This window comes from Thermobia domestica, chromosome 8 (assembly GCF_964235325.1).
Source record: "Thermobia domestica chromosome 8, izTheDome1.hap1.1, whole genome shotgun sequence".
Lineage (NCBI taxonomy): Eukaryota > Metazoa > Arthropoda > Insecta > Zygentoma > Lepismatidae > Thermobia > Thermobia domestica.
In genome coordinates, this window is record NC_137461.1 from 1,763,556 (window position 1) to 1,833,800 (window position 70,245).

At 36.5% G+C, this 70,245-nt stretch overlaps 2 protein-coding genes across 2 annotated transcripts; one reads left to right on the forward strand and one right to left on the reverse strand.

The window, feature by feature from the left end:
- Positions 1-461: 461 nt before the first annotated feature.
- Positions 462-33,237, forward strand: LOC145692629 (uncharacterized). The gene is made up of 3 exons (XM_081767964.1): positions 462-940; positions 4,430-4,632; positions 27,527-33,237. Exons 1-3 carry the CDS (start codon positions 653-655, stop codon positions 27,780-27,782), a joined length of 747 nt encoding a protein of 248 aa, XP_081624090.1. The 5' UTR covers positions 462-652; the 3' UTR covers positions 27,783-33,237.
- A 5,909-nt stretch (positions 33,238-39,146) lies between these two features.
- Positions 39,147-55,589, reverse strand: LOC145692630 (protein C3orf33 homolog). The gene is made up of 4 exons (XM_081767965.1): positions 55,384-55,589; positions 51,837-51,896; positions 44,693-45,001; positions 39,147-39,963 (listed from the first exon to the last, which is right to left on the reverse strand). The coding sequence occupies exons 1-4, from the start codon at positions 55,480-55,482 to the stop codon at positions 39,703-39,705; spliced, it is 729 nt and encodes a 242-aa protein (XP_081624091.1). The 5' UTR covers positions 55,483-55,589; the 3' UTR covers positions 39,147-39,702.
- Between the last annotated feature and the right edge of the window lie 14,656 nt (positions 55,590-70,245).

Here is a 70,245-nt window from a genome sequence, read left to right on the forward strand (position 1 = left end):
ACATTTGATTTTAGAAACAAAAGGTAGGAAAATAACAAAAATTTCGGTGTTGGCAACTTGGAAAGTATTTCTAAATAAGAAATTAAATCTTTGACGTGCAAAGTTATTCGTCAATTCTGTGTATAAAAACGGATTTATTAAAGGTATATTAGCATCCACTTTCCAGTGACGGTATGTCTTGATTAGTGAAAAACCAGAGACGGTATGTCTTCATTAGAGAACAACCAGAGGCGGTATGGCACACACCGAAGTTTCCAGTTTGCCGCGGAGTTTGAGGTGTGTATATCCTTTGTCTGTGGTATGGTATGCCACAGCATACCGTCTCACGTCTACTGATAATGAGCGAGAAAAGTGCAAATGCTGGGTGTTCGAACATATTCCATAATTTAGAGCATCTATAGTCAAATACTTGAAGGATAGAAGAAAAACACATTCGATAGACTATAAGAACTATCGAATGCGATCGATTGCAAAAGATATCGAATAATTCGATAGCGACCAAGGACCAACACAAAGTCGAAAAGAAAAGCGTGTGGAAAACTGCCGCGCCCAATTCAAATTTGTGAATGTGTAGCCAGGAATTTTTGTGAATTTTACATTGATATACGAATGCTCTCTCCCTTGTTCATAACAAAGTCTGCAATAATTAAATATGCGACCAGATTTACGCAGCGTTTCTTTTACGTGGCACCGAGGAAATGGTTCAGTATCAAGAACGCCAACGAGAAACACTCGCCGGAAACTTCAAGACACGTTTGACAAAGAGTGTGTATCAACAAATGGTTCTTCAACAAAGAGAAGTCACTGGTCCAAATTTAATTTGTCTTCAGTTTCTTTGTCACCATTCCAAAATCAAACACGGCGAGTCTTAAGGACTGGGGCAGGAAAAATATCAAGAACTATTCGTGATGTCAGGACCACTATCGGCACAATATCTCAGGTAAACTCATTTTATATATAATTTGTATTTGTTAATTTATAGTGCGGGTAGATAGCCGGGATGCCATCAATATTTGGGGACAAAAATTACGCTGCATTCAGAAATCGTGTTGGCATTAATTTAGAATTTTATACCTCATATATAGATTTAAAATAGGGGTGCATGAAAGTAATGTCTATATGTGTATTTTCGGTGCTGGTCAAGTTTAGGTACACCACATATTGCAAGATATACAGGTATAATTTAATGCTATGCATGGAAAGATATGCTTATAAGGAAAAAAGGTCCATGTTCCGTTAAGGGGGTCCAAAACTACACTGGACCCCCTTAAGCTAACCTGACCTAAGCTAAGCTAACCTAACCTAACCTGACGTGACCTAACCTAATATAACGTTATATTATGTAATCAAACGAAAATCAATAGAAAGAAGTGGTGTCAAAGACACTGGACCCCCTTAACGGAACATTGACCGGAAAAAAGTCGGTAAGAGTGTACTTTGAGCAGAACAAGTGATTTTCTCACAGGAAGTGGCATTGTTCACAAAAGTTAAGATAGGGATAAGTAGGATAGGGTCGGGTAGGGAAGTTTGGACTTATTTTGTTAAAATGAATAGTGTAATTTCTTATATTGCTATTTTGTGAATCGGTTCCTACGAACGTTCTGCTCAAAGTGTACTTTTGCCAAAATTTCTGCAGGCGGCAGAATTAGAAACTGAGTAATGCAGCTGTATTTTAGGTTTACAAGTACTTTACGATGGCTAAAAGAAGTGAGTGCCTATGAAAGATGAATGTATCATATACTATTTTCCGCTGCGGAGTATTTCTGCACAGCCTACAAAAGCTGTATTTTATGTTTACAAGTATACTATCACTAGTATTGAATAGTAAGTGCTATTGAAACTCATATCATTGCGAAATCGTATGTGATTTCAGTATCCTAGTTTACGGGTACATCCACCGTTGCTGACGCGCCTGCTCCCTTCAGATACACTAACGCGCGATCCCACCAGCTTAACCCTGCTCAATTGGTAAATGATTATGAAATTGCTACATTGCATCCCTCCCCAGCATGCAAAAAATCTTCAAAAAATGTCACCCGTAGTAATTTATGAAGTTTGCAAGTGGTCTTTTGACTTTTTACCTGCAGTAGTGATTATCTCATTACGGAAGTAAGCATTACAATTAATCTAAGTGTTTAGGTGCAAAGTTGAGACAGTCTTCTGAATTGTAGTGTTTTTTGGCATTTGTGTATAAAATTGCAAGTTCCTAAAAGCAGTATTTTGTAAGATATTTATATATTAAATTTTATATGTTATCTTCTGGAGATTCAGAAGCCTCTAATGATGAGTAGACATCCCCTTAATCTTACCGTAAAATATTTACTATATTCTCTAGTAACTGCTCCTACTTGTTTGAAATAGCGTTCTAAAAAATAGATTCTCTAAATTAAAATTTAAAAGTGCTACACTATAAAAATATGTTCGGTAAAGTTAAAATTACCGTTGTTTGCAAAACAGCAAGTCACCATATCGCCGTTATAATAAATATGGACACTATTTTAAATTAAATATCGATATTGTTTGTAAAATAAGCTGCTGCATACCTTAAATTACTTCATATAATTTTCCCCATTATTGAGACACTCGTCATAGAAGGATGCTGCCTGTCTTTGTGTTCATCAAAAGAATTTTTGGTACCGATCTGCGCACGCTTTTGTAAAGAGCTGAGCATGGATATTATGGAAAATGGAAGGAAAGTGACGTCACCTTGAACACCTGTCATCTTTTTTTTTTTCTAGATTGTTCTGCGGCTCATGAAATTGTCACAATCTTCATTAAACTTGTTGACTTACTTTCCCACCATCGATTATAGTTACTGGGTGTGCGCAACTTCATACTTTCATAGTTAGTGAGGAAAGCAAAGATACAAAGATATTTGCACATTAGGAAAAAAATGTATATCATAGTTGATAACACTGGCAGTAACCTTGATCCATATGAGGAGCATTGGGCAGTGCTGCATTAAATTTTGTGTAAGGAGCGCGCGTTGGAAATGCAAACAGCAATACTCAATCCTCCCTGATGTGAAGTGCGGAGCGTACTGAAACATGCTGCTAGACTTTAAAACATCTTCAACGTGGAATCCGTTTGATTGATAACAATGCCCGGCTCCATTCAGCAAATGTCACAAAGGTATTGCTTGCAGATTTTCAATGGAACGTTCTTGAACATTCGCCATATACACCCAGTGACTACTATCTGTCCCTGTACTTAAAGAACCATTTTAATAGCGATGGTGAGGTCAGGAAAGAAGTGTGAATGTGGGTCCAGATGCAGGCGCCGGACTTTTATAGTTCTCGGATACAAAAGTTTGTTCCGCATCTGCACAAATATTTGGACTTACGTAGAGTAATGGTTATCAATGTACCCAGTCTAGCTTTCTTTGCGTCCAGTACTTTTCTGTTTTTTTCCGTTTGTATCTTTCCAGGTTTTAGTTGTGTAACAATGGAATAGACTGAAGATATTTTAGGACAATAGGACGGATAACTTTTTCCTTTTATTGACTAGAAAAATGCGACGAGAATCTTAGTAATGATTGTTGTACATGGTTAACATAAATGATTCATTCGTTTTGAAGAGGAAGCTATGTTTTCAAAAGTATTACACGAACACATATGAAAGATATATATGAAAAGAACCAAAAACTCTTCAAGTTTGTATTGTACGGCAGCACGAGTCCATTATCTTTCCGATCCGGTGTGGTAGTAGGAGGTTAGTACCTGTCGAAAATGGAAGGAAAGCAAGAAAAAAAAACGTTTTCTGGTGTTTGAATATGCCAAACGTTTGTCTTCTATAGCTGTGTAATTCAGGAGAGAATATGGAAAAGAACCGCCATGTAAACAAAGCATTTTGCGGTAGTATCGGCAATTCAAGGAGGCTTGTTGCTTGTGTAAAGGGGAAAGCACCTGACCTCCCGGATCTCCTGATTTAAAGCCTTGCGACTTCGTGTGGGAATACGTTAAGGACCTTGTTTACGTACCCCCACTACCAGAATCCTTAGTCGAGCTCAAAGAACGCATAGGTACTGTAGTGCAGACAATTGACAGGACTACACTACAAAATGTATGGAATGAGCTCGAGTATTGTCTGGGGGTGTGTCGTGTTATCAAAGGGGAACATATTGAACATTTGTCGAGGGTGTATAAACTTGATGAGTTTGTGGTTCTTTTCAAAGTTAATGAATCACTTATGCTAGCCCTGTATATTAAGTATTTTTACTAAAGCATTTTTATAGAGGTAAGAATCATGTTATATTTAACTTAAAAATAATTCTAGGCATGCATTACCTACCTACCAACAGTAATGGAAAAGAATTTTCGGCTTGGCGTACACTCCAATAACTGTAGTATCTAGAACAGATCGTTAAGTATAATAGATAACATTTCATAGTTTTCTATTATTATAACTTACAACAAAATTTTGCTTGCAGAGATTTCGTGCCTCAACACGACGTCGCTACCGGTTAACCAGTGAATCCTATTCCCCAGTGACTCCACAGACTCGATCTCGGCGTCTGTTGGGAAGGACTCCGACGAAGCTCTACAGTCCGTTTGGTATAGAATCACCTACGAATTCTAGGAGCGAAGACAAGGAGAACCGCTTTGGGAGGCCAGGGAGATACACACCTAAAAGGTTAGTAGTTGTGTATAAATGTCAGAAAACTAATTCTAACTGTTTCTTATGTTTTTTTTTTTTTCTTTTTTTTTTCATCGGGTTCAGTTGCTGGGAATAACATAAACACAAAAATTACCAAAGAATGAAATACAATATCATATGCATACATTTTTTCTTTTTATCTTATTCTCAACCACCAAGAGATTATAAAAACTTACCTGTATTTATTTAATTATTTACAAATGTTTCAGATACAGATTTATGTCCATTTTACACTGAAACAATGTAACAACCTATACAAGAAATAACAAAAAAGAAAGAAAAATTTAAAGAATTACAAAAAATATATGTACATATTTACAGAGAGTATGGTAGTCTATATGCTATTTTGTAGCCTGTTTTTTTTTTACTTACATCGTAGTACTTGAAAGGAGTGTGTAAGAGAATTTTAGGTTTTACTGAAAGCGAATTAATGAAAGGAAAAAAATGCTGCTACCTTTTAAACTGCATTTGTTTTCAGCAGTCCTGTGTTGGAAAATTCTTATTCTACAATTTTTCTATACTTCAAGGGAGTGTCGTAAATATGTATTCTTTGCGTCACGTAATGTATTATGAACTCCCTCATGTGGGAGTCTTTAGTAGCGGTTTTTTTTTTTGGGGGGGGGGGGAAGGAGGGGGAGGGTGCGTTCGCAAATGAATGAAAATGAAATGAAATTTTTGAGTTTTACGTCCCACTTTTATGCCGGCTAGGCTAAAGGAGACGGTGAAGATGAGAAATGAATGAAATGGTGGAATGAAGAAAGTGAGAGGAAACGGGAGAAGCCCGAGGAAACCCACGGACACTGGGTTTGTCCGCCACAAAGTTCTGGGTTGACGGGAGCAGGGTGTGAACCCGAGACCCCATGCACCAGAGGTGGACGCTCTAGCACTGAGCCACCCGGCCCCCAACAGGGTGCGTTCGCCAGGTCTGCGAAACTATACTACGTAGAACCTTGAAATTTAGTATAAATATTCTTCTTGTATTCCAGAATGTAAATAAGGCAAGGTCTTAGTAATTGCGTATTCTTCGGAGGATGTGGTTTGAATGATTCTTTACAGTTCGTCAGATCTCGAAAACTATTAACGCTTATACGATCCTGGATTTTTGGGGTAAATGCTAGACTTTGTCAAGCAGGTACTGTTTCTTTACTTTTTATCATAGGATCATGGTTCATACATAGTTTTTTTTTTTTTTTTTTTTCACAACAGACCAACCACTGACTTGTCCGGATCATATATCTAACGGGAAAATCGGGAGTTTTTTCGGAAATACTTTTTTCAAGAGTTTTACGACCTTTGGCCCGGGCCTGGGTTGATGTAGGAATCTCAAAATCATTGGAAAAATAAGTACTTATGTACACACTACATGTGCAAAATTTCAATGTGATATCTTGAAAACTAAGGGTGGGAATCTTTTTTTCTTTTTTTGAAAATCTCAAGGTCACCAAACAAGACTGTTTATCCCTGGATCATGCTTCGTACCTCATTCTCTTCAGAATAAAGCAACCTTGCACTCACATGCTCATATCATACACCAGAAACGGAAAATTAGAGAAAATCCGTGAAATTTTTCTAAAAATCCTTTTGAAACTTTCAAGTCTCTCGGGCCCGGGCCCTGGTTGACGTAGAGATCTCAAGAAAATTAGATAAATAGAGGTGTACACAATGCGTATGCATAATTTCAATATGATACCTTGAAAACTAAGTTTTTTGAAAATTGCCTCAAGAATGTCACGCCCACATTTGGCGCCAACAAGTTGACCATTTGGTTCCAAAACACATCTGGGGTGTGTTTTGTTCCATGTCTGACTTGAAACACACACACACAAAAAAAAAGGCCTGTTATAGGACCTAAAGAAGCGGTTCAAGACAGCACTGCATTATGGTACGAAAACGTACCATGGATCGTGTAAGGGTTAATAATAGAACTTTGAAATTTTCTATAAGTGTTCTCCTAACATCCTTAATTGTAAATAAGGCAAGGTTTCTGGTATTTTTGTATCCTAAGGGTTGTTGGAGGCTTAAATGTCTTTTGCTGTTCACCAGATCTCAGAAACTATAAGGCTAGAACCTTGAAATTTTGTGTAAATGTTCTTCCATCCTAGGATCTAGATTAATCGAGCTCTTACAGATGCTAACTCGAAAAGGAGAATGGACTTTTTTTCCACTAGATCGGCGAAACTATTAAATGCAACATCATGAAACTGCTATCGGCTGAAGGAATTCCACTCTCTTTCGTCATCCGTAGAGCAATGTTGCCGCACTTCGGAACGCGAATCTTGCGGTCAGTACAGAACGTGCGAATTCTATACGATAGTTTCTTGTTTTTAAATCTGGCAATAGCGTAGACGACTGCAAGGTTCTCTCGCTCAGCAACAGCTCAACCCTTATTGGCTCAACGCGTGGATGTGTCGAGGGTGTGAGCTTTAGTTCGCATTTTTGCCACGGCTCAAGACATATTGGCAGCATAATATATAGTTACGACACTTTTTTTCTTATGTTGCCAAGAGCGGTTATAACCTTTGGTCTTTTCTGTGATCGGTTGTCTTCCGATTTTATATTCCTATTTGCCGACCGATTGTTAACCCTTCCAAGTAATTACTTTCGGCGGGTTGTGTGAAGTTAGTTCATCGCCTGCTGGGCGTGGAAGTGCCAGCTGTGGGAAATTGCTCGTCGAAAAGATTAAACCCCATTTAAAATACAGGTCTTCGTATGGAGTCTATATCTATATTTACAGTATGGCTATTGCATATTTAATAGTTATAAAACGTGGAGAATAACATTGCTAATGCGGAATTATTACATTTAAGGACTAGAAGCCAAACATTGATGTAGGTTAGTCAATAGTTCTGCTCACTGAAATTATCCTGCAGCCCTCGAGTTGGACAGTACGGAGTGGAGCATTTATAATACAACTATTACGTATAGTGGTAGTAGCAGTTCAACGTTTTCAAGAATCTTCAAAACCTGTTATCCAGTTTTTGTTTTATTATTTTTATTTTTTAATCAAATAACCACAACTGCGTTATAGTGAATTTCCCAAGCAAATCTTCATTAACTTTAGAGCTGTTTCTTCGCAAATTGGTATGATGTCGAAATATATACACGGTGTTTCAAAACAATACCGACAACGTTTGGGAGGTGACTCCTGACACCAAGATAAGACGAAAAGTATAGACAAACTTGTGTGCACAAATGCATCCCTTCGGAGTTATAGGCCGCCAAAAACATGAAAAAATAAACTTTAAAGGTCCATAGCTGCAAAACTATGGGACCTACCGTGGTCGGGTCAAGACTTCATTTAGGAATTATACAGGGTGGTCCGGAAGTAGCCGTACCCCCCTTTAGTTTCAACAGTATAGTGCTAGTTATGGTAGAATGTCAGTACGCAGTTACCTTGAAGTCTTAAGAGAAGGAGTAGAAGTCTGATGAAGACACAGTTATTGTGACGAAACTGTTACGTGATTGTGTGTTTTGTTATATATTATCACATAGCCTTGCTCAGTGTGTTCTTGTGTTTTAGTACAAAATGGAAACAAGGCCTAATAGAAGAGTCTTAAGAGTCATAAACATCGGTATGATCACCATCCATGTCGTAACAGCTCAATTCTGCACCAAGTTCTCGCAGATGTTTTGCGGAGATACTCTGGAGTCGCGATGTGAAGGCGTGTTCGTAATTCCCGCGTTGTGTGATACCGAGTGTTTCTTACTTGTTGCTTTATGAAACCCCAGAGAGCATTGTCTAGTGTCGTCAGATCGGGACTTCTTGGGGGCTAGGCAAAGGGAGCTGGTGAAGAAGCATAACCTCTTCCAATCCATCGGGCAGGAAACGTCTGATTCAGGTAATTGCGCACGTGAATCGCGAAGTGCGCTTGTACTCTATCCTGCTGTATCACATTGTCTTTGATATTATTTGCTTCCAGTTCAGGCTCCAACTAAGCATCTCCAGGTAAGAATGTCCATTAACATTGTCTTCGAAGAAGTAAGGCCCAAAAATGTGTGTTGCACTCACTCCAGCCTACACCATTACCTGTTGTGAGTTTCTCTCCCATCTCTTTGTAAGGCCGGGGTTTTTCGTTACACCACATTACAACGTTCCGAGTATGCATACTCCGGTAGATAGCACACTGGTCTGTGAAGAGGACTGCACCACGGGATCACTTGGAAGGGAACGCCTTCCACACATCCATGTCGGCGTCACTCAGTTCATTCACATCCATTGGACGGTAAACCTTAAATTTAGATCTTTCATGTGGCTCATCATGGTGGTCCGAGGAACACCAAGTTCCGAAGACCTTTTACGTATTGATTTTGAAGGCGACTGTTGCACTGATGCTTCGACTTCACGGCACGTTTCCCTCCGTTTTATCGGTTGACCACCTCGGGGAAGGTCTTTCACACTGCCCGTAGCGAATGCACGTTTTTCCTACCCCAGCATTGCTGCTTTTCTTGGTGGATTAATACCAAAGCGGTCTGTAAATTTCGCTTTAACACTTTCCATGGTGTCATCTGTGTAACGCCTTTCGTGAAACCAAACTGCAACAACTAATCTTCGTTCAATGCTATATGGACTTTGATCACACATTGTTGATTACTCCAACTTCACTGCAAATAACTGTTACTAAGCAGAAAACAAATAAACATGGATAGCAATGTTACCAGACAATGAAAAGTAATGTTACCGAACAAGTGTGGGTAAAACCTAAAACCGTCAGAAAACACCAATTAGGAGTGCACCTACTTCCGAACTACGCTGTATGTGCGCTATCCAAAATACATGTTTCAGAATCCTAACAACTATTTTTATAGAGGCAGTTTGGCTACGGGCATATAATTTGAAGTATTCACCAACTACCTCTATAAAAATTGTTGCTGAAGTACCGCAGGATTCTGAAACATGGATATTTGGCTAGGGCATATAGTAGTTTCTAGCCAAAGTCTTTACCCGACTACGGTAGATCCCATAGTTTTGGAACTATGGACCTTAAAAGTTCATTTTATTCATGTTTTCGGCACCCTATAACTCCGAAAGGAAGCATTTTTGCACCCAGGTTGGTCTATACTTTTCGTCTTATCTTGGTGTCAGGAATCACCTCCCAAACGTTGTCGGTGTTGTTTTGAAACACCCTATATAATTTCGTCCATATCATATCGTCCGTTGATGTTTTCCTGAGCCATTTCATCCCGTGGGAGAATTTGGAAGCGGTAACCGTGACCGAAATCCAGTAAGGTATTTTGAGAAGGAGCGAGATAAAATATGACCTACAGGAACGTCCACAATATTAGTAACGTATGTCTTCTTTCCATGCACCAGCTGTACCATTAGTGTTTTAATGACATTGTGGTGGAAGTGATAATTGATGATTGATTCGTGAACAGTTTGGAAATCATAGCTCTAAAAATTTTTGGTTGATTTACTCGGAATTTTCTAGTGTTTTGATTTTTCTGAGTTATTTCTGAATGTGCATTATGAATTTTAACATGTACTTCTAAGTTCATATCCCCCCTTGATACATAATTCATTTTCACTCACAACATGTATGCATATTCAGTTTTAAATGAGGAAGTAACTTCTGAAGAAGACATCAACATGTTCAATAGCTGTTCACTATATATTTTGCAGCCGATTTGATTACCCTACACCATGTTTATTTTCATTTAGTAATTAGGGAACCGTAAAGTTAAATTTGGACACTTAGATTTTTTTTTTTTAACTTTGTAGTATTATGGCATATTGACTATTGGTTAGATTCACCAGTTCATTGTGTTCATTTTATATCAGTAATTTTATTTCTAAACTTTAAACTCGAGTACCTGGTTTTGAAAGTGTTTGTTTTCCAAATCCCACATCAAGTACCCAATGTTTGTTTTCCTTGTAGAGAGAATTGGAATGCTATATGCTAAGTGTATTAAATATTACATGCAGGGTTGGCAAAACAAACTCGGTTTTTTGGTTTAAACACGGTTTTTTGGTTTATATAATTTGCTCTATGTATTTATATCACATATGGGCAGAAATAAGTTGTGTTATTATGTTATTGTGCAACAATGGAGTTATGCTGGAAGAGGTCACATAAGCTTAAGGCGAAATCCAAACCGCTTCTCGGCTTATAACCAAGAAAAACTGTCCTCCATTTGGACTCGAAACCGGGACTGATTGGCCGCAAATGTGATGAGTCTGCCGACTCACTCACGAAGGACTCCTTATACAAATACACTGTACTGATTTTTACATACTTGTTAATATAATTATCAAGAGTCATTTCAGAAGGACAAAAACATAAACGGTTGCACAAGTGAAACCATTATACAGAATTATATATAAATCGGGAAACTCTCGCCTTAACGATTGGAAAAGCTCTGTTATTACTTTAAATACAAAACAATAACGGGAAAATCCCGTTATTGCTTTGCATGTAAAATTTTAAGGTCAATGTATCATAATAAGTACGCTAAAACTGAGGTATTAAATTACAAATTTAGTATGTAGATATCATTCAATAAAATTAAAACAAAGTCCAATCCAAGCTAATGTTGGAAGCTACGTAGGTAGGCGATAAATTTTGCCAATTTCTATCAATATATTTAAGTAACCTTCTTTATAAAACAACACGCTCAGGCAAGCAGAAATATACAATTTGGTTTCGTTTCGTATGTTTAGGCTTAACCTCCTTATGTAATACCGAAGTTATCAAGAAGACTTCCGCTTAAAGTGACATCCAAAGCGCTACTTGATTTACACTTGAAAATAGTGTTGTGGTTCGACCGAGTATTGAACATGGGACGCCTTGATTAAAAGGTGAAAAGGAGAGAAAACTAATGCTGATGGTTTGATATGTGGAAACGTCACCATGAAGTTAGCACAATTTAAAGCTTTTTTTTTTTTTTTTTTTTAACAGCTGGTTTAAACCAGTCAACTCTGATTACATGTAATTTTTTTTCTGTCTTGTAGTTGTTAGCTTTATATAAGTAGGTAGGGTTAAATTAGGATAATGTGTGTATACCTTTTAATAGTCATAAATGTGTAGTTTCTGTATGTGTATGGGGGGCCGCGGTGGCTCAGTGATAGAGCTTTCACTTCTGGTGCTTGGGGTCCCGGGTTCGATCCCAGCCCCGCCAAGTGAACTTTGTGGTGGACAAACACCGTGTGCGTGGGTTTCCTCAGAGTTTTCCCGTTTCCTCCCACTTTCTTCATTCCACTATTTCATTCATTACTCATCATCACCGTCTCCTTTAATGTAACCGGCATAACCGTGGGACGTACATCTCAAAGATTTCATTTCATTTTTTCTGTATGTGTATGCCTTTAATTGTCGTAAATTTGTAGTTCGTGTATACTCGCCGCGACCTTACCCTGACAGCGGAGATACGCAGCTTCAATGCGAGCGACTCCGCGCACGTTAAGTAGTTTTCTATCTTACACACGAAGAACATTACTTAGGAGATCAATTCAAAGAGCTAATTGAGTATAAGTACATAAAAATGTCAATACGGGAACAATGTTTAAAATAAAATGTACTAGATTTATTAGTAACGGGCTATGAAAATGACGTCACGATTCAGAATCGGAAAGAGAGAAGAAAAGAAAGGAGTGAAAAGCCGGCAGCTAAGAAGCAAGTCTCTTGCAAGTGTTACAAGTTTATAAACTTGAAACATCTTATATCAAAAACAGAAAACCAGTAAAATTAGTTGATTGATCAATGTTAGAAACCGTCCACGATGGATAGGAAATGGCTTAATATTTATATATTGACAACTTAATACCGTGTCGTGCCTTTATAGCTGGGATGTAGTAAACTATTGACACGATATAAGCTGCTTCTGTCTATTATCCAGAATAGACAGGAATGCGATAATGATCATATCTCCACCAACCTACAATGTAGGATTTTATGCTTACCATGTGAAGGTAGTAAGTAATTAATATCTGAGCATTTAAACTTCAACTAGACATTTATTATCTGTAATTTATAGAGCTAAGTGTATTATGTTTGTGATGTTTAGTTAAGTGAAATTGCTCGATCACATTGGTCAAACTGTTGGTGATTCAATCAGTTGAGAATAACCAGAGATGCACTACCACATACCTTTGATGTTTTACTGGAGTCGAACTCCTGGACTCGGAGTTCGTAGTTGGTGACGACCCACAGTGGATGGGTTTCCACTGTAACTTGGTGATGGTCTTCTACAGACTGGTTTCCAAGAAATGTCCTCCACTAACGGATTCCCTGGAACTGCTCCCAGACAATGGATCACCCACAACTCCTCACCCGAACTGATCTCCATGTACTGCTCTCAGGAACTGACCCATCGAACTGATCCCTCGAACTGCTCTCTATTCAGTCCGACATCACCTTTTTATGTCCATTTGCTTCATGATGAATTTGTCGTTTCTTTCTTATCAAATTTCGTAGTTGATACATCTCTGTGCTGAAACCATAGTTTCTGCATTTTCTCTCAGTGACCAAATCTCCAGACAGTTTACGTCTGCGATTTTCACAATTTTACCTAATTCTTAGAATGTGTTGTTGTGAACATACATTATACAAAGGTTTACATTTTCGTCTTGCTTCAGTGTTTGTTTATACTGTTATGACATGTGCAGACTCGTGTCTGTTACTTAATTAAAACAACAATCATAAGCACTATGTAATATTATGTGATAATATGTCTGTCTGCAAGATTACTAATTTCTGACTGCAAGCCAATTCATAAACAATACTTTAATTTTCATCTTTTAGCCAAATTAATAAAATAAATGAATTTTGATATTGAATTTTATCTCTGAATTTGGCGTACCGTGACACGCCCCCACTTTAAACTAAGGCATCTCCGATGACGTCTAGATCTTGTGTAAGATCGGTTTTTTGGAGAACTTCCTGTATAAAAATTTACATATTATTATTTCATAGTACATATAATACTCATTACACATGTAATTTCAAAAATAAAAGCCAAAATTTTAATGTTCAGTTTGAGCAGAAAAAAATGATAGTTAATAATTTTCACGGTTTTTTTTCAAAGTCCAATCAGTCTTTTCATTATACTGATCAAATTATGTCAGATAGCAGTTCTCTGTATTTGCCTGCCATCTATCGTAACAACACACAACTACTTGAAGTCTTTATATCTTCTTACATTTATCCAACACGTTAATAATTCTATCCAACCTAAGTTTTTTTCTTATGAACTTTATAACGATGCACTCACATTAAATTGTATATTCACATACATGACATATTTTACGCACTTTCACTTTTACTATACATTGATTTTTTATCAGACACTCAAGCACACCAACACTGAATTTGCCCAATTGTTTTTACAAACTTGACCCACTTTGAGCTACCTGGTTGGCAACTCTGTGAGAACGCTTTTAGATTAAATGCTGATGTTGCAAAAATTACTTATTTTTTTTTTTCTTTTTCTCCTTCTCTCGTTTCCGATTAACCTTGACCGATTCTGCATCCTTGCCACGTCTCTGAATGAGCACGTCCTTTTTCTAACACTCATCTTTCCAAGTCAAGTCATGTTAAACCGGTTAACTTTTATCACTCACTGCACTAATATCTATGCGGTAATACATTCTAATTACTCATACCATGAATCCAACTGTCTTGAATGTGATCCTTGTGTTAGTGAAAAATGTGCATATTTATTAATTTTTTTTTTAATTATGTGTGTGCAGTAATGTTAAGTGTGTTACTTTTTTTTTCAACCTTCACCATTGTATAAATGTTCTCTACCAGCTATTGGGTAAGTACCTAACTCTATTTTATTATTATTTTACTACTTGCTATTTATTATTTATTATATACATTCTTATTTATAACTCTACAATTTTATTATTTTATTACCATGTTTTCATTAATATTTTATATATGTCCCGACACCTATTTATTTATTTTATTACTATTATTATTTTAACCATTTTATTTATCTTTTACCACTATTCACTGTAACCAAAATATATTTATCGATTAAGGGTTTTGATTGAAGCAGATTCGTATTTCCTCGAACCTGGGATTGGGCTTTTGAAGTCAAATTGCGGCCCTGCTCGCAATTTCATCCATAAAGACATTTTGAGTACAGCTACTTAAATTTCCCTATTTATTAAACATTTTGTTGCTTTACTGCTACAATTACTATTATTATTATTTTCAAAAAAAAATTTCATGCTATATTTATTATTATAATTCAAATTTTCAATCTTCTTCATACTTCAAAATGTGCTATTATTATTTTTATTTATTTATATTTATTTATTTTTCTGACAAAATCGGGTCTATCAACAAAATTGATATCTTATTACGTACAGATGTTATATTTCTAATCACTATATCACGTAATCAGAATGTACGTCCTCACTTTCATTCTATAAGTCAAAATCCTGGGTCATAAACTTCAACGTTTTTAGTCAATGGCCTTTCAACTTAAAAACTATTCAAGTTAGCGTCAACATCGGTTCTATAATTAATAATATAATTAATATAATATAATCTTAATATAATCATAATAAATAATAATTAATTTGCCAAATGGCCTAATCTTTGAAACGGCATCCTAGATCAGCTTAAACATGATTCTTTAATCCGTCTCCGTATGTTCTATAACTCTTAATGGTAACTTTCTAGACTGGAGGATCCCAAGTCTATTTCTTTTCCCCTAAATTATTTCTTAGTAAGCTTACTTAATCTTCATTTATTTCTCATTTATATTCATATAGCTATATCTCTATATTGCTTACCTTTATTACTATAACTAATATATACTTAGCTAGCTTTATTCTTCTCTATATTCACATTAATAAAATATAATCATAATATAATAATATAATAATAGTCATATTTCAGGTATAATATAATTCTTCAAAATTAATAATAATCTTGATTGTCAAATCCTTGTTGAAATATACATTATGCTATTCTTCTATTAATTTTGCTATCTATATATCTCTTATCTTTATCTATTTTTCTATTCTCTTTCTCTTTCCAGATCTTTCCTTCTCTTTCTCTCATTCCTTAATTAAGTGTTCATGATTAGTATATTTTTTTTCTTTTTCTATTCCTAGATCTACTATTCTAACTTACAGCTAGATAGAAAAGCCTATTTTCTATATTTCTCTATTTCTTAAACATCTACTTTTCTTAATATTTAAACTATATCCTTTACTACTACGCCTAAATTTAATATCTAAACTAAATCAAAATTTTGCTCTCTCTAGATTTTCTGCTAAATAGGTCAGATTCATAACAAAAAAAATATTTCCACTGCTTTACACAACGACAAATGGGTATCAATTTTCCTTACTTGTACCGCCTTAATGCCGCCGAAGACTTATGTGCTTTTCATAAATAAAAATTCTCATGAGAGGTCTGGTAAACGCCCAATTCAACTTCACGAGAATATGATTTCTTACCTACCTAGATCATTCTCTTTCGAGATGTTGGCCTAATTATGTCATTATTTTACTAATTTTATCTTACTAATCACTAAACCTTAATTTCATCACTCATTCCTTGATTTCATTCTATCTTGCCTCTTTTCGATCTTATTTTCCTAGATAGCATATTACTTATATTTCTATTCTTCTCCATTATCACATTTCTTAGTCTTATTACTTTTTATTCTTCTCAAGGTTTAAATTCTTATTTATTATACTTATTAATTTAATAATTTATCTTTATTATGCCATAAAGACACATGAATTGTCAATTTAAATCAAAATATTTACTTTTTAACTTACATCTTTTAAATAAATTTTTTAGTACTAATAACAAATTACTGAACCTATTTTATTACTAATCAAAATACTAATATAAATTACCTTAACCCTTTTATATACTTAACCTATTCTTATATCTATTCTTAAAACTAGTTACTTAAACTATAACTATATTAATATATGAATTTACATATCCCTAATATAACTAGAATAATTTGACACTAACTAATCCCGTAACCTAATAAACTTGACTATATACTTAAATTACTATATACTAATTAATAACAACCTAACAAATCACATATTATACTACTACATATATTTATCTTAATCTAAACTTAAACTAAAATTAAAATCTACTTTTTCTACCTCGAGTCTTGTTTCTCTCTAAAAATAGACCTGCGAATGCAGCTAAGTCTAATAACCTACTGTCCCTGGATATAACGATTTTCGACCTCTTTTCATATGAACTAAAGGTTCCAACCAAATCAGCAATCTGAATTGCACTCGAACATTCAAAATTATTCCTAAAGCGCTCTAACCACTTATCAACTCTTGACTGGTCTACACATTCTCGAAAAATCGCACAAATCTCGTAAGTGAGGTCATCAGACTTCAACGCAAAAAATGTCGCGTTTCTTAAACTTAAGGATATTTCTACTACCCCTGACACTGTTGCCAGAAAGTGTCTTCGATAACCCAGTTCCAAAAGGTCTTTCAAATCGAAATTCTTTGGCTTAAAATGTACTAGGAACCAACGTTGTCTCTTCCAAGTTTGAATCTTATCTTGAAAGATTTCTTCTTTATCTGAGCTATAAGTTGGTCCGTACTCAGTAAAATTACGAAGAACCCCTAAATCTAACTTATAATACCTAGATGATGAGAACATAGTGGCTGGTTTCCCATCATCTTGTAATACAGGGTAATGCTCCCTGTGGTTATTTATAAGCGACAACATCTTACAACCTTGCTCAATTACTTATCAACTACTTAATTGTTTACACGGGAGGGCGGTGCGAGATAATCTATTTTCTTATTCTTATTACAACGCTAGTAAGTACCTAGTTATTTAAGTATGAACTGGAATCGTACCTAACGCATGTGTATCATAACAACTTACTACTGGGGTCTAATACTCGAATCGAACACTAGTACTCCACCATTTCAACATTATATCATGAAATTACTCTTGGCGTGCGAAAGGTCATAACTTATGTACTAACTGGAATCGAACACTAGCACTCCACCATGACAACTTAATCGATGGAGAGCGGTAATCATTAATCATGGTCTAGGCATTTAAACTTTAATTCGATATTTAATATCTTTAATTCTATAGACTATAGGTGTATTATGTTTGTGATGTTTAGTTAAGTGAAATTGCTCGATCACATTCGTCAAACTGTTGGTGATTCAATCAGTTGAGAATAACCAGAGATGCACTACCACATACCTTTGATGTTTTACTGGAGTCGAACTCCTGGACTCGGAGTTCGTAGTTGGTGACGACCCACAGTGGATGGGTTTCCACTGTAACTTGGTGATGGTCTTCTACAGACTGGTTTCCAAGAAATGTCCTCCACTAACGGATTCCCTGGAACTGCTCCCAGACAATGGATCACCCACAACTCCTCACCCGAACTGATCTCCATGTACTGCTCTCAAGAACTGACCCATCGAACTGATCCCTCGAACTGCTCTCTATTCAGTCCGACATCACCTTTTTATGTCCATTTGCTTCATGATGAATTTGTCGTTTCTTTCTTACCAAATTTCGTAGTTGATACATCTCTGTGCTGAAACCATAGTTTCTGCATTTTCTCTCAGTGACCAAATCTCCAGACAGTTTACGTCTGCGATTTTCACAATTTTACCTAATTCTTAGAATGTGTTGTTGTGAACATACATTATACAAAGGTTTACATTTTCGTCTTGCTTCAGTGTTTGTTTATACTGTTATGACATGTGCAGACTCGTGTCTGTTACTTAATTAAAACAACAATCATAAGCACTATGTAATATTATGTGATAATATGTCTGTCTGCAAGATTACTAATTTCTGACTGCAAGCCAATTCATAAACAATACTTTAATTTTCATCTTTTAGCCAAATTAATAAAATAAATGAATTTTGATATTGAATTTTATCTCTGAATTTGGCGTACCGTGACAATATATATAAATTAAATAGAATACCTACCCTAAGAAACTTCTTTGCCTGCTGGTAAATGAAACAAAAGAAAGAACGGGACTCTCGTGTAACTTCTGCAACTTTTGTGCAGATGATAATACTGCTCTGCCAAATATCGTCTGCGCGCGTGCGTTAGTGTAGGTGCGTGGGTGTAGTGAAACTAAAACCAAGGAGAGTGTTGAGCGTGAAATTGAAAACATGAATGAATCCGAATTATCATCTTCTCAGTATTATCGCAAACACAAGGGAGGGAAACCTCTTCAAAGTCAAGCAAAGTAAATTGTCATCAATGCGTACGCTCGCATAGAAAAATATGCGGACAAAACTGTTGAAGAAATTGTTGATATGATTGTTGCCGGGTGGCTGCTGCTTTATAACCTACTCATTGCCAACGTAGAGTTGCGGTGCTTTGAGGGGGGGGGGACGTATTTTTAATATATTGTGTGGGAGGGTGTTCGTGTTTTTCTGTTTATGATTGACCTTTTCCAGGTAGACATATGAAGATAACTTCATTTCTTATCCTTTCTTACCTTAATGAATCGAAATGAACGAGTAAAATAGTGTTCATGCTTTCGGGTTTTAATTGTGAGGATTGGAAATACATCACGTGCGAATATCCAATGCACTTATTACTATTGTCGTGTCTTCATGAATTATTATTAAAAACAAATAGACCAAGAAATATATTTTTCGTTAGCAGCAGGAAAAGGACGAAAAATTACCGCTCCGCGCATATCATCTGAAACCCAGAGCAACGCGAAACAACTGGCGATTGAGAACCAAACCAAACACACACATATATATACAAAACCTTCCCTGTGAAAATGTTCGTGCGCCAACATGTACTAATGCGCTAGTGATCCGGCTCTAAAGTCTAAAGTATATATGTATGTAACATTGCGTTTAGTATATATGTATGCCATACCCAGGTGGCCTTGAAGTAAATGTAATAATTAAGATATAGTAAAGCCAAGTAAATATTGTCTCTGCGGGGAATAAGTAAATTTGATGGCTTACTACAATTTCAATGTAGTTGCACCTGGTGATAAGCCTAAGAATGGAATGTATGTACAAGTAGAATTGTGTACATAAGTGCAGTGTCGTATTAATACAGTAATGTAACTTACGTGCGAAGGAATATGTATGTATGTGGTCGCGTTATTTAACTGAAAAAGGTACAATTTTACGAGAAGATGAAATATTCACTGGACATTTATTCATAATTTCTTTGTTCAAGAAATTTACTGTTTTATGCGTAAGAAACTCGATTCCATTAATATTCTGGACATTTTAAAGTTATAAAAACCGTTGAATACTTTAGACATTGTTTTAAAGTATTTTATATACAGTAAAATACCAATATTACGTGCTAATTCATTAATTTGTTTTTCCGAAATACAATCTCAAAGTTGTAAAATTTGTAAATCCTGTAAAGTTTGTTTCCTACGAATAAAGTGTATAATTTAATTTAATATTTTCATTTAACAGCAGAATGTAACTTCTGTATAGTATATAGGTATCTGAAAATCAACGTTGTTATTATATAGTGAAATTTTAGTAACTTCATATTTGGTCAGTTCATCTGTATATAATTGAGACACTAATTGGATTATCATTTGTCATATTCTTAGGTAGCCACGTGACCGAGCTAGAATTTGCAATGTTGGCTGAGTTGAATTCCATTAATGCTCAAAAGTGTTTTGATTTGAGTTTAGTGTCCCTTTCGACAGCGAGGCTATGAACCACACCTTATCGTAGGATCCAAACTACATGAAATCAAACTCGGATATCCCACGCCAAAGGCGCGTACGCTAACCGTTTAACCACGGGAAAACTCTCGAAATTGTCAGATCGCGGATGATACTGTTATTGAAATTTTGTTGCGCACTGAAGAAACTTTTTTTTCTTATTTATTTTCAGTTTCTGCAATGTTTTTGTTGGAATATAAGAGTACATAGGTAGAAAGTGTTTAAAAATGTGACACTAGCTGTTTCCAAGGTAATTAGTTATGAATATATGCAAACAGAAAGAAATAAGATATAGATTAATGATCATTTGAAGAGATTATGGAAAGATGACGATTATAAAGATAAGTATGATTCAAGAAGATTTACGATACTAATGAGATTTATATAAAGATAGCTTAAGGCAAAAATAAAGAATAAATAGATTCCAGAAGGTATATAATTTAGTGATTTTGAGTAGCTTATGGTAGGAATAAGTTAGAAGTAATCAAGTGACATTATATACGATAACCTAACAACAATTTTTGTGACTAACAATTTTCATTTATTTATTCCATAACTCGTACTTTCTGTGTTACAGTACTTCCATAGTAATTGAGGGGTCAATGGTTTAATGTACGTAACTCACTGCGCCGTGAATCATATATAGCGAAGTTGGGGCAGGATGCCAGAGCCTGAACTAACGGGGAACATGTCCCAAGTAGTGTTGTCAACGGCTCGAGTGACTTGGCTCACGGCTCAGTCGCCACCGAGCCGAACCGAGAAGTGAGCCGAATCAACAGCTCACCCAACCGAGCCGGCTCGAGCCAATGACTCATCTGAGCTGAACCGAACCGAGCTGAGGGCTCACCTGAGCCGGTTGACATCACTAGTCTCAAGAAAGTAATTTTGGACAAAAATTGAGTTGTTGTTTCTGAATAGTGAAGGGAATGGGGAAATCCAGTATACATTATATATACGCAGCAGACAGTCCACCTGTTCAGTGTTTACGTCATGTAGAGTGCATTTTCTCGATCCGATCCGAAAGTGAATATCCTAAATTATTTTATTTTAAAACCGCAAATTTCCATCTTCTTTTATTTTACAGTGAAGCCTGTCTATGTTGACCACCATTGATTTCATTGAAAAGTGGCTAACTTACAGAAAATAATTGTGATTGGTGACAAATATTTTCTGTAGATACCTTTCGAAAAAAATAACAAATCAGTTATTAATAAATTTATTCATGGTGGTTCATTGTAGACGTATTTCTTTTATTCTTTTTGGCATATATACATATTCTAATTTTGTACTGTAGTTAATTACCTCTTGTTAATGAACTACAAGTGTTTCTCTCGGAGCAAAAGATGTTTAGAGAAAATCTTAAGGGAATTCATATCTCAAAACATCCGCTACCTTTCGACAAGCTGTCAGGTGTCATTGGCAAATGAGATGGTTAGCTTTAACCTTGAGAATTTTCCGGAAATACTAAAGCTCCCCACTGATGAAAGGAGTCGATATAGCGAATGGTTTTACCAATACAGACAGGGTAAACAAATACTTACAACCATTTCCTGAATTCCTGTACGTGCTTTTTCTTATTCACATTTTCCTTCACCAATCCTTTATCAGGGTAGTGTTGTGGCCATTGACATCCATGAACAAATCGTGGAAATCCGTGTGCTTCTTTGTCTCCAGTCACAAATACAGAACATCTGCCTCTCATATGGGAATACGAAAGAGTTAAGAGAAATAATAAAAGAGTATTTTGCGTGGCCAAGATACGCAGGTAATCATTATCATTATAGGGTAAACATTGCTTCAATGCGGCCAACTTCCAAGATAGACAGGTGACCAACTTAGAGAGTAATAAGTAACGAATGTCTTATGGGAAAATGCAGGTTGAAGACGAACCAGGCCAAGATGAACAGGTGGCCAAGTTAGAGAGCTGGCGAAGTTGACAGGTTTTACTTTATTTTGTTCCGTTTATGTACTTAGTTTTCAGTAGAGTTCCCTTAACCAGGATATATGTGCTGGTTACAGGAATGGCTTCCCAAAACCAGAATCTGGTGGCAGGAGGTTACACGCTGTTGGTTATAAGAGAAAATAACAGAAGGTAAAATACCCTAAGGAAGACCGTAATTCAAATATAGGATAGAGTAGTGCATGATGTAAGAAAGAAAAAGTACATGGAAATGAAAATTGTGGTTCAGGATCAGGGTTGACTGGTTTAAATCATGATTTAAATCTTGGTTTAAACCAGCTGACTTAAAATAAGCTTTAAATTGTGTGAACTTCATGGTGACGTTTCCACATCAAACCATCTGCATTAGTTTTATATCCTTTTCATCTTTTAATCAAGGCGTCCCATGTTCAATTCTCGGTCGAACCACAACCCTTCTTTCAAGTGTAAACCAAGTAGCGCTTCGGATGTCACTTTAAGCGAAAGTCTTCTCCTTAATAACCTAGGTATTACATTAGGATGTTAAGCCTAAACATACGAAACGAAACCAAATTGTATATTTCTGCTTGCGTGAATGCCTGTTGTTTTATAAAGAAGCCAAGGCTGCTTAAATATATTGATAGAAATTACCAAAATTTATCGCCTACCTACGTAGCTTCCAACATTAGCTTGGATTGGACTTTGTTTTAATTTTATTGAATGATATCTACATACTAAATTTATTACTTAATACCTCAGTTTTAGCGTACTTATTATGATACATTGACCTTTAAATTTTACATGCAAAACAACAACGGGATTTTCCCGTTATTGTTTTGTATTTAAAGTAATAACAGGATTTTCTCAATCGTTAAGGCGAGAGTTTTCCGATTTATATATAATTCTGTATAATGATTTCACTTGTGCAACTATATCTTTTTGTCCTTCTAAAATGACTCTTGACAATTAAACTAACAAGTAGGCCTACGTAAAGATCAGTACAATGTATTTTTATCAGGAGTCCTTCGTGAGTCGGCAGACTCATCGCATTTGTGGCCAATCAGTCCCGATTTCGAGTCCAAATAAAGGACAATTTCTCTTGGATGTAAGCCGAGAAACGGTTTGGATTCCGCCTTAAACTTATGTGACCATTTCCAGCATAATCCGGTTGTTGCATAATAACACCAAGGCGAAACAAACTTATTTCTGTCCATATGTAATATAAATAGATAGAGCAAATTATTATTATTTAAAAAAAAAAAGTGGGTTCTCAAAATAAATTATGGTTTGTGCAAACCTTGCTCAAGATTGGGAGAATGTTTTCCATAAGTTTGCGCCAATGGAAAGTTATGTTATTAAGTATTAAGTTCTTGAAACCAGATATTTGAGAACTTTTATACAAGGGTGTATGCACCATGAGCATGAGTACACTCGCATTTTTAATGCCGAAAGAAAGAAAGAAGAAAAAAAAGTGTCTTTCGTGAACGAAATAGTATGTTTCCTTGCTTATAATAAGTTTGGTGTTGTACAACCCATCAAAACCAAATGATCACAAAAGTAAGTCGCAAGCACTGAAATCTCGTAGTCAGGCAGCGCAAATAGTGTTATATATTGTGAATACAGGTTAAGTTGCATAATTTTACCTGCAAGCAAACAATGCAATGTTAGTTTGGAAAAATAATCTTGATGCGAGCGGTCTCACTAGAGATGACTGCAAAGTAGAACATTGAATTTGGGGATAACCTATATATTTCCTGAAAGGGTTTGTCGAGTAAGTTCCAAAACAGGTTTTAATTCCCTGTCCGGAAGTTACCCCACCCCTTCAGGGTTGGAAATATATAGAACAACATGACCTTGAGCTATATATCAAAGTACTCGGCGTGACCTGTATATTAAGAATATAATATGCACTACTCACTTATATCAAGGTAATAAAGCCAAAAAATGATTATTTTACTATAAAATCTTATATTAGTGAATGTCACTATCACGCCGTAGAGTAATCGTGAGGCAGTGAGAGTTACGTGGCCCTCACACCTTAAAAACAAAGGCCAAGCGCTGGTAGCGCCGTCTTGCCAGGACCATGACATGTGAGTTACATGACTCTCATACATAGCCAAACTCCGGCAAACAACATCCAGTCGGAGCCTTCTTCCTTCTCATTACCCGGTTCATTTCGTGGCTAGAGGGCTTAAACCCTGAATGGTGACCAATGAAGTTTATATAGCTACAAAGAAAACGCTGTTCGGATCGAGTAAATGAGCTCAAACTATCATCACGACTAGTTTTCTCTAATTAGTAACTCTATTGAACGTTTTTCTGATGTATCAAACAACTCGTCTAGATGAGCAGTTGACGAATATGTAACGAATGTACTAATTTGACAACGTATATAGGTGAAATCTTGGAGAATATAGAAATTGAAATACGTACACTGAATGTCATATCTAGCCATAACAATGAGTCACATTAGTTGTGATACCAAATGACTTACTCTTCACTATATATTATGGCTGTGCTTTTCTCAACTTTATAGGTCCACTAATATAGGATATTTATAGTAAAATAATTATGTTTTTTTGGTTTTATTCATTACTATAGTACAGTGTTTCTCAAAGTGTGAGTCGCGGGCCGTTTTTTGGTGGGTCGCCAGGAGTTTTTCATTTTAATTATGGACATTTTGTTTTGATGCAGGAACATGTGTTAAAGTACTATTCAGAAAATAAAGATTGGAAACGTTTGTTAATGTGAACAGTAAGTGGTTACTCAGAGCCCTTCCCTGTTGTACAGTCAGTAGAAATGCTGAGTTAGGATGGAGAGTGGATGAGTCAAAATCTGTCACGGGATAGGGCATTGCGTCGGGAGTAGTGTTAGTTCTGCGTTACCTTTCTATGGAAAAATTAGATATGATTTTCAAAATTTAATTGCTTTGAAATACACCATCATTACGTCGAATGTCAATGTGTAATTGAATAAAAGTAGGTGGGCCACAAAATACTTTTCAATATTTAATGTGGGTCCCGGTAACAAGTTTGAGAACCTCTGCTATAGGATATAATTCAGTAGTGCATATTATATTCTTAATCTACTAGTCATGCAGATCACTTTGATATATAGGGCATGTGGATCAAGTTGTTCTATATATTTCCACTCTGAAGGGGTGGGGTAACTTCCGGTCAAGGAATTGAAACTTGTTTTGGAACTTACTGGACAAACTCTTTCAGGAAATATATAAGTTATTCTCAGATTGAAGGTTCAACTTTGGGGACATCCCTGGTCAGTTCCATTCCTGGTGAGGAAACTCGCTCGAGAAAGCTTTTTCAAGCCAGCCATCCTGCGTGAGGTTTCCTCATTTACACCGGACAAATGCTGGGATGGTACCTAACATAATGGTTACAGACCGCTTCCCTCAAGTCCGCGGGTAATGTGATTGCCAAAGGACGACATCTCTCATACATGACTGGTTTAGATAGGTTACACCTGCCAATAATGTCCAGAAATATAATTCTTAACCTAATTCTGAAAAGCTAATAGAGCGAATGTGTTCTATGAAGTCGTTAGTCAAGGTGAAAACAAATCATGATTTTTTAAATATATTTTTTGTTGATTTTTTTTATTTAAATCGATTTTTTTTATTTAAATCACATCTTTCTCCTCGTATAATACAAGTCGCGAACTAAAGAAAAAATATTAGGTATTAGTATTAAATGTTAATTGCGCCACTTAAGTGAAACCTATTTCAATCCCAAACAATGTTTCTTAAGCATTAAAGAAAAAGTGCAGCAACATTTATCAGTAGGGCAACCCAAAAGCATAAAAAGCATAACAGCAATTTACACATATGGTTGGTACCTTGAACATGGTTGTGGTTGTCTAAGGGTCCAGAAGAAACTAATTTTAAAAGCATAATTTAAAATCTATATAGCAAAATTCTTGGAAAATTCTGTTTAACTGCAAGTTTAACATACTGAATTAATATTTTTTTTAAATCAATATTTAGAATGCAAAACCATTGAGAACATAACAATGCGACAATGAAAAGTTTATTTTTATTTCTGTATACTTTTCGGTGTAATTCTTTAATGTGGTTAAAGCAAAAAAGGGAAAGAAGAGACCTTTACGCCAACAGTGAATAGCACACAAGAAGTGCAAACTATATTGTTATGTGTACCTCTTGAGCACTTTCTGTACTTTTTGTTGGCATCTCTTACTTTCCCTTTCTGTATATATGCACCTCGAAGGCGCATACAAGTGATAGATAAAACTGACTCGAGTAAAGCATATCTCTTTACAGTGCATTAAGTAGAAAGTTCATTAAATATTAAACAAGCTGGTTGCGTAAAATATTAATAAATTGATCAAGATATTTAGAACATTTAATGTATAGTAAATATTACACATTATACACGTTTAATATAAAACAATGATTGAAATTAACAATAAAGCATAATTTGGAAAAAATAAAGCTTAATTAAACAAAAATAAAGCATAATGTGGGTTGCTCTATTTATCAACCAAAGTTATTAATATCTGGCAGGAACATATATATATATATAAATCGGGCGGTCCGTAATTAGCTTGCGGCACGAAATACGTATAAAATACATAAATTTCGTCTAATGTTATGTAAAATGTATAAAATTTTTAAGTTTCGGAGAGGAGATCGGACTTCCTGAAATACGCCCTTGTTATCTGCGAGCAAACAGACACGCACACACAAGAATTTTCGTTCTAAATATCGAATGGAGATTTCCCCTGTGGAGCAATGGTTAAGTTCGTCGCCTTATATCAAGAAGGTTCCGAGTTCGAACCCTGGTGAGTACTAAATTGGTTAGAAATTTACATTAAACTATAAGTCCCTAGCAGTTTTGAATTCAGACTTTATAGTCAGTGGGGTACTAATAAGGTTCAAGGGGGTTCTCGAACACCGTTACTTCATATACACACCTTAACTTACGTAACTTTTTATGCAACTCAGGGAGATGACACCAGAACAGTAAGGGAATTAATTTATTTTCACTTCAAATTAATTTATTTCGGAATTTGATTTAAATCAACAATTTTTATTGAAAAAATCAGGTGATTTAAATCAATCCACTCTCTTGTTAATTGTGGAACTTACTACATGAATAAGCTGAATAGAAAAGTCAATACGCTTATTTTCTTTTTCAGTTCTACTGAATTATGTTGTAGTATCAACAGTATTCATTATTCTAATTTGTAGTTTCTTAATACAAAGAGCACTGTAGGGAGAAGTGTTGGTCATTATTAAATTATTATTATTTTTTCAGACATGGTTTTTCACCAAAAGGCTGGGAGAATTACAATCCAGTGTTCTCATCTTCTACTCAAGATCCTGGTACGAGAGACTCTGGGCATCCTCGACAAGGGTTGTGTCTTTTGAAGCCTTCGATGGAACCGCAAATCTACAGCCCTACGCAACAATTCCAACGCGATGTTCGGTCGGTTCAGTCAGGGATGAAGGAATTCGAGAGAGCTGCCCATAACGCTGTCAGACGAAGCTTAAGAAGCTACAATAATCCCTAGACAGGGTACACAAATATCTGAAAAGGATTTTTTTAGTATAAAATTCCATACCAAAAATATGTTGAAATACTCAACACTTTGTAATACATTCATTTTTGGGCAGATGTGATCTGCATTCTTCTTCAAGATGTATCACTGGTGAAGGATGAATTTTGTCTGAGATTTTATAATTGTACTATGTATATAGAGCTCTTATATCTTTTATATGTATATTTTATAGCTTGTGAGGCATGCTCGATAATTTTGTTTACTTAAGGTTAGTGTAAGTCGATGCCTTTGGAAGGAGCATTTACATTTATCTAGCAATGCCATGTTTATTTTTATGGTTTTGTTTTTTGATAGAAGTTTTTGTTTTGTATGCTTTTTATCGACTAACATGACGCTTTTTTGTTTTATTTCCTAACCAGATTGTAAGATGAATGCTCAAGTATGATACAATGTGTTTTACATATAAGTAAATCAGGGTATATTTCTATGCATGCAGTAAGCTTTAAATATTGACGTATCATTATAATGTCCCTTCTTAAAGACTGTCTTGCATCCTGTATGATCCGTCTCCATTATCGTAAAGAGCGTTAAGCTTCGATTTCGTACTGTTTAGTTTGGTGTAGCATTAATAACCCTTACTCAAAATAAGTACAAATACAGGGTTACCTATATCAGTGATTTCCAAAAGCTATATGGCAGTCGAAATTTAAGAAATAAATAATAAGTTGAGGGATACACTCGACAACCTGAGTTTGATCCCTTTTTGTTTTTCATAATACAGTAGACTCTCGAATATCCTGCCTAATGTGGTGGAAGAGCAGGCCGGATAACAAAAAATCCGGATAGGCCGGAGTTCTATGAACTCGTTTCTTTATGAACATTAAGCATACCCCAAGAACAATTTACGAATACAGTATTGTACGTACTGTAGGGTTATAATCAAGAACAGAGGCAAGCGTACTGTATTGAGGAGCGTTACGCACTGACGAAACAATGAACAAGGAGCAGAACGCTTTTTTCCTATCACAACTTGTATTTTGCACACGACACGTAGGAGGATCGTAGCAGATGCCCGCTTCCAGCGCCTTGTCTTCTTCATTTAATTACGATAAAAAGATAGGCCGGATAGTCGTGAGTCCACTGCATTAAATATCTATTTTATGTATGAATAAAAGCACACGGGTTACCTAAGTAGAAAAATAATTCTCCCTATTTCCAATTTTTAAAGAAAAGATGCATACTGAAGAGTTTAGAGGAAGATTGCCTTATTTTTCAGCGATCAATTTATTCTTTTGAAATGAGTCAAGTTTACCGCTTTGATTTAGTTTGCAGCTATAGGGCAAAAATATGCACGATATTTTTTTGCGCAGCTTTCAGATTATAACATTCTCGATATTTGTAAAGAAAAGTTTCTTATAAATGTACGATCCCAGTTTTATTATTATTATTATTATTATTATTATTATTATTATTATTATTATTCAGCAAATGCTTTGATTTTATGACAAAGCTCAGGATTTCTTTTCTTCATAGTTAGGAAAAGAATATACAGTAAACAGGCGTGAAAAGAAGTACAAGTTTTGTATATCGGCGTGAATTTGTAATCTTTTTCTTCGGCTTTTAAATATAACCAATTTTACTGAGTGTTTTTATACTGAAGAGACTTTTAGAGAGAAATATAAGTAAAACAAGGACAAACAATGGCTTAAATAAAAATAGAATGTTACCAAATTTTTATTTTTTTAAGTTGTTTATAGAACCAAAGTAGCATTCAGGTAAACAATAGATATCATAATGTAGAGCTTGGAAAAGAAATTCTTGCAGCTCAATCTCCATTAGCAGAACGGTTTAGCATGTGTAAACGCATAACTAAGAGTTAGAAGATACGGAAGGGGTGGAGCATCGCGAATGTTTGCTAAAATTTAAGGATGATATAATACTTTGAAAATGCCGATCCAGCAGTAAAGTAGCGGAAGGGTTATATATAGCCGAGATTTGTGGCGAGCTCTCTTGGTGGTGAGATGGTGTGGTGGAGAACGGCCTGCCAACTGCACCGAATTAAAGATCCGCATTACTAAATCCCATTTAGTACTGCATAAGAATGTAAATCAAATTCAGAGTTCATAATTATTGACATCTTGCCTCACTCATACCATTAAAAATGTACTTTTTACACCAAAATCTGCTGTTGTTTATATTTTCTGACTTTTACACAGGCCAGTACTTTATAACCTTAATTAGAGAAAACAAAATTATGTGCTGTGTTCACACATACAATCTATTATATAAAAGAGAACGCACAAATCCTTTGTTAGCTCATCACGCTAATACGGCTGAACCAATTTCTTTCATTTTTGGGGGGTTATTAGGATTTGGACCCTAGATGGTTTTTATCATATCACTTTAATTTTTAATTACCAGTGTCTTGAGATAATTGACCATTCAAGTGTCCATAACGTACAAATCCTTTGTTATTAGTTCATCATAGGTAAAAATAAACGTATTTATATGCAACCCGCATGACCGTGTCACTCGGCGGGTTAACATAAATGACAGGCGCTATAATGTTAACATTTACTGCAATTTGAAAGCGAAAAAGTAAAAATTATCTAAGTAACAAAGTTTATTGCGTTCCGGGGTGACCGCAGCGAAGCGGGGTGAACGCTGCTAGTTTTTAAATAAATGAAACAACGTAATACGTAGACCTAACTGTTAAATAAATGATTTGTACTTGTCTTACTCTTCATTTATAAATTATTATACAATGTAATGCTTTTTCTTGACAATGTAATGTTTTTATGAAGGGTTAGAGTAGCGTTTCCCAACCGGTGTGCCGCGAGGAAATCGAAACAAATTATTAATTCTATAGGTACCAAATTGCAAGACATAGGGGAAAATGTATATTTGTATTTCACATTACTATGAACCTACTATAAATCTACAATTTTAAGTTTCATACTGTGTTACTTTTCTGAACATTTCTAATGTTGAAAAACGTATTTATCATTGTCATAACCATTATTGCTTCTTTATTGTTGCAGACTATTTCGTAACTTGAAATTTTAATATATCATTCAATAAATTCAACAAAGCAAACATGCATACAAATTACCTACATTTGTGTTTTAAAGGTACAGGAGACTTGTTTATTTGTTCGTTATTTAGTGATCTTCCTTTTAGTGAAAGGTTAGATACAGTTTTCGAAAGAGAAAATGGATTTATAAAAACCCGAGTCCTATATTTCATTGTAATTGTTTTCTATTTTAAAATTAGAATGAAAAATAAGCATAATGATTTACCACGGGGGAAAACCTGTGATCGAGCTTTTTATTCTGTAAGAAGATCAGTAATCACAGAAAAATACCACGGTATTTTATATTTACAAATAATAATAATAGGATATATATATAAAATATGGGTGTGCCGCGAGAATTCAGGTTACACCTGTAGTGTGCTGCAAGTTGAAAAAGGTTGGGAAACGCTGGGTTAGAGGTCTGCACGGGCCGGAAGTTTTAGCCCGGGCCCGAGTCTGAAATATGTTTTAGCATTTAGGTCCGAGCTCGTGTGATAATCAAATGAGCCCGAATTAGAGATACGTTTAATAATTAACACAAAATTGTATTTTTATTTACAACACTAAGCAGTTTGATTTTGCAATTGTGCTTTAAAAGTTCTCCAGAAAGAACGCTCTAATAAATATCGTTGTGCAGTATATTTACAAAGTTAGACCGGAGAAATATAGTTGTATATTTAAAAGTTTACGGCCCGGCCCGAAGTGATATATGCTTTGTAGGTCCAAGTCCGAGCCCGTGCAGACCTCTAGAAGGCGTTGCAAGTCGAAGAGATGTTTAAAAAGATATTCCTAATTTTATTAGGGAGTTTTTAACTATTATGTCGGATAGTCGACAGTTTACTGTATTATAGTTTCTCAAAAATGTTTGTGTTCTGATTTTGTAAACCAAGTAGTGAGACTTTTTTTAAAAATTCATTCCTTATTGGAAAACCACTTTGCCGCAACTGAGAAGCTTCTATGTGCCGTGGTCTTCATGCAATCGTATGAGTTAAAGTCTCCGTGCTTTTCAACATATCACGTATTTAAGGATCCATTTAATTCTCAATGTTCTAAGTAGTTTCGTTTTTAATTACATCCAACACTCTTCTTTCCTCCAACAACCTTCTCATTCGTTCTTTGTTGGAGTACTAATTATTTTCTCATATGTTCTCCACACCCACATTTCGAAAAGCCTCTAAACAAAATAAAATATAATTAGTGCGAGCTACAGTTACAGATCTCTGTCCTGATTCGCGTATGCGCTTCCGGAGCAGGAGAGCTGGGATCGATTCCCGGCGGGAACTTATACCGTTCGGATCTCACGTTGACATCTAGATTCAACCCCAAACTCACCATTTCCAGTTGCAAGGATGAGCCCCCTCTTATCCAAGTTGTAGAGCTGCGAACTATATTTTAGTGTCCCATGAAATTCAGTTAAAATCGTACGATTTTTTAATAGAAATTTTCTTATGTATAATCGTTGAGTTGATGTTCCACTGTTGTTTACAGTTTCGAACATATATCAGTGTTCGTGCAATTTCGTTCTTTTGTCCAAATGATTTAAAGTTAGTTTTGTCTCAATAGATAATACGAACGTTTTTGAAAAGTTGTTCAAATGTTTGTCCCGTGGGATTTCGAATAAAGAACTTTAAAATCGGTGTGTGTGGCATTCCTAGTTTTTCTTGGAAAATTTGAAGTTACTCTAATATTAATTATTGTTCATTTTAGGAATTATATTGTACCATTATGTAAATTTTTATTCAGATAACTGAAATTTTGTAGGAAGCACTACAAGTGCATAAATATGTTGAAAACGAAAATAATGAACTTTTGGGACCACTGCTTACAAACTGTTTTCTGGCATTCTTTGCTTTTAGGGTAATGCGTAGTCAGCTTATCAGTTTTGCTTGCCGTTAATTCTGGCTTTCTAGTAGCTCCTCGGTTGCCCTCACGATGCTAAGTAGACACTGCAATGCCAAGACCATCTGATGAGTACAAACTCATCACTTATCTTTCTTCTGACCACACCCAACACTGCTTGACTTCGCTCATCTCACGAGAGGCGGTTTTCCAATGCAGCTAAGGCGTTGACAGTGAATAAGTATGTTACAATTGAATATATTGACTCAACTGTAGTGCTTTATTCACTTTTATATACGTGACTAATTACCGTAAGTGTTTTAACTATTATTACAGCTCAATGTGAAATTGAACAATGTAAGACTGTTTTAAATGCTTGATTTCTTCTTTGGTCTAAGCACAGATTACATAAACATTGGATATCTCAACGGGTAAAATGTCTCCTTGTAATAAAGCAGTATTATGCATTTATGAAGTAATTTTGTTACTATTGCATTGTACAAATCAGAAGCTTTATCAATAAAAGAATGAGGTCAGTACAATATATTATCTATAGTTGGGTGTTTCATTGTATTTAATACTTACTCCATTACCTAAATTATATGTTATAAGAAACGCGAATTCAAACAGAATTGTTGACGCAAGATTCTACCATTGTGTTGAGTGAAAAAATACATTTAATTTTGTTTCAAATAATTTCTAATATTATATTGCTTGAGGTTGAAACTGTCCACGAATAGGAGACAGATTAATCTCACGTGTTGATAGAGGGAAAGGCAGAAGGAAAACCAGGAAGAGGAAGACCAAGGATAGAATATGTAGATGCAGTTACGAAGATGAGACCTTGTCAAAGTATGAAACAGCTTTCCCAAGGAAGAGAAAATTTTTAAAATTTCCATGTTGCCCACCAACCTATGATTGAGGTGAGAAACAAGAAGAATCATCTCCCTTGAACATTTATACAACAATAATGTAAATGTTTTCAGATTTTCATGAAATTTAATTTTGTATGCATATATATATATATATATATATATATATATATATATATATATATATATATATATATATATATATATCGTATCTTTTATTTAGTGCGTGAAATATTTAATTCACTATTAAGAGCCTAACATACTAAATATAATACAAAATTTAACATTTTTCTTTTGCTTGTTTATTCGTAAGTGAAAGGAGATAATGAAATGCAACTTACCACAATTATAGATAATGTTATTCTACAACAGAAAATATGAACCTCAAGAATTTTAGTCGCTGCCTTAACGTAGATTTTGGGAGAAATGTTATTCTGGCATCACTGTAATTTCTATGGATGGCAACACTGAAAATTCTTCAGATTCATATTTTCTATTGTTGTAGAATAACATTATCCATGATTCTGGTAAGTTGCATTTCATTATCTCCTTTCACTTATGAATAAACAAGCAAAAGAAAATTGGTAAATTTTGTATTATTCTTAGTACGTCAGGCTCTTAACTGTGTTGTTTTGGTGTTCCGTGACACCTTCCTCAGCAGATGTGTACAATTTAGTTCACATAAAAGTTTTCGCTTGCACTGTAAAGAACAAATACGTCAAAACCTTCTTGATATGATGTACATTCCTTGCAGTAGAATTCTCTTCTTTCGAAGGTCTTATTTCTGTTATATATGTATAAACCTATGCATAACATTTTTACGAAGACACAATTTTGTACTAATTTGGAGAAATCATGTTAGTCCTTCAAAAGAAAAAGAAGAAACACAAGAAATCACTCTTATAGTGCTACTTCACAATAAATTGGCTATTTACTATATAATGTAAACATTTATGTTTTGATAACTTCTCAGGAAGTTAAAGAAATGTGTAATCATCGAGGTTCAACATGCATGTAATGATTAACCTTTAGAGGCCCACCAGAGATTTTAACAAAATCTCGTAGACTCACGTTGGGGGCTCTGGTGACCCCCTATATTACAGAATCATTCATACACCGTTGGAAAGCTTATAGACCACAGATTCCAACGAGGTACATAGATGCAATTCCCACTATATTCGTGGAAGAAACAAAGATTCATAAAAAATAAGAAAATGACTGCGCGGCCCTAGCAGCCAGCCTACGCCGACAAAATGATGCTAATATGTAGGCCAGACACTTGTGACAATAATATAAAACAAAATGGTAACCATTGCTGCAATACAAAGCGAGATAAAAATTCATAACGAAATTCGTACAAAAACGCCCTGTGCATTCCTCATATCCAATATTCGACCTCAATCCCTCTACTCGTTTCAAAATTAACATGGCATTTCTAGACATTTTCTACGTTCTATCTTCCACCCTGTATACTAGGGTCTGCCAGTAAATATCCTCTTTTTCTCTGTGTCTTTTGGTGCTGAATCCAGTGCTAGCAATTATTTTAAGCAATTGAATTCACCAAATCGGAATGGTCTCTTGTCAATGTTTTGTTCCAGATTTGGACATAGGACCACTTGACCAGGAAGAAGTATCCGCCAAGTTAAAAGACAACTCATGGACAACAATTCTTTTAACTATTATTTTATGATGCTTTATTCATGGTTTATGTTAACTGAGGCGAACACAGTGTGCAGTCCAATTCAGAATTGCCACTATTACTAACAACTGAAGTATTCTTGTGATCATAACAGAAAATAATGTCTACTTTCATTTTTTAATTATACCAACCTGAAGAATAATCTCGAACATCTATGGACAAAATATAATTCATCTTCACAACTTTCTATCATTTTCCTTAATATTTACAAGCAGAAACAAAATTCATCAGTCAGTCTTTTAAATATAAACAAATGGAAGGAGATACTCAGCCATGAAACAATGCAATACAAGTACTACGGACAATGTACAGAGTGATCTACAAAAGGCCTCTGAATTCAAATATTTCTGTTAACTTCTGTATTCAACGGACTTTTTTTTATTTAATTTTGAAGAAAGCAATTTTCACAAATACATTTATTACTTAAAAGTTCTGAACTTTAATATCTCTGTTTATGTTCTTGGAATAAGAGAAAATCTGCCTTGCTGTACAAGCATGTGCCATGCGTAGTGTTGTGAAGACCTGGAAAAAACCGGAAATTTTGGGTAAAAAACAATTTTTTTTTAGTTTTTTCCCCGAGCGCGGAAAAAACGGAAAATTTGGAAAAAATTGAAATTTTCGAACATTTTACTACATTATGCTTTTTGTAGCGAAAACTATCTTATATTTACTAGTTTACCCCAAAAACTCTGGATTTGACACTAATATGTGTCAGTTTCGATCATTTTTATTTATCTTCTCACCCTCAAGTAGCGGGCCTGAATTTGGATTTAAACGGCATCGAAAGTGTCAGTGTTCATCTCAGCGGTCCTAAAAAGTATGGACTCGACACTAAAATGGATCATTTTTATATATCTCCCCTCCCCAATTTGCGGGAATAAATTTAGATTTAAACGGCATCGAAAGTGTCACTGTTCACCTCAGCGACCACGAAAACTATGGATTCGTCACTAATGTCGACCATTTTCCATCATTTTTATGTAGCTCCTCCTTCCCCCACGTTGGAGTGCTGAATTTGGATTTAAGCGGCATCGGAAGTGTCATTGTCCATCTCAGAAATCCCAAAAACAATGGATTCGACACTAAGTCGGTCATTTTCAATATATCTTCCCCTTACTTCCTTCAAGTTGCACCTTCAAAGTAAAATGATAAAAAAAACATCCCAGGTCCAAACCTCATCTATGTTGAAAATTTCATCGAGATCGGTCTGATGGTTCAAGAGTTCTTAATTACAAATAGTCACTTTTATTTATATATATATAGATAATTTGTCGCACTAGAATACAAGTGTGTGTTTACATACAAAATTTTGTACATAAAGTTTATATATAAATCTATATTAGAATTTAAATAATAGTTATTAAATGTTTTAGTGCATGAGTATTAGTGAAATTTGCCTGCTGCTGTCTCTTTTGAGAAGTAATTTGTTTAAAATTAACAAAATTTCACCTGTTCAAAGATCACCTTAAGAACTCAGTTTCATTCAAGAGCTCATGATGGTAGACGTGTATGCAGCTGTTAAAAGTCCTGTGATTAATGGACAACCACGAATAAACGACTGAAAAGCATATAGAGGAAATGAGTGCAGACTATTAATTTTCAAAAGAATAATTACAACAGTTTTATTTTCGAATGCTTCTTTTTTAAATATTCGCAATATTGAAATTTCTCAACATACATTTTTCACGCGTTTGAAAAAACAAACGTTTCCATTACTAGTAAAATTAACCTAATACAAAGATTTATATTATTTTCCCAATTTTTCCGGAAAGAAACTGAAAGAAAAAAAAAAGTTTTTACCAACACGTTAAAAATTTCCGGAAATTTTACAACACTAGCCATGCGTAGGAATTTCTTTAAGTTAACTCGATTTTTGGGGAGATTGTAGCCTGGAAAGAAGGCAAGAATTGAGTACAGCGCTTGAGGTGGATATCGTATATAGAGAGACTCACGCCCCTAGGTTTTGTGGTATTCATTTACAATGATTTTTAATAACAGCTGTGACAAGATTGGCTTATTCATTTGGACTTTTACGTCCCTCTTCAGAACCAATGTGATATGAAATGGAGATCTGCAGGTGAACATAAGATCCGAACATACGCTTCCCACACCAACGTGAAACGCTCATCATTCGGCAACAAGGGATCTCTTTTGTCAGCATTGATGCTCCTGATGAAAATAGATGCAACATCAAGTAATCTCTATGGTACGCATCTAGAAAGGCTTGTTTCAGGTAATACTGGACGAAGGCAAGGCTGTGGTTCAATATCTTAACATAGCCTGCAACTCAATATCTGCTGGTGGACCAACACCCTGTGTCTGGTTGCTTCGGGATTCTTCCGTTTCATTCCTCTTTGTTCATTCTCACCAACGTAGTCTTCTTTAGCATACACAGCATAACAGCGGAACGTAAAACAAACATTTATTTTCATTTCAATATCTACTGGGCTCCCTCGTGGTTACATGGTTAACAAAAGTACCTTTGGCGTGGGACACCGGGTTCGATTCCCGATGGAAGTTCATATGGTTCAGATTCTACGTTAAGCTGTAGCATCGGTGCTGAACAGACGCTAAAATCCAAAGAAACCAATTAATACATGCTCGACGGGGACAAGAAAAAATATCAAGCTGCTCAGTTCCGTAAACCAACTTTACAGGAACCAGACAGCTGTTACAGGAAGATATCAGAAGGAAGCAAGAATAAGTAAAGAAGTAAGGCAAGGATGTGGACTTTCACCTCTCTTGTTCAACGTCTATATAGAAGCGATGAAAGAATTCTTTGATAAAAAAGAGAAAGGCATAAAAGTAAATGGCCAAATTTTCAGTACAATAAGGTTTGCTGATGACATAGCATTGATAGCGGAGAACAAAAAGGACTAGCAGGAAGCACTTTCGAACTTGAACGATCAACTGAAGGGGAAAAAAAATAAAATAAATAAATAAATAAATAAAATGAAGATAAATAAGAAAACCAAAATGATAAAGTGAAAAGAGCAGGACAGGAAGGAGCAACGTGTGGCTAGAGGGAGAGAAAATCGAAGACGTTAACATGTTCCCCTATTTGGGAAGTCTAATATCCTCGGATGGAAGAAGTGAAAAAGATGTAAGTTCCAGAATAGCGCAGGCTAAACAAGCATTCAATAGGAAAAGAGGATTTCTAACATTAAGAAGTGTGTCGTTGGAGGTCGTAAACGATTTATTAAGACCTTGGTATGGAGCGTGGCGACTTACGGATCAGAGACGTGGACATTGAGAAAAGCTGAAACATCTAAGCTGGAAGCATCTGAAATGTAGTGTTGGTACAGAATGTTGCGCATATCATGGACCGAAAGGAAGAGGAATGAAGACGTACGAAAGGAAATTAATGAAGGACGACAGATCATGAAGATAATGGAAAAAAGAAGAAACAACATGCTTGGCCATCTTATTCGGCACTCCGATTGGATCACAGTGTTGATAGAGGGAAAGGCAGAGGGGAAACGAGAAAGACCAAGGATAGAATATCTAGATGCAGTTACGATCAAACAGCTCTCCCAAGGGAGAGAGAAGTTTTAAAATTTCAATGTTGGCCACCAACCTACGGTTGAGGTAAACAAGAAGACAGTTCCGTGAATTTCTCACCAACAGTGATAAACTGTTTTGTTGTATTCCATTCTGCAAGAACTGCTTTCTGTAACCTCAAGTTATATATTGACATAGTACCACAGATTACTATATTATTAGAAGACCGAATAACACTGAGTTAATGACAAGGGGAAGTGCTTCCAAGTACTCTACACAGCTGTACGTAAGTCTTGTAAGTTGTAATAACACTTATACAGTCTCTGTGGAATCACTCTGTACAAAGTTCCCTTTCTTTTTTGGTGATTCTTCCTTTCAGAATGAAAAGTCAATTGTTTCAATTTCTAACAACAGTTTATTAATACAACAACAAAAAAAGAATATAATTGTTACAAAAATAGGCACCAACGAAGACACTTTTTTTCCCTCTTAATGAGGGTTGCTTTGGCTGGTTTTAAATATATAGCTGAACCTGCATTTACAAACAAATTAGTTTCAATTATGAATGAGTTGTCTCATTGTGTTTATATATGGCAAACAATTTGTATATACAGAACTTTCATTATTTTCTCACAATTTTCTACTCAAATGATTTTTAACTTTTGACACTTCACAACCCGCTCTTTATTAGATATCAATCACATATTTTTTCTAGCAAATCTCGTATCAAACTCCAGCCAATTCTTTTCTTTCATTACTCTGGACACATTAATAATGATCCAAGATGTTAATAATAAGTACAAACGAGCATGTTGAATCGCAATTAGCTTTCTACCATGTATTTAGCTACAGACTGTATTCCTCCCTTCTATTTTGTACAATATCCACTTTTTACAGAAAAGTCTTTCTTTATGTACATTCTACAAACTATTTGCACTGGCGTTGGAATCAAGTAACAACATTCTTGGAGCGACTAACAGTAAAATACCTTTTGAACATGGAAAGCAGGCTGTAACCAAATTTATACAATCTGCTTCCGCCGCCCAACCATATCCCAAGACCACGTTTCTCAGCCTTTCCTTCCACCGCCAACAAACGGCGGTAGTAGTTTAAGTAGGTGCGGTCGGCACCCAAGTCGTAGTCCCACGGCGACACAGATGCAAATCCGATCGACAACAATTCGTCCGCAATGTTTCGTCGTTTCGAATTCTGAAAGCAGGAAAGACAGAAGAATCATTACAAGTATGCAACTAACAACAATGATTATACAAGGAATGATTAGTATATCTTAACTATAAAATGACATACTAAATATTGTCTACGGAATAACATCAGTAGTCAAGCGAATCTATATACCTAGGTAGAGAATCACTCAACCACTTCCACAATATTATTCTGTCGTGAAAGCTATATTTGAGTTTTCTTTCTGGTGTTTTCTGCCTAATACAATCAAGGATTCCATTCCAAATATTATATATATTTGGTCTAGGAATTAATTCGTGCGGGTGGACAAGAGATGGCGCAACGAACGAAGCGTCCCACAGTTCCGTGTATCCACACATGTGTTGCAAACCCCTGTCATCGCGTATCGTTCGTAGTATAGGGCAGTGGATTAAAGCGTCAACAACACCAGTTTGTAGTTAAGTGAACATGGCGCAATTTGTGCCTGATAAAGTGTTTTTGCGGGGTGTCCTGCTGCATTACTTTAACATGCAGAAAAGTGCGACTGAAAGTCATCGTATTTTGGTGGAAGTGTATGGTGACCATGCTCTAGCTGAGCGAACGTGTCAGAAGTGGTTTGCACGGTTTAGAAGTGGTGATTTCGGCTTGGCAGACCAAGAGCGAGCTGGACAGCCAAAAAAATTTCAAGACGAAGAATTGACAGCATTGCTCGAGCAGGATTCGTGTCAAACGCAGGAACAACTTGCAGCAGCATTAGGCGTTGATCAAACAACAGTCTCCAAACGCTTGAAAGCCATGGGAATGATTCAAAAGATGTCACATTGGGTTCCACATGAATTGAAAGACAGAGACGTTGAAAGACGAAAAACCATTTGCGAATTGCTGCTTCAACGACAGAGCAGAAAGGGGTTTCTGCATCGAATTATTACGGGTGATGAGAAGTGGATCCATTACGAGAACCCTAAACGAAAAAAGGCCTGGGTGAAACCAGGTGAACCAGGTCCATCACAACCAAAACGAGATATTCACTGTGCAAAGGTTATGCCGTGCATATGGTGGAATATGAAAGGTGTGGTGTACTATGAGCTGCTGCAACCGGGTGAAACTATGAATGGAGAACGTTATCGACGACAATTAATGCGTTTGAAGCAAGCTCTGGCCAGAACACGACCAGAATGGGAGAACAGACATGATAAACTTATTGTTCAACATGATAACGCTCGCCCACATGTCGCAAAACCGGTCAGAACCTATTTAGAAAATGTCGGATGGGAAGTTTTACCCCACCCGCCGTATTCACCAGACGTTGCTCCTTCGGACTACTACTTGTTCGATTGCATGAACGATTTGATTGGACAGCGGTTTACTTCTTCAGAAGATATCGAAACATGGGTCTCTGACTGGATCGCTTCCAAGGATGAGGACTTCTTTCGCCACAGAATCCGTACATTGCCTGACAGATAGGCGAAAGTGGTGGCTAGCGATGGACAATATTTTTCTTAAGGTATTTATGTATTTTGTGTTTGTACTACAGCTTCAATGTGTGCGTACCAACCGCACGAATTAATTCCTAGACCAAATATAAAATCCTGAAACAGGAACTCCCTAATTTTTATGTATCTTGTTAGTACTTTTAATAAATGACTGAAATAAAATATTGTATATTAACGAACCGTAAAGTGTATTTGTTCATTCATATTTATTAATTTATTGAATAAATTTCCAACTTATAATTTCAGTACATTAACAATTGAAGGGTAAGGGAAAAAGAAGGAATGCCACAAAACTGGGTTTTCGAGAAAACGTCGTTTTAATATTCAAACCACGTACAAAATGAATAGGGTTAGTCAAATTTTTTGCCCCTTTTTACATGGTTATTTCTACATTTACGCATGCATGGAACATACAGTCAAATAGTACCAAGAGTCACCAACAGATACGAAAAGCTCACACATCCACATTCCTTGTTTTTTCCCCTTACCCTTCAAATATGAAAGAATGAATACATTTACCTTCAAATCACAGTTCCTAGTACACCTACAACATTGCAATAGAATACGAGTCAAAAATGACCAATATAATAAAAACTACAGGGTGTCCAATATACAATGCAACCCGGAGTTTGGGATAGTAGAACTTTTGAACCGTAAGTGATACACGTTATAATGGTTATACCAAAATTAAGCCTTGTTCATGCATATATTTTTAAACTAGGAAGCAACGATTGAAGTACACTAGGAACTACACAGTGTTGCCAGATATAACCGAAGGTGTAAATCAATTTTTTTGCAAAACATGTAAATTGATTCATCATACGTGTGGATGTACTGTCGTTAATTTTCAGTTTGTTTAGTTGGAGTGGCTTGGAAACTATGGAGCAGAAAAAAGAATTTTTCATTTCCACCGATAGCTAATCGGATGAGGCCTCTGTAAGGGGGAACTAGGGAAATCGTAGTTTTCATAAATTAACAGTCTGAATTGGCAACTTTGCTGATGTTTCAGTGCATCAAAAGGTGTGTTAAGGATCTGTCTACATTATGCAATTCCTGAAAACAATGAAAAACGAACTTTGAAATTATCATGATAAAACGTTTACTTACATGCACCCGGCAACACTGCTACTATCAGAAATGAGTTACCAGCTCTACAACGGATGCTGGGAGTGTCCCCTGTTTTGATTGAAACACTGGTTCACACGTTTCACCAGGTTGGCAGTAACTTTACGAAGATTAGAAGTGTTAATGTTCTCAATGGCACTGCGAATGTTCGTTTCCAAGTCTTGAATAGTTCGAGAATTGTTCTTGTATACCTCGTGCTTTAAATAGCCCCATAGAAATGAACAGTAGTTGTTAATAATTTGTAATTTCAAATAAGAAAATAACACACTCTTTAAAGTTATAGGCTGTAGATAATTAAAAGTACCTCAAAAATAGGATGTCGCCCAATTTGAAATTTTGGTAGCGAAGGCACTTAAAAAATAGCCCAATCCACTACTTGTACCCCAATCTGGCAACACTGATTCGTAGTAGATAAACATGATGGGGATTGTATTTGTTCAGAAACGAAAAAACAATCTTATTCTTTTAAAACCAAATGTAGGGTCTAAATATCAACACAGAGAAAACTGCATTAACCCAAATGTTCGTTTCGCCTTTGTTGTAATTCTAACGAACAGCTAGAACAATTCAACGCAGTCAGGAGTACACTTACCCAAGAATTTATAGGGGGTAAAATGACCTGCTGCTTTCGGATAGGGATGATAAAGAGGATGTATAGTTGATGGAAAAAATGCAGATAGCTAGATAATCAATAATACTATGTAACTTAATTAATATATATAAAATTCCATCTTAAATTACTTTTGAGAAAATGTATCTATTATCATTATTTATTATTGTTATTATTATTATTGTTATTGTTATTTAATGCTCCTCTTGATACAAATAGGGAAGGAAGAAATCCAAATATTGATAATTTAAACCAAAATACCCATTTTAGGGAAATAACCGGGTATTTACCCGCTGAAATAAATACCAGGTATTTCACGGTACTAGTAATGTTATGAATTTGGTCTTAATTATTCCAGTTTTCTTTCTTCTGCTGCACAGACAACAGGGAACCTTCGCTGGCAGCGTCCACCAAGAAGCACAGATAGTGGCAATCCGATTCTGACACTAATCTCGCTTAGACTTTATGAAAACCAATATATCGTAGGTGATTTCGTATGCAGAACCATAAATGATCTGCAAAGCACATGCAAAATCATTGGTGGTCAGTCATCACTTAGTCAAAACCACATTTCGAGAGCATGTTCGTGGGTGTCTTGCTTCCTCGTAGTATAAAAAATGAAATCTTTAAGTTTTATGTCCCACGGTTATGCCGGTTAGGCTAAAGGAGATGGTGATGATGAGAGATGAATGAAATGATGGAATGACGAAAATGGGAGGAAACGGGAGAACCCCGGGAAAACCCACGAGTACGGTGTTTGTTCACCACAAAGTCCACACGGCGGGAGCTGAGATCGAACCAGGGACCCCAAGCACCGGAGGTGGACGCTCTACCACTGAGCCACCGCGCCTCCCTCGCTTCCTTGTAGTCTTTAACGTTTCTACGGCTATTTCGAAACTTTTAAGACCTGCTTATGCACACTTCTACGCGATAAAGCGCTATTCTCGCATTGTGCTGTAAGCATTACTTCAGACCCTAATACACCATGAGACCAGATAATTTGGATCACTGTCCTCTCTGTTCTTTCTTGGTGCACACTGTCATGTTGTCGCTGCAACAAAAGAACGGAAAATAGAACAATTAACAGCAAACTCTCACAGCAGTATCATAACGATATAAACTTGTAACATGCGATGGCAGAAGCAGTGCGCACAATATAAAGAGAGAGAGCGAAAGTGTGGATATTTCTGACTTACCCTCGCAATAACAGTCTAAGTGTGACTACAGATAGGCAACGAAAATAAGGAATTTCAATGCACATATTGGGGAAGGTTGAATTGAAATCTCGTTCTCATAGCTTTTGAGTCATCCTTCGGAGTTTTATTATATTAATAGAAATTATCGAAAACAACCAATATTTTTAAAGTTTGCCAAAAATATTCCACAAATTGAATACCATACGATGTTGAAATGAGTGTTCAATGAAAGAATACATGTAATTCTTCTCATTGTTTAGTTTCAAAGTACCTAACTTTTGAGTATTGAGTACCTTTCGTAATAATCTGAATAAACAATCTAGTTGGCCTACCTGGTACTCCACAATACAGGACAAGTGCTCTGGGTTTTTCTTCATCAACCTAAACGTCACATTCTTCCCTTCAACTGTGTGATGCAACCAATAGTAAGCGTTGGGGGTGGCGTTGATTCCAAGGATATGGATGGGCAAAGGCTCAGTCTGGAAGAGGTTCAACACTTTCACTTTGATCCGTGGTTCATGATCAACGAACAGTAAAGCATCGTTCTCCTTCACTTGGGTTCGCACCACTTTCCCCCGTAGCGCTTTGTGCCTATGGACGTATTCATGAGGGACATCTTTCACCGAAGAGAATTTCTGCAACTATATCGAACAACACATTAACAACTGGAAAACAACTCGTTACATCAAACTCTTAATAACTGTTTTATTCAGTAAGACATATTTGTTTTTACAATTAAATAAATTAATCTAATAGAAGAACAGGAAAATCTTGTTGCTGGACTGAGTTGGATTTGAATCTGGATCTTTTGCTTGTCGAGAGGTTGTTTTCCAGTAGAGCTAACAGTGATATTATATTTTCGTCCGATATGACGTAATACATAATATGTCCAGACGGGATAAAACGTACGTACAGTGAGAATGTGAGTGATTTTAATATTATTACATAACTATAACGAGCCATTACAATAACTCGTTACATAACCATAACGAGCCATTACAATAACTCGTTACATAGCTATAACGAGCCATTACAATAACTCGTTACATAACTATAACGAGCCATTACATAACTATAACGAGCCGTTACATAACTATAACGAGCCATTACATAACTATAACGAGCCATTACAATAACTCGTTACATAACTATAACGAGCCATTTCTCAGTCCTTACAATATGTCTCTTGAATCATCAAAATAGTATACGTAATTTAACGTTTAAATTAATGCATCTATTATTTAGTCCCAATATGGTGGAATAAGGAATTTCTGGAGTCCGTTTGTACTTATTTCGCATCAATTCTCTTCTTGCTTGAAAGTATTGTAACACTGTGCAAAAATTTACGAAATAATGATATCCTAAAAGGGGAAATTAAAAGGTAATTAATTAATACCAGCTTTTAATCAGCTGAGGATTGGACATTTATTCTACTAAACTATTTTACAGACGTATAATCAAAATAAGTTGTAATATTGTATAATCAAAATATTGTACAATCAAAATAAGTTGTACTATCTACCCTGAAATTACTAAGCAAAAATGAATCTGAATATGTAAGTTCAGTTTTCTTGTTCCACGGTATACTGAGGCAACTTTTACCAAATCCCTCGAGTAAACATTGCATGACTAGATAAATAGTTATAGGGTTAATGACGGAAGAGATACAGTAAAATAACGTTATACTGTGGTATTTGACATCGGCTATTTGAAATTGAATCCACTGAAGCCTAACGGAAACGCTTACGCCTAACTTGCTTTTCATCACTCTTAGTTCGTATCTGCCAACAGTCCTAAAACCTAGCGGATAAATCGGTGGACAGAAGAGATTGTCAATAAGGATTATGGATGTAATATGATGATAATGATAGCTAAATATGTAATACGAATCAATGGATCGGAATATTGGTTTAAGATGAATTACGCATTAAATGTAATCGATCGTGTTTAAATATATGGATCCGCCACTGTATATTTTAGATTCACAGGTACAGCCGGATCAATAAATGTTAGATACTTGGCTTGTGTTAAATATAGTCTGTCATTTCTAAGATTTTTGTACTACTAATTCCACCTGCTAATGTTTTCAATTATTCTTTATACCTTGATTAGAACTAGGAATTAGATTTTTGGGCTTTTTATGGCCATATGATGGATGACGTCCCCCAGCGATCACACTGTCCGGGGAACTGCAAAGGAAGGAAGCAGCCTGGACCATTAGATGAGTACAATTCCGGCATTTGATTGGTGAGAATGAGGAAAACCTAGGATACACCTCACTCAGGATGGTTGGCCCGAAGAAAGCTTCTGGGACTGCTCGCACCAAAGCAGAGAGCGTTAGCTACTACGTTACGCAGGATCAGTTTCTATCTTGATGTTAGTAAACTTCGTCTTGCCTACATAGAATCTGGAAATGCGCAATAAATATGTGGTTTGCATAGTAGTTTTCGTTTCTTTATTTACCGTTTGTATGTTTAAAACCCACAACTGCTACTCTGTCTTTCGAGGGGTCACATTATTGAGAAAAGAACTTGAAATCTTTATCAAAGGATTTTACGAAATTGGATCGGAGAGGTGGTGAGCTAAATCAGGGTGTCCACTAAAATCCCAAAATGAATTTTCGTGACCTTTTCTTTACCAAACCATAAAATTTTGTAACATTCTCAAGAGCGAATTTGGGTGCAAATTAGACCGAATTTTCATCCATGCGATAGAAGCGTCCTTTGTTTGCGATTTGGTAGCGTCTAAAGCCGACCACAGACATTTTCGGTGGTGAACTTTGACGTTATATAGAACGAAATTTTCCAGTCTGTACTTATATTTGTTTAAAAAAAAAGTGACTTTCTTGACCGTTTTCTGATTTCCTGACCGATAGACACCCTATAAATCATGCATAAACCACATGACCAAGAACGTGAAACGGTTTCTTATGTAAATACGTCATTTAAGTTAAGTGTTTTCTAGAGATTAACTTCCACTAGTAAATGTTAGATATGAATACTTGTCTGTTAAACCTGTCGACACATAAGAATTAGGTAGTGCAGTTCATATAAATATTTTTAAGCTGAACATATTGAGAATTATTTGTTAGTATAGTCCATTTGACACTTCATACGACGAGATCGAAACAATAGCAAAATTCTCGAAATTAATTGTCGAAGAAATTGACTCTTCCAGTGTTCCTACTGATCTGGAGAATTCTATTTTCCTGGCTTCTCCGTCACCTTTGGCAGGAAATTCCCTGATTTTCATGACAGGTATCGGACGACGTTGACATATAAATAATGAATAAATAACGGTGAATATTTATATATGAGAACATTTATTCTATAAAGACAAATAATAATAAATTGCTCATAGGTACATTCCACTTACCATCCATAAAAATCTGAGCAACGTTCCATACTGTGATCATTAATGGTTGACTAAGCTGAAATTGGTGACAATTAATGTTAGAAAAACATATTTTATAAAATTTCCCTGACTTTTCCTGATTTCCAGTCTTTTTCCCTGACTTCACTGACCAGTAGGAAACCAGTCTTCACACGTTTCACGGGAAGTTTTAAATCTTGTATTGGTTTTCAGTTGCGCTTTTTAAATGCAATTTCTATTAATGTTGTCAAATCAGAAGAAATATACAACAGACTACCAAAGTATATGCAGCTGAGTTAGTCATAAAATCAACTATTAATATTAATAACACAGATACCATCTGACACATTTCGTTGAGATTAATCAACATTCACCATTAATGTACTCTGGAAATCCTAAATAGATTTTTATATTCCTAGTAAGCCGAAATTATACTAGCGAAGAGATATTGGGTGCCATCTAAATATCGAACTGGTGGCCAGTCAGTACATCGCGCCAGACATCGAACGAGGAATCAGCTGAGTTCTACAGTTACGTAAGTCGTCTTGAAAGAAAATAATAAAAAGTTTGTAAAAATTTTCCTTTTATCTGCTGACTAGAAACAGAATGCTCCAATTTCCTTATATACATTACAATCCTATTTGCTAAATTTTCTAGACTACAAATATAAAAATTGTTTTAGAATATCCAGAGTATATTATTGGGGAGTGTTAGTATCCCAACCTTAGTTTAAATTTCCTTTGTCTCTGTTATTAGCTAGGGGGTGGCTCAGTGGTAGAACGCTTACCTCTGGTGCATGGAGTCCCCTGGTTCGATCCCGGCCAAGTAACTGGTGATGGACAATATCGTGCTCGTGAGTTTTCTCGTTTCCTCCCACTTTCTCATTCCATCAATTATTCCATCATCATTGACTTGCTTTAATCGTCGTCTCCATTAGCCTAAAGGACATAAACGTAGGACGTTAAACTCAAGGATTTTTAATCTATTTAATGTATTTAAAGGACAATTTCTTTTAATCGATGGGTGTCCTCCTTGGGCTAATGGAAAGTACAGGAAATAACTGACCTAAATAAAAAGTATTTTACGAACCCCTGGTTGTGTATGAAGCTGTAAATATATTAAGTTTCAATATGGACATATGAGTAAAAGCATACTAGAAAAATACGAAAAAAAAAAAGAAATAATAAAATAAAAAATAAAAAGTGTCAAAAGTACGTTAGTTAACAAACATTATGAACTAATCTTACAAGAATTTTAGAAATGATTCCACAAAATGGATCAAAAGATTGCGATCTTGGCCAACAATAAGTTTTTGGATCAGGGGACAACATTTTTGAACGGTCCCTAAATCGAGTTTTCGCTTTATCTACGGAATAAGCACATCATATTAAGTGATAGTTTGGGTTTGGCTACACTATATGTAGTTCTCCAGATATAACTTAACAAGAAATTTTTTGATTGCAATATATTGGATCTTTTGATTCAGAAAGTTACCAAAGAGCTTGATTCTTCATACTGCTAGTGGAATGATAGTAATTCGGAATAGTGTAAGAAGTGTTCTGCGAAAAGTACCTAGGCAGTTTGGTCCCGGAATTCTTTGAGCTGTTTACAGGACAGTAAAAAGAAAAGAGGAAGAAGAAAAAAGCCGTTCATGATGAAATTATAGGAGTTCCAATCTGAAAAACGGTAAGAAATGGTTGCGACCACGACTCGTGCACGAATCAAACTATCAACACAAATTAAAACGAAAAGTACCACGGGTGCAAAGACAAACACATTGCTATATATTACAACGTACCTCTTATAGAATCTATAAGCAATTATGTGTATCAAATTTGCTAGCAATACGAAGACAAATTCGTGGGTATGACAATACATAATATACGCACCATAATAAAGGAGTCCGTTACGAATTAAAAAAAAATAACTTTCCCGTCGGCTTTGTCCAGCAGCATGAGAATGACAATACACAGTTACGTGAGAAGAAGTTAATAAATAACATAGAAATGATTTCGAGATTTTAAAATAGGTTTTATTGCAAAAATAAATAAACCTCGAAATCACATGGCTAGAGAAAAAAAGAGAGTGAGATTAGTTACATTGTTTAGATACATACAGACCATGCATACATGATGGTTCCCTCTTATTAAGCAATAAGAATTACTTAATTCCGAAATACACATTTACTACTACTCAATTCATAGACATACTAACATGACGTACTTCTAATAGCTTCTATTATTTTTATATGTTGTTTTACCTTTTCGTATACCATAGTCATCATTCGAAAATTTCACAGAAAGTAAATAGTAGCGTAGACAAACATGGTTAAGCTCTTGATATATAGGGTGGCTCACATAAAAGTAGCCTGGCATGGTAATTGTTCACAGAAATTAAACATAAGTGTAAAAAACATGGTTAAGTTCTTGATATACAAGGTGGCCCACATAAAAGTAGCCTGGCATGTTAGTTGTTCTCCGAAATTAAACAAATATGGTTAAGTTCTTGATATACAAGGTGGCCCACTTAAAACTAGTCTGGCATGGTAATTACTGGATATCGGACACAACAACAGAAAAATGCAAACACTGACTCACCTGATGTTACAAGAAATGGTAAATAACTGTGCATCGGGCACCACACCTGCGTCACCCAGAATTATTGAAAGAATTACACACAATTATTTGATCGTCTTTGGTATTATGTGGCAGAGCTATTTGGTCTAGGAATTAATTCGTGCGGGTGGACAAGAGATGGCGCAACGAACGGCGCGTCCCACAGTTCCGTGTATCCACACATGTGTTGCAAACCCCTGTCATCGCGTATCGTTCGTAGTATAGGGCAGTGGATTAAAGCGTCAACAACACCAGTTTGTAGTTAAGTGAACATGGCGCAATTTGTGCCTGATAAAGTGTTTTTGTGGGGTGTCCTGCTGCATTACTTTAACATGCAGAAAAGTGCGACTGAAAGTCATCGTATTTTGGTGGAAGTGTATGGTGACCATGCTCTAGCTGAGCGAACGTGTCAGAAGTGGTTTGCACGGTTTAGAAGTGGTGATTTCGGCTTGGCAGACCAAGAGCGAGCTGGACAGCCAAAAAAATTTCAAGACGAAGAATTGACAGCATTGCTCGAGCAGGATTCGTGTCAAACGCAGGAACAACTTGCAGCAGCATTAGGCGTTGATCAAACAACAGTCTCCAAACGCTTGAAAGCCATGGGAATGATTCAAAAGATGTCACATTGGGTTCCACATGAATTGAAAGACAGAGACGTTGAAAGACGAAAAACCATTTGCGAATTGCTGCTTCAACGACAGAGCAGAAAGGGGTTTCTGCATCGAATTATTACGGGTGATGAGAAGTGGATCCATTACGAGAACCCTAAACGAAAAAAGGCCTGGGTGAAACCAGGTGAACCAGGTCCATCACAACCAAAACGAGATATTCACTGTGCAAAGGTTATGCTGTGCATATGGTGGGATATGAAAGGTGTGGTGTACTATGAGCTGCTGCAACCGGGTGAAACTATGAATGGAGAACGTTATCGACGACAATTAATGCGTTTGAAGCAAGCTCTGGCCAGAACACGACCAGAATGGGAGAACAGACATGATAAACTTATTGTTCAACATGATAACGCTCGCCCACATGTCGCAAAACCGGTCAAAACCTATTTAGAAAATGTCGGATGGGAAGTTTTACCCCACCCGCCGTATTCACCAGACGTTGCTCCTTCGGACTACTACTTGTTCGATTGCATGAACAACGATTTGATTGGACAGCGGTTTACTTCTTCAGAAGATATCGAAACATGGGTCTCTGACTGGATCGCTTCCAAGGATGAGGACTTCTTTCGCCACGGAATCCGTACATTGCCTGACAGATGGGCGAAAGTGGTGGCTAGCGATGGACAATATTTTTCTTAAAGTATTTATGTATTTTGTGTTTGTACTACAGCTTCAATGTGTGCGTACCAACCGCACGAATTAATTCCTAGACCAAATACTTTTATGGATGCTGCCCACTATCAGGTCAATTACGATTAAGAATTTTTATTTAATAAATTGTCTAATAAATACTAATTCTATCAAAACGGACTACTTACAGGTCTAATATTTCTCACGACTAGAATACATCCAAGTACACCGACTGCATAGGCACCTATCTGAAATTAAAAGGAAAAAATCCTAGTATCCAAAATAACTTTTTTTTTTTTTGTAATATATATATAGTTAACATATTACAATAATATTCAATATCACACTATTAGCTTCAACACATTTTCAGAAGTCAACTAACTACATAAGTTCTTATTACAGACATTAAAAAATCTTTATACTTACATTATAATCTTCCCAGAACACCTATAACATACTGAACAAAATGTAATGGTGTCAAATACGAAGGCGCATTCCACGTAGCTAACAAGGAAAATTAGCCACCTTTGCACGTAAGTATACGGTCCATTGTTGAAACGCCATCTTTCGATTGAATTGGGTCACCTAATAAATCTTTAAATTTTGTTTATTTTATTCGTAATTAGGAAGTACTTTTTTCAAATACTAAGACATCATTTGGGACCAAAAAAAAAAGTTTAGTAACGGAGTTAGTGCAAAATGCAACGATCAACCATGTGACAGAAGGTTATATTTTCCTCAAAAAGTCTCTCAGATACGACACCAATGGTAATTCATATACTGTTTTGTTAGCGTCATCAAGTCTGGGAAGCTCAGATGGGCAGATCATGTAGGTAGAATGGAACGTTTTTAAAGTTCTAACTGGTAATCCAATCGGAAAATGACCATTAGGAAGACCTAGGAACAGATGGGAGGACAATATTAAGATGGATCTCTTAGAAATAGGAATACAAAGTAGAAACTGGATCCAGTTGGCTAAGGACAGAAATCGATGGAGATCTTTTGTGAACGCGGCATTGACCTCCGGGTTTCATAGGCCATAGAGCTAGTTAGTTACTTTTGTTAGAGTATGCGCATTTTCTTCTTCATAGCTAAAAGCATTTAAGAAAATCTTGGACTTTAAAAATAAAGAACCTTTCTAAGGAGGGAGCTTTTTTACAAGGAGTTTTTTTCCTCGTTTCGACGACGCTGATGGGAAATTCCGTTCCTGTTTCCATTGACAATGCGCACCTTCTCCTTCGTGCTTGGAGAAATGTAAAAGGATTAGCTTCAGGAAGGGAGTCCCTTTACAAGCTGAAACACGACACTGATATTTAAACACAATTGTTACAGCGTATCGTGGGAGCTGATGGATGGATACATGCAAAAACGAAAGAGCGCTTATTTTATTAACTGTAGGTTATATTAGACTCAGTTTTCAGTTTTATGTCTTCTGGTTATCCTTAAAGCTAGAAGAGATGAATGATTATGAAAGGAAATGGACTGAAAATGTGGGAGGAACGATAGTTTACAGAAAACGTACGGGCATGATGTTTCCAGGGACCCTTCCCACCAAAGATGAGCGCTCTGTCACCTAGACACCGTGCCCCTACATTTGTTAGTATTCCTACTCTTTCATTCTTCAGCAAATTCTAAACTTCTTGTTTCCTTGATGTGAAATTACTTTGGTCACAGCTTTAAAAACGTCTCAAATGGTAATCATGCCATAACTGGCTAAGATTTCTCAAAGGACAATCATTTACACTCTGTAGCACCCCTTTACACAGATCGTCTTTTCCTAACTTTTGGTAAAGTTTGGGAAAATCTGAGTTTTTAAAATTTTTCTTATGTTGCGCACTGAGTGGTTGGTGTGTGCTCTAGAAAATTGACCTAGTAGCCTTCTCCGCCCACTACATGGTAGTGAAACAGATATTTTCTCCAATATATTCATATCATATATGGACAGAAATAAGTTTGCTTCGCCTTGATGTTATTATGCAACAACCTGGTTACGCTGGAAGGGGTCACATAAGCTTAAAGCGGAATAAAAACTGCTTCTCGAGTTACGGAGTACAGAAGAACTAATTTAGTTCAAGTTAGTTAACAACGACTTTTATTGGTCCAAATTAAAGAAATACACCGACTTAATCTGCATATCAGAAAGAAAAATGAATAAAGATACGAATTATTTGAGTCCACTTTGGCTCAGACTCATTTATACATAAATAGATACCAAAGATTCTTCTCATTTCACTAAATGCCTCTCGTGAGATCTGTATGACCCCCTCACACACACACACACACACACACAAAAAGCACTGCATTTCGATGTATCTTATCAATAGTAAACATTGAAACGAAACAATATTTAGAATTTTTCCTTGATTGCAATTACATAACAATAAAAACAACTGCAAAAAAATCACAAAATAAACATATATAAACTTATAAAAAAAAAGTTGCTTTTGTAGTATAATCTTTTTGAGTAATGAATGGGGAATTTAGGTCTGGATATAATACGAATAATATACGGAAGTGAAACGTGATAACCCACAAATGTGTATTCATCAAGATTTTACAAACAACTTACACTTTTACGAACATTATTCGTTTTTTGGTTTAAACCAGTTTTTTTTTTTAACCAGCTGTTTAAACCACCTTGGTTTAAACCAGCCAACCCTGACACCATGTTTACAGGAGAAGCGAGTTGATGTTACGTAAGCATAATTACTAACGGTCAATGTTCCGTTAAGGGGGTCCAGTGTCTTTGACACCACTTCTTTATATTGATTTTCGTTTGATTACATAATATAACGTTATATTAGGTTCTATTAGGTTAGGTTAGGTTAGATTAGCGTAGGGGGGTCCAGTGTAGTTTTGGACCCCCTTAACGGAACATGGACCTTACTAACTACTGACCTAAATTAACATAACCTAATCTAGCCTAAACCATCAAAAACAGAAAAATATGAAAAGTACGAATTTTAAGCAAAGCATTCTGACCACTCAAACCCAGAAATTCTAACCTAACCTAAACCGTCTAAAGTCCAGAAATATAGCAAGAATGTACGAATTTTAAGCAACATGGACAAGAGTTTGCTCTGTGCCGACCAGTGACTGTTAGTCCGAGCCAAAAGTCACTGTTAAACATGAAAGAAACTTAACAAAAACAAAACCCAATCAACCCCTGCGGGACTTGTAACCCATTCCAAGTACTATTACCGGCACTACTTCTACTACTACCACTATTACACTATGGATCCGTATAGTAGGCACAAAGTGAACTCTTACCGTAAAATGTTCTGACCCCTCAATTCTAAAAGTATGCCCCAACATGTCATGTTACCACTTTTTCATAATAAGGTATTGACAACACATATACGTATCACAACGATAAGGAATCTTAACATGTACTACAATAGCCACACCAGCGTTAAGCACTACTCTACTTTCGTTATGATTAGGCTACCTGCATAAAAAAAAAAGTCCCTTGCACATTACAATATAATTCGGAAATTATTAACTTCTCCGTAGTTTTAAAATCTTCGAATCCAAATCCTTTATCTGTAACATTCTTACTTTGTGAATTCATATATTTTCAGTAAAACTTGCAAAAATGGCACTCACATCCTTCACCTGCATCTGAAATCGTGCAACCTATTTACGCTACAATTGGGTGATATGTGTGCTACACAATTACCTTTTGTAATTAATCGGAATCTACTTGATCTTACAATATAAATTTACATGAATTACCTGCACAGCACGAAGATTTTCATCCACAAATACAGATATCAAATTAACCAGACTTTCTTCATTTTCCATGTTCGTTTTCTCATGTCGATTACTCTCCATTTTCAAATATTTGATACTTTTATTATTTTTCAGTACGTATTACCACCATCACCTGCTTCATAACCCATCCCATCTTTTCACTACTTCTTCTTCTTCTACACTCGCCGAGAAGAACCAAAGAAAGTAACCACTGCCTTAAATAAGACATATCGCCAATTTACTGAGGCACTGTTGTCACACTTGGTACAATTGTACCAAATTCAGCCCTTTTTTTCATTCATCGGCCCGTTGGTACCACGCTGGCATTTTCAGCCCCTTTTGTGAAAAAGTTGGTACTATTCTACCCATTCAGCACCATTTAACGAATATTTGCCATATTTTCAAAAGTGTCAGTAAGACTTTCCCTACATCTCTTTCTTTTGATCTCTTTCAGGGAAGGTTCTAGGACCCTGTACGACGGACTCCGGACACCCGTTAGTGACGGTGGGTAACCAGCTTGGAATTCCCATCCGTCGTATCTGCACCGGTTTTATTTTATTTTTTTATTTTTATTTATTTTTTTTACAAATGTCAGTATACTTACCTTATATTCTTCTTACATTCTATTATTCTCCTTCGGTCGTGAAATGAGCAAGAATAAGGAGCAATTATTTACATTTTAACATTTTATTATAATGTACTATTTGCACACAAACTCGCTGATTGATTTGTTTCTAGTTTTATATTTTATCATACACTGAAGAAAAATGTAGGTGGCGTACTTAAAAAGCTAGATTACATGCGTAATTCCTGTAGTTTTTGGAATTAACGTACAGCAGACATGTAACTGGAAACGTATGTTTTATAATACTTTCCGAAAAAGTGTTCCATCTACATATGAACCGTACTTTCCATATGAAACAATATAGACGGTCAGGATCTCACATACAAGTGGACGTATATAACATATAGCTGAGGAATGTAACATAAGTATATGCATGTGATATACGGAAAATTGTTAGATGTCAGGCATCCTGCAACGGCATGATGTAACAACTAAGGACAGTGCGTATGTAGCATGCTCCATACAGAGTTGGCGTGGGTCAATGAAAACTTGACCCACGACCCACTGACCCACCACCCACCATGACCCACTCTGACCCACCACCCACGGTGACCCACCATGAACCACTCTCATCCACTTTGACCTACTCTGACTCACCAAAATCTATCGTCATCAAATCTGAACGCGATCCACGGCCTCTTCTGTACTGACTAAAGAGTTTACACTTGTAATAAAACAAGACTGTGAAATTGTTACTAATCGGAGTTTGAATTTATAGTCAATCGCTCAAGCACCGCTCTGTTACAATAACACTGGATCTGACCTTTATGTAAAGTGTTTGTCAGTGAGGAAATTGAAACAGTTCGAGGTGGGGGGAAATTAGTGTGTGCCTAAAATATACTTGTACTAAGAGAGTATTCTTGCAAGTGTTAATTTCTGAACGCATTCCACAAGAAACTTCTATTCGCAGGAAAATACCCCTGTACAATATGGAAAAGGTTATAGTTTCCCAGTTCACAGTATTTTTCTTACAAGACTTGAAAAATCAGTTTTTCATATGGTATAAAGGTGCTCGGGTACCCTATGTGAGAGCATCTCCATAAAGTATGCTCATAATTGTAATTTGTGTAATCACTAAAACACCACGTTAAATGTAAGTTACAAACATGCATAATTGCAATTATTATGAATATTTATTCCAAAGTAGTTTACCTAAAGCAAAGAAGAGACTTACTAAAAAGTAGGTACAAAGTTGAATAACACAAATAAGACGTTAGTACTACAAGTATACATTTTCCGTAACTCGTAATTTCCCACCTTAAAACAAATCTGAAATCGGATTTATTTCCTCTGGGTAACTTTATGGCGGTAAATCATCCCGCAGTGGCATGATGTCCATCCTTCAGCCAAGAAATAACTAGCTCGTCTACTTTGAGCTTGTCTAGCGGTGGGCCATTAACATTGATGAACAACAAGTTAGACAATGGTTGAGCACTTAGTATATTTCTAATATCAGTCATCTGTAAATTCATAAGGGGAAATCCCCGTTCATACTCTGTCGTGCAAATTGATAATACTTCTACCCGATTTCTGCAACTTCTCATCGACAATCTACTTGTTAGACTTAAGTCTGATAACGATTTTTCTTGGTCAGGTTTGAAATACTCAACAAGAAGTATCATCTCTCTATCACCATACAACATTTTTTTCATATCGACCATGTCAGTTGGCAATGTCGACCCATGTAGAACAGAAACTTCATTTACCACGCCTTCGATAGGGAATCTTGTGAATAAATTATCAATTAAAGCCTGATAAACTGATGATTTCTTATTTGTTTATAAATTTAATTTTTGTAATTACACATGAAGGTTTGATACCATTACCAAGTTCCCTCCCTCGTCTAGAAAACGAAAGCGAACGAGGTTTCTGGAAAGTATTGAGAGGTGAATGGGAATTTCCCTCCTTCTTCAACTTCAATTACCACACTGCTGTTTGCCATCTGCCAAATTACGATGAATTTCATTTAAATTATCATAGTATAATTATTTCCTTGTTGAATTATCAATACTTTTCAGTGGAAAAAAGGATGAAATTTCAAAGTTCCAAATCAAAGTAAGTAGACCAACATAAAAGGGAAAAAAGTGTAAAATTTTCCATACAATTATGCATACAATCCAAACTTCAAATTTCCGTGTAATTAAGCTTACAGTACAAATTTTATGCCTATTTTTCTCACAACTTTATGGGTTGATTGCCCTGTGCTGTGAGCGCTCCATATAATAAACATAAGTTCAGCAATTATTATAACAGAAAGCAATGGATATATGAAGCAAACCACTGTATTTTTTGTTTCTGATTTTTTTTCTTAATTAACATCGATGGTTTCGATTATTTATACAAACCAACTCACTACCAATTTTCCATATGTAGAAAGTGCCCCCCCCCCCACATAAAGGAGAATTTTTAAAAATGCTGGACACGTTCTGTTTATTTTCAATAAAGAGTTAATACACTGAATTTCAGCTCCGTAAGTTTAACGGCTTGAGAGATACTCATTTATTTTTCGCAAAAATTCGGATCCTCACTACCTCCTTAGGATATTATGCAATATAATAAAATCAATATAACATCCCAATTTGGATTAAGGCCTAACTTTATACCAAAAGTAATTTCATTTGACTTTGCAATTTGACCGTGATGATCAGGCACACATAGTTACATTCAATTTTTTATAAATAATTTATATATTACAGTGATTCAAAAATGTATTTTTTCCAGTAGTTAGCTCTGAAAACCCACAGGTCTCGAAAGCCAAGTTGTAGTGTAAGTCCTATTGCTATTATTACTATTAAAATATTAATATCCGAAAGTGCTTGAAGTTCTTTTTTTCACTTGGTTAGATATATTCACCTCAGGTAAGTAGACAGAAACAAGTGGAAAAGAAAGGGAAATGAGGGTCTTGAAAGTAAGACGGAGACAAATTTACCAGTCTTCAGAAGATACTCTCTACAATGCAGTGAGCAGAGAGGGTCGGTAGATCTACTGAGTCGGTGGGTCGCAGTGGGTCATGGTGGGTGGTGGGTCACAGTGGGTCATGGTAGGTGGTGGGTCGCAGTTGGTCACGGTGGGTGGTGGGTCACAGTGGGTCACATGCTGTTGACCCACGACCCACTGACCCACTCAGAAAACTTGACCCACTCCATCTCTGGCTCCATACTGATTTCTGTAGTAAGCAAGAGGATTCCGTATATTTGTACAATATAACGCTTCCGGAGAATGGATTTTTCTCAGTGTATATGGCCATAATACGAGGGGGTTCAATAATTATTGTCCCCAGCATATTTAAAATACTTGAGCTGGGATGGCTGATGAGGGATATTGTAGCCTAATGTCTTAGATGCCTATATGCTAAATTTCAGAACCATAGCTGCTATATTAATATTCTTTTTTGTCTTTTCAGGTGTGAGAGGTGGCACCTAGCCTGAAAAATGGAGAAAACCGAACAACGAGCAGCCATCAAGTACCTCCAGAAAAAGGGGTTAAGTCCAAAGGAGATTCATGAGGATATGATCAGTGTGTTGGATGATGGGTCTCCTTTGCACCAGGTGGTAAAGAACTGATGCTGCTACTTCCGTTGCGACAAGGAAAGCTGCCAACAGGCCCATGGTGCTGGTACTCCAACAGCAGCATGCACCCCACAAAACATTGATGCTGTGCATACGATTATAGCAGACAGACGAATCTCGATGCATCAGTTAGCAGACATCATGCACATCTCTGTAGGCTCAGTGGAACCATTGTGCATGAATACTTGGGATTCAGAAATGTGTCAGCGCGATGGATACCCAAAATGTTATCTCGTGAAAATCAGAAAGACAGAGTTCGATGTTCAAGGGCTGGTTTGGAGGTTATGATGACAGACCTGAAGCAGTTCTGTGATAGATTTGTGACAGTGGCTGAGACGTAGCTTCACCACTATCATCCCGAGAGCATGGAGTGGCGGCACAGCAGTTCGCCTCCCCCACGCTAGTTCAAGGTGCAAGCATCAGCACGCAAGGTTATGGTCACATATTTTGGGGATTCGAAGGGTGTGCTCCTTATTGACTACCTGGAGATTGTATACACTATCGCAGGAGCCGATTATGCAGCCCTAATCCCTAAGTTACGCAAAGCAATCAAGGAAGAAAAACAGCGCGGGATGTTGCAGCGAACAGTGCTCTTCCACCAAGATAATGCTCCGGCCCACAAAAGCCATCTTACTGGTTCTGCAATCCACGCTGCTGGTTTTGATGTTGGAACATCCTCCCTACTCACCCGGCCTCGCCCCTAGTGACTTTCATTTGTTCCGAAAGTTGAAGGAGTACCTCAAGGGAAAGAAGTTTCACTCAAATGCAGCTGTTATTGAAGCTGTGGAGGAATGGCTCACGGCTCAGCCACAGATTTTCTTTGAAGCTGGCATAGTGGCTTTACAGCATAGGTGGAAGAAGTGCATTACCTTGAAAGGAGACCTTTTGGAAAAATAATACTCCTTATAGGTCAGGGACAATAATTATTGAACCACCCTCGTGCTTTTTTGGTTTATTGGTCACTTTGAAATAAAGGCGCGTTTGATTTCCTTACAATACATACCGAAAATGATAACTGTTTTCCCTTTTAATTTGCGTCCTGTTAAACTTCCTACGTGCGATAAAAGTTTCATCTACTTCCACGGTTGTTCGGGTTACTCCTATTTAGACATTTTTGAAAAGTAATTTTTAAAAAGAGTACTTTCTTGCTTTGCACTCTTGGAAGAGGGAAAATGCGAGTGTTCTAGAACTTCACCTCTTTTAGTTTCGTGTTATAGAGCCATGTATTACGCTGGTATAAAATAATGAATTCAGCCCTTTTAGTTTCAATTTGGTACTATTTTTCAGCCCACTCCAGAGATAGGACTGTAGCAACACTGTACTGAGGTAACAATAAGATGGAAGAAAGATCAAATTGGGCAGGAGATGAACTCTGAGAAAATTAAGTGAAAATCATCACACAAGCAAGAGAACTATGAACTGCATGGAAGCATGCAATTTGTAGAAAGATAAAAGAGAAAAAAATGAGGAGAGAAATCGGGACCGTGAAAAGAATGGAATCTAAGTGGAAAGGACCAGTTCCGAAAGTTGCACACAAGAGTAGGGAACGATTGAGCACGTGCAAAAACAAAGTGATTGCCTGTACCGAAGTCAGCTCCGCAATCACAGCGGGGAGAAGGACGTCGATGGAGGCGATAAAGTCGAACATGAGTGAATGCGACATGAAGGTGAAGTTGTAATCGCAAACGGTTTTGAAATGTAGAGATGGAGGTAGAAAGAAACCAAGGAGGGGAAGAGTGGTGTCACTGCCAAGTAGTAGAACTTTGAAAGTTGTAATGTTCCCAACGCTGGAAATGACGGGAGAGGAAATGGGGGAATGGGGGTAGGCAGGAGAAAGTTTGAGAGAAACCAAACAAACTGCCAACACGTGCAGCTCTGCCGGCGGATTCATTGATAACGACACCCACGTGATTCTACACTAATAAAAAAAATGTAGAAACGCCATAAGAAGTACGATGTGCTACCAATGATTTAATCTCGAAAACATTAGATCAGTTTTAGAAGTCCAAGGATAAGATTGTAGTGCAGAAGGAAGGGATTTGGAATCTGTAACGAGACAGAATGTAACGTAAGAACGTTAAAGAGAGTGACAGGCTTCTACTTAAAAGATAGTAGATTTTGTAAATAAAATGTTGATTGCGAAAGGAATGATAGAAACCAGAGTCGATAGTCACGGGATTTAGAACCATCTATATATTAATAGTGGGTGTTGGAGGGGAAGTGAGGAAGCCAGGAGGTGTGAATGTTTGTGTGCGTTGTGGTCTGAATGACCGTCTGATCGTCCGTGAGGTTTTCGATACGAGACATCCGAAACTTTTTTGACGCTTAATGCTCATGTCGCTATTGAGACCGGCGGGCAATTTGGGAACGATTCTGTAATCCCTTTCTGGAGATATCCTTCAGCGACTAACCCAGGTAAGTCCAGGTCTCCGGAAAATACCCATTGGTAGGACAACGGAGGACAGATTACGGAAAGCGGTTATAAGACGTCCAACGCAAAGAGGAAATCCAAGTGCATGTCTAGATATTTAACAGATGAGACCTGAGGTATCGAGATACCACGGATGACCAAACGGCGAGAAGAGGGAGAACGTTTCCGAGTAAATTCCACAAGATGTGTTTGGATCCAGTTAAATGAAAAATTATATTTATCACACCAAAGTGCGAAGGATGTGAGAGCAGAAGTAAGAAATATTTCGGCTAGATAAGGGGAAGAGGCGGGGTATACACGACAATATAGTCAGAAAAGCATAAAACACGAACAGTATTGCCAAGATGAGGGATTTGCCGAGCGAGATATAAATTAAATAAAAAGGGAGCTAAAACGAAAACTTGGGAAGTGAATCCGTGAGAAGTATCCTGATGACCAATGCGAATGTAGACGGTACGATTGATGAGTAAATTATGGATGACTCGAAGAAATTTGGGAGTAAGGCCAAGTTGTCAGAGTTCGTCTAAAAGATAATAGAGAGAAACAGTGTGATAGGCTCGTTTGAGATCCAAAAACACTGCGTACAGATATTTACGTTGAAACAAGTCCAACCAAATATCAGAAACCAAAGTACTAAGACAGTCATAAGTACACCACCCCACACGAAAATCAAATTGATGTTGAGACAGAAGATTATGATGTTCCACATATCATTGTAAACGATTTTTGAGAAGATGCTCAAAGATTTTTAAAAAGCAGGAAGAAAGGGCAATAGGGCGGTAATGATTTGCTACTCCGGGTTTTTTTTTTTATTATTAAGTTTCAAAATAGGAAGAACATATTCTTTCCAAAGCGGAGGAATATGTTCGGTAGTCCAGTCTGTGTTGTATAGGTGTAAAAGATCCGATATCAGGGAACGAGGCAAGTGTTGGAGGTGGCTAAACGAAACGCCGTCTTTATCGGGAGATGTAGATTTGTTTATAGAGGTCTATGGTTAATTCACGGAAAGAAAACGGAGAGTCCAGTTGAGTGATAGTAGGATCTTGAAAGAAAGGAGAAAACCAAATGGGAGATAACAGAAACGTAGCCGGGGCTAATTGGGTATGGAATTGGAAAACCCATGGAGAAAAAATATATATTCCAGAAGTAAAGGCATAATTAAGGGAGCGGTAAAAGGACCAAAGTTTAGAAGGATTAGTACCGAAAGAGAGGGTAGAACAGAAAGTCCCCAGACTAAACGACGAGAGAGACGGATGTGGCGTTTTGCAAGGGCTTGTGCACGTTGGTAAAGAAGGAAATTAGTTGTGAAGCGAGTACGGAGATAGGTTTGCTGGGCTTGGAACTAACTAACTAACTCTATGGCTTATAGAACCCGGAGGTTCAATGTCGCGTTCGCAAAAGCTCTCCAATGACTTTTATCCTTAGCCAACTGGATCCAGTTTCTACTTTGTATTCCTATCTCTGCGAGATCCATTTTAATATTGTCCTCCCATCTGCGCCTAGGTATTCCTAATGGTCGTTTTCCGATTGGTCTTCCAGTTAAGACTGAAAACGTTTCTACTTTCTTCCATCCTAGCTACATGACCTGCCCATTTAAGGCTCCTAGACTTGATCACCCTAACAATGTTTGGTAAACCGTATAAATTATGTAGTTCCTCGTTATGAAGTTTCCGCCATTCCCCATTCCCGTACCTCTTGGGTCCAAATATTCGTCTCAGGATCTTGTTCCCAAATACATTCAGTCTATGTTCTTCCCTCAGATTAAGCGACCATGTTTCGCAACCATATAGAACAACAGGCATGATTATCGTTTTATATATTTTAAGCTTCAAATTCCTCGACAGAAGAGATTTTGAACTGAATAATAACATGAATTCTCTGCTTTTAGTCGACATTTAATTTCTTCGTGAATATGATTTTCGTCTGTTAATATTGATCCTAGATATTTGAAAGTATCCACTTTATCAAAAGTATTATTTAATATTTTAACGCGTCTATAATTTGCTGTATTATGGTTCCGACGCACTTCCATGTATTTAATTTTCTCTGCATTTACTTCTAAACCCATGTGTCTGCAAACGTTTAATAAGATCTCAGCATTTCTTTCTATTGTTCTCCTATCATCCCTTATTAAATTTACATCATTAACATATGCCATAACCTGGTGAATACTGTTCAACTCTAGGCTCTGGTTGCTATCTTTGATTTTCCTTATACGTATTCCAGGACAAAGTTGAATAATAATGGCGACAACGCATCTCCTTGTTTCAGGCCATTTTCGACGTGAAAGCTCGTGGACAAAAATTTTCTTGCCCGGACTTTACTTTGGGATTCATTTAAACATATTTTAATTAATCTAATTAGCTTTCTCAGTATTCACAGTTCTGTAAGAACGTTGCATAATGTTTCTCTCCTAACGGAGTCGTATGCCTTTCTAAAATCAATAAATAGTTGATGTACCGGGATATTGTATTCCCACTTCTTTTCGAGTATTTGACGTATGGTAAATACTTGGTCGATAGTTGATCGATTTCGTCTAAATCCGCACTGATAATCTCCAATAATTTCATTTGCGTATGGGGTCAATCTTGCTAATAGGATATTTGAAAGGATTTTATGGAATGTTGACAAGAGAAATCCCTCGATAATTATTACAGTCAGTTTTGTCGCCTTTCTTGTGAATTGGAACAATGATTGATTCTTTCAACTCTTGTGGCAATTCTTCCTTGTACCAGATAAGGAGAATGAGTTTGTGTATCTTGTTCCTCAATTTTTCGCCTCCAGCTAAAATTAACTCAGCCAGAATTTCGTCTACACCCGGAGATTTGTGTTTCTTTAATTTCTTTATAGCGGTTTCTATTTCTATTCGGTTAGCTTCTGGAATATACGGTTCTGCGGTGTGTATCTCCTTTTCTCCACTCACAGTAGTTTTTGGCTGCATTTTAAGCAAATCGCCAAAGAAATCTTTCCATCTATTTAAGATGCTATCCGTATCAGTGAGAACTATTCCGTCAGTTTTCTTTAATATATAAGCACGAGGTTAATAGCCTTTCTTAAGTTCGTTGATCCCCTTATACATGTCCCGAATGTTTTTATTTATACTATTATCTTCAAGTTCCTTAATTTTAGCTTTCAAAAAATCGCGTTTCTTTGTTCTAAAAGTTTTGGAAGTTTCCCGCCTGATGTCTACGAAATTTTGTGTAGTTATTTCATTCGGATTTTGTATCCAACGTAATTTTGCCGGTTTTCTCTTCTCTGCTAGTTTAATGCATTCGTGGTCGAACTATGGTTTGTTCCTATGTATTTCTGCGTGTCCCAAATTTTTCTTTTGCTGAAATACTATCTCTAATTTCAATCCAAGGGTCCTCAACACCAGTGCACTCCGAATCTTCTAAAGCCGAGAATCTATTCGAAACTTCAATCTTGTATTCCTCTCTTACCTGACTCTCATCTAATTTCTTTAAATTAAATCTCTCCGTTTTCGGACATTGAATATTTCTTTCATTCAACGATAATCTCTCTCTTATTATCGCTGCTACCAGGTAGTGATCAGTGTCACAATCAGCCCCACTAAACGACCGGACATAAATTATGCTAGATTGCCTTCTTCTGTCTACTAAAACGTGATAAATTTGATTATGTGTTTTCCCGTCTGGTGAGGTCCATGTGTATTTATGAACGTCACGATGTGTGAATTTTGTACTCTTCACGATTAGGTTTTGGGATGTTGCAAAGTTTACGAGTCTAACACCGTTGTCATTACTTTCCTTATGCAGACTTTCGTTTCCCATAATTGGTTTGAAAATATCCTCTCGTCCTACCTTCGCATTGATATCTCCTAATAGAATTTTCACATGGTATCGCGGGAGTTGGTCAAATGCGTTGATTTATCCAGTTTTGACACTCAGAGGTCCACCACAGGGGAACAGGACAGCTAGTAGAAGAAGGAGAAGGAGAAGGTGGTAAGCGTGATTGACGGGTGCTAAGTGCAATTTTATGGGGAAAATTAATCGCAAATCGTGGGATGAGTTTTAGCCAGGGCAACTGGAAAGCGGTGCAGATGGTAAATGTCGGAGGATAGAGCTATAGTAAGCCCAGTCTAAAAAGGTAGAAAGGCGGAAAAAGGAAGGAATAGAGTGAGGTAAAGGAACCGAGAACAAGGACGGAGGAGAGGGTGGAGAGGAGGAATGGATAAGTAGGGGGAAATGCTCACAGTAGAAAGTGTCAGCAAAGACTTCTCAACGGAGGAGTCGACTAAGAGAATTAGTGCAGAGCGAGATTTCCGGAGCAGAGTGAGATTCTGAAGGACAGGGAATACGAGTGGGGGTGTCATCATTAAGAAGACAACAAGAGGAATGAAAATAAGCATCATAGAGTTCTGTATCGGCCGTATTGGAGAGCAATTCCCCAGAGGAGATTATTACAATTAAGTTACTCCACCAAGAAACCACGGAGAAAGTAGAGTTTGAAAAAGAATGATCCAGTCAGAGGCAAGCAGACGGGGATGAGGAGATACATACATATTAATGAAGGTAACAGATCCAACACGAATAGCCTGACAATGCTTCTCGGGGTGGGGAGAGGGAAGGAGAATATACGTAAGAGATTTACGAATTCCGATGGAGCTACCACCTTAGCCATCAGCACGAAATTCGTGAAGCCAATTATATGTAGAAAGGAGACGGGGTGAAGGAGTTTTAAGCCAAGTTTCCTGTAAGAATACGATATCAGCGTGAGAGTAAGTACAAAGTTTTTGAAGAGCATAAACTTTGTAGGTACAACTGTGCAAGTTCCATTGGAGTATGGAAGGAAAGGGAACAGTTAAGAATTGCATAATGGAAGGGAAGATAATGATTTCAGCACTTGTAAACCGGTATTCAATTCCTGGGAAATAAACTGTGTCGGACGTGTTTCCAGAACTTGAAGGATTGTCTTAAGGGCACTGGAGAAATGGGGTTGAATTCCAGACAGTTTCGTAGTGGTGGAAGAAGAGGAGGAAGATATGCGAAAAGGTAAATGTAAAGAAGAATCTGATTTAAGAGAAGAGTCAATAATCGAACACGTGGTCATACTAATTTCTGGTAATTTTTACCCATGAAAGAGAACGAGATTTATAATGGTATATATTAACAACCGATATTATTATACCAAATTGGGCAATTTCCTAACTTTAAGGGTGAGCCAATGTACCTCTACCAAATTTTAAGATGAAAGCATCGATGTACTCATACCTTATAAAAGAAAATAGACCCCTCAACACATTCATATAAGGTAATAAAACCGCATCAAAGGGGTCAATAACCTCCGAAATTTCAATTTTTAACAATTTTTTATTCATAAAAGGGAACAAAATGAACCACCCAAATTTATACTAATAGATATTAGGGTCGTATAGTACTATATTAAATGTTCAAATTTGGCAATTTCCAAAATTTAAGGTGGGGGCCAATGTACTACTTCAAATTTTTCAACGGATGCACCAATGTATCTATATCTTAAGAAATAGAATAGACCCCTATACATACCCATATAATCATATAAGATAATAAGGCCTCATCAAATGAAATAAAATGGGTCAATAACTCTAAAATTTGTTTTTAGCAATTTTTTTTACCCATGAAAGGGAACGTGATGGCTCACCCAAATTTATAGTAATACTATAAATTAAACTATACTATGATACCTATACTATGATACCGAATTTTTAAATTAAACAAATTCCAAAATTTAAGGAATGGGCCAAGGTACCCCTCCCAAATTTTAAGAAGGGTGCACTAATATACCTATGTCTTATGTAAGATAATTGTCCCCTATACATACCCATATAATCATATAAGATAATAGGATCACATAAAAGGGGATAACTTAGGTCAAAACCAAACACGTGATACAACGTATTGCTTACGCTTATATTTTGGCAATTTTTTACCCATAAAAGGGAAGAAGATGGACCACCCAAATTTATAGTGGTACATATTAGGGTCCAGTACTATTATACCAAATGCTTAAATTAAACAATTTCCAAAAATGAAGGGGTGGGTCAAGGCACCCCTTCCAAAAATTTAAAGGGGTGCCTCAATGTACCTATGTCGTATGATAGGAAATGGACCGTGTATACGCCCATATAACCATATAAGGTGATAGGACCTCATCAAAAGGGGATAAAATGGGCCAAAAACCAAACACCTGGTACAACATATTGCTTACGTTTATGTTTTGGCAATTTTGTACCCCTAAAAGGGAACGAGGTGGACCACCCAAATTTATCATAGTACATATTAAGTTCTTATACTATTACACCAGATGTTTAAATTTGGCAATTTCCAAAATTTAAGGGGTGGGCCAAGGTACCCCTCTCAAAAATTTAAAAGGGTGCATCAACGTACCCATTTCTTATGAAAGGGAATAGACCCTGTATACGCCCATTAACAATATAGGGTAATAAGACCTCCTCAAAGGGGATTAATTAGGTCAAAAACCCACGAAATTTGAATATTTGGCAATTTTTTACCCATGAAAGGGAACGAGGTGGACCCCCAATACTGATAAAGGTACATAGTATGGTCCTAGGCTACCATACCAAATTTTTAGATTTCGGCAATTTCCAAAATTTAAGGGGGGTGGTCCTAGGTACCCCTGCCAAAATTTAGGGGTGGGCCAAGTTACCCTTGCCAAAATCCAGAGGGAGTGATCCTAAGTACCCCTAGGTCATTGACTCCGGGCCAAAGGTATTGACCTTTGATCTATGACGTCATTAAAATTTTTGCTGACGCAGTTGCATATACGGGCGGGAGTACTACTACGTGTATCAGTCTCTCAGCTGTTGTATAGCAGAGTGAACGTTTTATAGTGGCTAAAATGCCTCTGAAAATTTTCTTTTTATAGAGATTCGTCATGTCTCTCTATCACGTAAAATTTCATCATTTTTGCATCGTAGAATAAGTTGGAACAATGGTTTTATGGTAGGACGGATCATTGTATTATAATTGAAAGTTACGCACTTCCACAGCCCATCCAAAGAGGGCGTCACTGCAATTCAGAAGACTTTTGCTAAACATTGCGATATAGTGGTATGTGAGAATACATTACAATAGCCTGTTGCGGCCAGATGGTAATGTATAACCTAATTACCAGTAAAGAATGAAATGCATCACGAATTGTGGTTGCAAACTGTCCGGAAAGCCAATGTGCATGCATTAACACTATAGCACATAGCGGAGGAAAGCGCGAGAGCAGAAGGAGAGGCGGGTACAAATGATACCTAAGTGACGACCGCTGGAAATTTGTGACAATAGACGAAACATGATCTACCTCGTGTTCATGAACAAGATTGATGTCATTGTACGTCAATGCAGTAAAAGATTTTACGGTTGTTAGTGGCTTTGGCTATGGAGGCAAGTCCAAAATTTAAGATTGCAAAAATGTTAAACGGTGTTTATTACGAAGAGGATGTTCTATTCTTATTTTAACGAGATGAAATCTAGCATTGTATGCGACGACAGCCATCACGTTGAACTGCTCCAGGACAAAGCTTCAATCGCCCAGTGACCAACGTGTGTCAGCTCTAATTAATACCCATACTATTCCGTTCTAACATATTCACGTTTTCTCCAAATTTAGTTCCTTGGATTGTTGTGCTTTCGCATTTCTTAAATTGTGCCTTGCATCATCAAGTCGAGTTCGCACTGAAAATGGCCTCTGGATAGTCTGCAAGCAGACGTGGGGCAACATACTCCTGGTACAGCTGTTCAGTGGAAACTCTGTCGTGCATAGCTATTACATCAAGCGTGATCGATAACGACGCCATCAAGTATCTTATTATCAATAACTTCCAATTTGTTGGCTTGGACACGGATCAGCCTCTGCATTCGACAGTTTTACCTGTTCATGACCTGCGGATGTCGGTTTCATAAAGTGCTCACACGAGATTCTTTAAGTCTTCGACAAAAAGGTGTATGTTAAACCAGGCTTTATTGAATTGACTACATCTGTAGTGGATTATTTAGGTCGTCCAGCGGTGACCTTGGTAGGGATAACATCTCCCGAAGTGTTAAGAAGAGGAAGTGGTTAAAGTGAAAAGTGTTCATTATACATATAATTCACACATTCACAGTTAATCACAAACACACTTACACTCATCCACAATTATTCTACTCATTTAAAATTCACATATTTTCACTTTTTACCAATTTATTACGCCCTGATCAACTGTGTAGCTG

Excerpts from the sequence above, each read along its gene's own strand:
- LOC145692629 (XM_081767964.1), top strand. The coding sequence starts at position 653 with ATGCGACCAGATTTACGCAGCGTTTCTTTTACGTGGCACCGAGGAAAT. Across the intron at positions 941-4,429 it reads CTATCGGCACAATATCTCAG|AGATTTCGTGCCTCAACACG; the intron begins GTAAACTCATTT and ends TTTTGCTTGCAG. Across the intron at positions 4,633-27,526 it reads GGGAGATACACACCTAAAAG|ACATGGTTTTTCACCAAAAG; the intron begins GTTAGTAGTTGT and ends TTATTTTTTCAG.
- LOC145692630 (XM_081767965.1), bottom strand. The coding sequence starts at position 55,482 with ATGGAGAGTAATCGACATGAGAAAACGAACATGGAAAATGAAGAAAGT. Across the intron at positions 51,897-55,383 it reads AAAATCTTCGTGCTGTGCAG|ATAGGTGCCTATGCAGTCGG; the intron begins GTAATTCATGTA and ends TTTTAATTTCAG. Across the intron at positions 39,964-44,692 it reads CCTGTATTGTGGAGTACCAG|AATTCGAAACGACGAAACAT; the intron begins GTAGGCCAACTA and ends TCCTGCTTTCAG.